Source organism: Neltuma alba, unplaced genomic scaffold (assembly GCF_004799145.2).
Source record: "Neltuma alba isolate B1F8T4 unplaced genomic scaffold, ASM479914v2 tig00013305_pilon, whole genome shotgun sequence".
Lineage (NCBI taxonomy): Eukaryota > Viridiplantae > Streptophyta > Magnoliopsida > Fabales > Fabaceae > Neltuma > Neltuma alba.
Window position 1 is genome coordinate 1 of NW_021637583.1, and position 72,089 is coordinate 72,089.

The 72,089-nt window shown below is 34.0% G+C and overlaps 1 long non-coding RNA gene across 1 annotated transcript; it reads left to right on the forward strand.

Moving 5' to 3' along the window:
* Positions 1-4,099: 4,099 nt before the first annotated feature.
* Positions 4,100-22,368, forward strand: LOC114736090 (uncharacterized). The gene is made up of 3 exons (XR_003739325.1): positions 4,100-4,109; positions 21,610-21,613; positions 22,132-22,368. It is a non-coding gene; the product is annotated as an uncharacterized LOC114736090 (long non-coding RNA).
* The last annotated feature ends 49,721 nt before the right edge of the window (positions 22,369-72,089 follow it).

Sequence of the window (72,089 nt, forward strand, 5' to 3'; positions counted from 1 at the left end):
GTGCTGCGGCCGGCCATGACCCGCTAATGAGGCGGTGGGATCCAAGGCAGACCCCTGAGACTCACGCAACTCGGAATCGACCTGAGTCATCCGTTGCCTACCAAAATTAATATAAAGAAGTTAATTATATATAATGATATCTACACTGTGATATTATATTATTTTAATTTATTACTTACCGCTATCTCCTCAACCTCATCCGACGCCGCCCGTCTCGGGGTCATACACCATCGCCACATCTCGCCATAAGTGGGCGTCGTATCCCCGCTCCTGCTACGTCTTTTCCCCCTGTAAATGAAATCAAAGAAATAATTAGTTACAATTAAATACATATACATATTTAATAAATTTATTTCAAGTACTCACAATCTCGTCATAAGTGATCGCAAAAGCTCCTGGATCCAGCCCTATGACGTATCGTCTGATGCCTGACGCTCCTAGCATTTCTCTTAGAAAGAGCCTGAAGCAAATGTAAAAAATTAAATTAAATGAGTCAAGTCGGATAAAAAATAAAGAAATTATAATTAATACAATATTATCATACCATCTGGTCAGCCGTCATCCTAAAATAGACGTAACTGGACCAGTCTTGGTCCGGGACCCACCAGTACATCTCCAGTATCTCCTGGAGGGCCCGTCCCGTCACCTTTCTTCTCCCTCCACAGGTCGGCCCTCCTGTTCTTCCATGCCATCCCAAGCCTCTTGATCGTGTCAGTCAGCCCTCAACTCCTCCCCCAGAATAATTTTACTCTATAAATTAAAATAATAAATTAACTAAATAACAAATTATAAATAATTAAGCAATTTCAATAATCAAAAACAAATAATTAGTTTTTAACTAATTTAAGAATATATAAATAATAATAAATTAATCAAAAACAATAATAATTAAACAATTAAGTAATTTAAATGAAAAAATATTTTTACTCAACTAAATTTAAATTATTATAAGTATAAATTAATGAAATCAATAACATTATTTTCATTTAACTACTTTTAAATAATTTAAATAAAAATATATATTCATTTAACTACTTTTAAAAATGTTATAAATAACAAACAATTAAATAAATAAAAAATTATAATCAAACAATTAAATTATTTGAAAACAAATATATAATCATTTATTTAAATTAAAAAAAATATAAATAACAATTTTATATTACCTTCATCATTTCCCGCCTTGCTGCTTCTTGTCTGAGGTGATCTTCTTCCAGTCCTGCACATAGATGGGGAACAGCGTCCACTGCTGACCAAGGAGGCGCACGTACTTGTTGTACAACTGGCCACCTTTCTTTGTCGGTTGGCCCAACTCATTGAGCGGCACAACCACTCGTCCGCCCGTCATCATAGACAGCTCTCTGGCTGTCAGCCTCCGATAGGACCTGTTCCCCTCAGTGTCTGCAAAATTTAATTAAGAAATAAATTATATATCAATAAATTAATACAATTTCTATATAAATTAAATACTGATCAAAACTTTAAAAAGTTAAATAAATACTTACCGACAAATTCCACCTCATAACCAGCCTGACGTCTCGGAGCAGGACGCTGCGCAGCCTGGGGATACTCATTCCCCTGATCCTGCTCCTCCTCCTCCTCCTCGTCAGCAGCATCAGCATCAGCATGGGGTTGCTCATCCCCAATAAAATGAGCCTCCTCAGTCCGCTCAACATCATCCTGCTCCATAAAACTGAGGATATCCTCCTTGCTGAGATCGTAGTCATGAATGCTGGGAATGGCTCACCAGCATCATGATGAACCTCACTAGGTCCAGCTCTCTCAGGATCAACTGGGTCTTTCCCGTGTCGACGAGTCATCCTAATAACAACAAATATAATTATTTATAAATGAAATAAAAAGAAAAATTATTTATAAGCGACAACAAATAAAATAAATAAAATAAAACATAAAATAAAAATTATTTATCAATAAATTACTATTTTACCTGAAAATAAGGATCTGCACCTGAATCAGAACTCGAATATGTTTGTGGAGAAAATTCAGCAGAGCTTCGCTTCCAGAACGATTGAAGAAGTGAGAGTGTGGGGGGGTATATATAGACCGAGAATTTCTAGCGGTTAGGCACAAAACCGCTAGAAATTTCTAGCGGTTTTGGGCCGAACCGCTAGAATTCCCAACGGTCACATGTGCCTCGGGAATTGGCTAGCGGTTCGGTCCAAACCGCTAGCAATTTCTAGCGGTTCGGCCCAGAACCGCTAGAAATTCTGGCGGTTCAGTCCAGAACCGCTAGAAATTTCTAGCGGTTCGGTCCACAAACGCTAGAAATTTCTAGCGGTTGTGGACCGAACCGCTAGAAATTTCTAAACTCCTCGGGAATGAAAAATATTTCTAGCGCTTCATGCATCAACCGCTAGAATTTTTCGGTGTCTAGCGGTTTATTAGCCTGAACCGCTAGAAAGTAAACGCTACAAATTTGGCGCCAAGTTCCCGCCAAAGCCCGGGGAATTTTCTAGCTCTAATTTTCTAGCGGTTAGGTGGTAACTGCTAGAAATGTACGGGCAATGGTCAAACCGTCTGTATTTTGCAGCGGTTTTTATAGGAACCGCTAGGAATATTTGGAATTTCTAGCGGTTTTGTTGAACCGCTAGAAATGTTCCGCTGCTACTTCAACATTTTCTTGTAGTGATATCCCATGGATGACATCAACTTGATGAGGGACACTTTGTCAACAATATTGGTACAAAATATTGAAACTTTCAAATTGTTAGGTCATTCCCCAAAAAATTCATTGTTAGATATTTTCTCTTGGTTCCCTCCTATACATGTTCATTATTTCTATTGTACAAACAGAAGTAGTTACTTTTCTTTCAAGATGCTGGTTCTCTTGGTTCCTATACGTGTTCTTTGGTCTCAGGTTCCCCTTAGCTCTCTTGGTTCTCTATTTTTGCTTTGTGTAAAAGAAACTTCAATGCTTGCTGTATATAATTGATTACTTGTTCATATGGTCTTGTTCTGCGTATTCTGCACTGCCTACATTTATTTGGAATTGTAAACTGTAAGGTGGTAAAAAAGAAAATCATGGAGAATTTTTTTAAAAAATTTTTAACTGTGGTTATTAAAATAACCGTCGTTAAAAACATTTTCCACGGTGATTTTTTGGGTAACCGCTGTGGAAAATCTAACTTTTCATGGCGGTTTCTTACGTAACTGTCGTGGAATTTTAACTTCCATAGCATTTTTTACTTAACCATCGTGGAAAATCAATTTTCATTTTCACGGCGGTTCTCAACCGCTGTCTTTTGTTTACCTTTCAACATTGATTGTATCAACTTCACCTTCAAAACCGCCGTAAAAAACCACTATTAACCGCTGTCAAAAGTCTTTTTTTTTTTGCAATGAGAGTTGTATATCTCAGTTATGGTGAATATTGCAAATGCATGTTGTCTATGTACTTATCTCTGCTTTGGCTTCATGCTTCTAAATCAACATAGAGAAAGAATAGGATGGAGCATGGAGTGGGAAAATAATTAAAAAAACATTTTGATGTATTAATTTTTTAATTATTTGAGAAATTCCTTATGTATAATATCAATTGTACCCTTTATAACTCTTAGGATCACTGACTATATATTGAACAGCCATTATCGCCCCTCATGTTTGGTTCTGACTAAGTTTTGCTGTAACGTAACTCTCCTCTTGGCTGGCTAGCCATCCTATTTTTCTAATGTTTTACTGTTGTGTTATCCTAGGCTAATGAAGTTCAACTGTAAATTTTGTTTAGATTAATACTTAAATTATCAAAATTAGCCATACCATTTATATATGAGTGTATAGAAAGCTTTAGGTACGTGTAGTTTACTTTTGGCTTTATGTACCAACTTTTTTTTAATACAAAAATACAAAGGTAGACACTAGTCACCTTAGGAGAGCTTTTATACCATTAGACTATAAAGCAACTTGGGAGGCTATAGTGTGTGACAACTCCACTCATAGAGTCATAAGCCTTCTTCTGAACAATACAAGACCTTATGAGTTGAGGCACATCAAATGGTCGCTCAATGCTTCTTCTTTTCTCCCTTTCCACCACCTTCAAACATTGTATTTGTATAACAATTACTTGTCAAGTCACCCTCTTTCTTTTAACTGTTTTATCAATTCATGCATAGATATACATTATGGTCGCTCATCGATTTGTTCCTTGAAATTAACTAACTGTTATTATTCAAATTCCTAAAGTTTCATAATCATATCCATAGTTAATCCTTGTGGCTTGAAGATATAATCCTGAGCACATGAGTACTTAAATGATATGTTTGAAAATTTAACCGACTTTTAATATTTTTATGATGTGGAACAAGAAGGAAAAGTGAGAAATTGAGAAGAAAAGCTAGACAATTAGGGAAGAATAGGAAGAAAGAGGAGAAAGCTGAGAGAGAATAAGTCTGTAACTTCAATCGTGTAACGCAATCTGCCGTAGAATGAAACTTTAGATCTAATTATACTAAAACAATAATAAAAATGAAAATAATAATAATAACAACTAATCTTAATAATTAAATAATAAAATACTGACAAATCTAAATAAATCCTTAAAAATCTAACTAATCTAAATATCCTAGATAATTCAATTATTCAAATACTAAAATAAAAATTAAAAATAGTATAAGTTCTAAATATTTGCATCAATTCCCCCTAGTTGGAAGAAATCACCACCAGAGAGTTACAAAGCTAGTAGTCATTGAAAAAGGTAGGGTCCATATGACAAAACTTGTCCTCGGTAATCCATGTACTATCTAAGTCAGTACAACCTTTCCAACAATCCAGAAAACGGTGAATGGGACCTGCTGGAGTCAAAAGTGTCTGCTCATCCATCACAATGTCAATGGTTTTAGCAACCGGTAGAACACCTGGCAGTGATGGAGTCAGGGCATGGGGAAGCTAGGTACCTGTAGAGTCATCAGAACACAAATGGGATGCCTCAAGAGTACCTCGATAAGGAACAAGATCCTCAACATTAAAAACTGGACTGATAGATATGTCTGGGGGTAACTCTAACAAATAAGCATTGGCCCCTAACTTCTTTTCAATATGAAATGGGCCAGAGGCACGCGTATGCAACTTCTTATAAGGTCTTTTTGGGAAGTGCACTGGGCATATGCTTGCCATAATATAGTCTCCTACCTCAAACTTCTGGTGATGACGATGAGCATTGGTAGCTAACCTTGTACTTGTTATTACTCAATGTTAGCTTACGCTTGACCTTAACATGAACATCATGAAGGCAATGGGCCAAAGGTCTTAGAGGATTCAGAAGGGCGGATAGATAAGGGAATGGGTACAAGGTCAACAAGCTATTTAGGATTAAATCCTTGAACTATCTAGAAAGGGCTCATGCCAGTGGATTGATTAACCGAGTTATTATAAGCAAACTTTGCAATAGGCAAGATTAAATCCCAGTTACCCGACTTATCGCCAATTAAACTACGGAGCAAGTCACCTAAATTACGGTTGTCACCTCTGTCTGACCATCTGTCTAAGGGTAAAAAGATAATGAAAACTTTAATTGAGTGCTAAGCAGCTTCCAAAGTATCTTCCGAAAGTAGCTGACAAATTTTACATATCTGTTTGAAACAATAGTACTAAGAAGACCATGAGACGCATAATCTCTTTGAAGAACAACTTAGCAAGGTGAGAGGCGTTAGTAGTCCTACTACAAGGTACAAAGTGAGCCATCTCTGAAAACCTGTTGACTACAACCAAGACAGAATTGGGTCTTCATATTTCTTAGGCAACCCTAACACAAAATCTATACTGATGTCTCTTCAAGTGCCTCAAGGATTGGCAGAGGTATATACCACCCAATATTCTTCTTCTTTGGCTTTGCTATATAGCAGGTATGACATTGAGAAAGGATTCAAGCAACATCACGCTTAAGGGAAGGCCAATATAACCTACCTTCCACCAAGACAATAGTCTTCTGGACGCTAAAATGTCCAGCTAAGCCTCTAGCATATAGTTCCCATATGAGGAAATCACGCATTGATGTACGAGGAACACATAACTTAGACCCTCAGAATAAGTAGCCATCATCCACTAATAAATCCACATGATCATGACAATTACCATCCAAAACCTCTCGATAGATGAGTCCAAAATCAAGGCATGCTGCATATTCATGTTTTAACTTTTCAAAACCAACAACGCTAACTGTCATGGTATTAAGAAGGTAGACTCGTCTGCTAAGAGCATTAGCTACCCTATTCTCTACTCTCGGTCGATGCTTAACCACAAAGGTGAATTCTTGAATGAACTCAACCCACTTAGCATGTTTAGCGTTCAAATGTTGTTGGGAATTAAGAAACTTCAGCACCTAGTGATATGAATAAAGGACGAACTATTTGGCTAGGAGGTAATACTTCTAGTGATCTAAACAATGAACTATGGCACAGAACTCCTTGTCATATGTGGAGTACTTTTGCTTACTGTCATTAAGCTTCTCACTGAAAAATGCGACAAGATGGCCATCTTGACTAAGTATACCACCAATTCCCACTCTGTAAGCATCACAAACAACCTTGAAGCATTTACTAAAATCAGGTAACGCAAGATTTGAGGCACATGTTAGCTTATCCGTAATGGCTTGGAAAGCTTTCAAGGCAGTAGGGGTCCAACAAAACTTATCCTTCTTTAAACAGCCAGTGAGTGGTGACATAACAGTACTAAATCTCAAATAAAGCGCCGATAGAAGGATGCTAAGCCATGAAAACTCCACACTGCATGTAGTGATTGAGGTTCAGGCTACTCCTGGATAGCGCGAACCTTTATAGAATCATAGATAGACCATGTTCAGAAACAATAAATTCGAGAGAGATAACTTGATTTTGCAGGAAGGAGCACTTAGGTAGATTAAGGTAAAATTTCTCCTTTTGAAGGGTAAGAAATACCTTTCTAAGGTCGTTCAAATGGTTGTCTATGGACTTGCTGAAAACCAGGATATCATCAAAGTGAACAACTAAGAACTTCCCTAGAAAGGGTTGTAGCATGTGGGTCATCACCCTTATAAAAGTACTAGGGGTGTTCGTTAAGCCTAAAGGCATAACTAACCACTCATATAGCCTATCTTGAGTCTTGAATGTGGTCTTCTACTCATCTCCTAGTCTTATTCAAATCTAATGGTATCCACTGCGAAGGTCAAGTTTAGAGAACCAAGTAGATTCAGATACTAAGTCAAGCATGTTATCGAGCCTTGGAATAGGAAATCATTATTTGATGGTTATTTTGTTAATGGCTCGGCTGTCTACAGCAACCTCCAATAGCCGTCTTTCTTAGGAGTCAGGAGGGTAGGGATGGCACAGGGACTGAGGCTATGCCAGATATAGCCTTTCTCAAGTAGTCCATTGACTTGTCGATTGAGCTCTTCCTTATTTTTTGGGTTCATCCTGTAATGTGGTAGGTTAGGGGGTTGTGATCTAGGGACCAAGTCAATTGCATGCTGAATGTCCCTCATAGGTGGTAGATTAGAAGGTAACTCTTCTAGTGCAATGTCCTTGAACTCATTCAGGAGTTGGATCACTTCGCTAGGTAGATCACTGGCTACTAATGTAGGTAGGGTAGCAACCTTAGAGATGACAACAAGAACAAAGTCAACCTCCTTACTTTCCTGTATGAATTGTCTCTCTTTCAGGAGGTGAAGGCTATGGTACTTAGCAGTCAATCCCTTTATGCTGGCGGGGCCTTTTCCTTAGGCTTAGTTTTAGCAGGATAAAGCAAGATCGTCTTGCCCTCATGCTTAAACACGTGGGTATTTGCCCTACCATGGATGGTGACATCAAGATCATAGAGCCAGGGATGTTCGAAGAGAATGTGAGACACGTTTATGGGGATGACAACGCATAGGACGTCTTCCTTGTACTCACCCAAGTGAAGAGGTACGCGACACTGCTAAGTAATTGGTAGAGAAGTATTGTTAACCCAAGTGACATGGAAAGGTTTGGAAAGAGGCTTTGTCTTCAGTCCAAGCCGAGCAACGCCTCAGCTCGATATGACATTTCTCTCGCTTCCACTATCTATAACCAGCTTACATGACTTATCACTAGATTTCACAAATGTGTGAAAGATGCTATTCCTCTTTCAAGAATCATCTGGTGTTAGGACAGTGAGAAGACAACGCATCACCCTAAGATGCTCTAATGGAATGTTGCTTGCAATGATTTCTTCATCCACATCAGAAGGACTCTCGATCGGGTCAATAACAACATCAGGGGTATTTTCAATGAGTGCTTCATCATTTTGAGATTCTATTATCAGTGTGCATTGTGGGCACTTCGAAGTGATATGGCCTTTTAGCACTCAATGGTCAAGCCGCTGGTACGAGCATTTGATGCTAAAGATACTCTTGGTTTCGAAGCACTCTATCCTAAAAACTAAGAACTAGTTTTCTAGCTCATAGTGTTAGCAAGGAATGTGCGAACTTGCTAGGATTCCATGCTTGAGAAATTTGTACACCGAGTAGATGGGTATCTAGACAATAAGTCTATTTCCCTAGCCTTATGATAGGCTTCTTCTAATGTGTCAGGGCAATTCATTTAAAGTACCCTCTGAATGTGTATTCTAAGACCATTAATAAATTGTTTGATGGTAACCTAATATGGCTCATTCAAATAGTTACGGACCATGAGGTCATCACATAGTTGGCTGCTATGGAATTCCCTTGCTTGAGATTAAGTAATTGGTTGAAGAGTTGGCTTTTGTAAGTCGTGGGTATGTACTTTTCCTTCAGCTTTAACTTCATCTCAGTCCAAGTTGTAATCAGAGGCTGCCCTCAATGCTCAAGGTTTCCTTAGACATTCTACCAATACTTTCTCATATACGTGGTGAGCTTCATTTTTGTAAAACAAACTTACTACAGGTCACTCATATTATACCACTCAAAGTAGTCATCCATTGTCGCTAACCAGTCCAAGAAAGCATTTGAATCTAGCCAGCCCTTAAAATCATAGTACTCCTACCATGGGGCATCTCGATATTTCCTAGGAGGCGATGGGTTACGGTTATATCTACAGTTAGCTAGGTAATCTCTATGAGTATGTGTATCTCTAGGCGAAGACTCTAGAATATCATCCATGAAACGCTCATCCCAAAGGTCCTCTTCTTACTCAACAAGTGGGTAGAGATAATTATTGTTAGGTGGCCTAGGGGGACGGCTATTATGACCCACAGAGTTCTGAGAGTCCTTAAACAGGGATGGTCTAGCCTCATCAGATTTAGTGCTTGATCAGTTTCGCCCAGGGGTCTTCCAAAGTATGCCACCTATAACTTTTCTTGATATTAACCTATTTGTCTCTCTTAAGGATTTCTGAAGCTCTTTTTGAAATTTCCTAAGCTCCGTGTTAGAGTCTCTAAGCTCCTGGTACTTAGCATTAAAGTCTTGCTTAATCTCGGCTATTGATTTCTTTAAGCATTTAATGAGTTCAGAGATTTAGGATTAGAGGGTTAACGTTTGGTAATTTTGGTCCATTTGGGATTCAATGTGATAAAGTCTGGGTCTAAAAGAATTGAGTTCTAATTCAAAGATTGCGTGTCTATCTAGGATTTCACGAATGATCATGCAAAGGATAAGCAATAAAATAACAAGGAGTAATAAACAACTAAACAAGGAAAGCTACCATTGAAAATTGCTTTTTTTTTTTCCTCTTTTTTTTTTTGCTATAAAATAAAAGTGAAAAAGAGGATAAAGCTGAGAGAGAATAAGTCTGTAACTTCAATCATGCAATGCAGTCTGTTGTAGAATGAAACCCTAGATCTAATTATACTAAAACAATAATAAAAATGAAAATAATAATAACAACAACTAATCTTAATAATAAAATACTGATAAATCTAAATAAATCTTTAAAAATCTAACCAATCTAAATATCCGAGATAATTCAAATATTCAAATACTGAAATGAAAATTAAAATAATATAAGTTCTAAATATTTGCATCATTTTGTCCCCTGCATCACTTCACTAATTCTCTCACAGACATCTTTTGCCTACTCATTCACTCCCCCCCCCCCAAAATATGGGTTTTGTTTTTGAAAAAAAAAAATTGTACTATCTTGAACCAATTTAACCCCCTTCATAATCAACATAACTCGATTATTTGTAACACATGGACAGCACTAGAGGGAGTAAAACTGTGTATGAAACTTTAGGATCTTGATTGATAAAAATTAATCTTCATGAACTAAATTGATATAATTGAGACAAACTTGAGTACCAAAAGTTTCCTTATTTGTTTTTAAAATATAACCAAGTAAGATATTTTAGAATGTGAGATATATTTTTTTTCTTCGCCAGCAGAATGTGAGATACTAAATGTTGATCTATGTTTTAGATATTTTTAAAAAAAGTAAATTACTAAACGAGATATTTATTTCTTGGATATATAGAAGGGCCCAAAACTTAATAAACACCACATCAAACATTAATTGTATAAATTATTTTTATAATTCTTTTTACCTCTAATATTCTTTGTAACAACTGATCACATGTTGATTATGGGACAGGACTGTTGGGCAATATCAGGCTGGCGAACTTGGAAGCGTTGAATTTACAAAATAATATGCACACAGAATTCCCACATTTTGGTGCTAAATCTCTATCTTGTATATTCTTTATTTTAAGTGACATACGTAATAATTACTGTTGATCTATTTTTAGAAAAAGATTCCCATGGTTTAGAAAAAAGTGCTAAAAGAAATATACAGGACTTTTTTTTCTCTCTATTGAATATTCCATTTTTCTTGATTTTGTAGGGAAGTTGATATTATATTTACTAAACTTATTCATGTATTTATCTTGTCATATATTATCCCAACTAAAGAATTTATGTGTCTTTATATAGAGAATTGAATGAATTGTCAAACTTGGGAGATAAGATGACGTTTTCTTACTTGGCAGATTCATTATCAATAAATTGTAACAACAGACACACACACACACACACACACACACACACTCTAATTAATTTGAAGGAGCTGTGGCTTAAGGTACACAATTCCATTTGGCATTTGACAGACCTTTCTCATTCGCGTAATCTGGAGGCGCTGTGGCTTGATGATAATTACTTGGAGGGCAGTATTCCAGAATCTATTACGTCTCTTACTTCCCTCACCCAATTGACATTAGGTAATAACAGCCTGACTGAATCATTGCCACAACAAGGTACGGTTCATATTTTATAGCATTAATTAACTGAGTATTCAGCCAATAATGTCAGATTTCTTCAATACTAGCATATTAAATTTAATTTTCAAAACAACTATGATTGTTACAAAAAAAAAATTATCATTTAAGGCTAAGAATTTTATGAATAAAGGGAAAAAACATACTTTTTACAATTAAAAGATCAAATTAAAATATTATATAAAGTCAAAAATAGCAAATTTATATTTTTGTTTTTTTTGGTATACTATTTATTTTTAATACTAATAAGTGATCCAGCATTCAAGTATTTACTGTTAGTTTACTTACATTTTTGGGCTTCATGTTAAGGTTTTTGTCTGGGGCCCAATTTTAATTTAAATACACTTCTTATTTCGTACACAATCACAAATTAATTTAGCCCACGTAAACCCTTCTTGGGAAAATACAGTTTAGTCTCGAAGTCCAAAGCTTTAAGCTATTACTTCTAGTTTTATAGTGTTTTTTATGGACGGATTGATTAAATAATTTTAATAAATAAAAATGGTATATCGCAGGAGGCCTTTGCAATATGAAGAATCTTGCATTATTGGATCTTTCCATGAATGAAATTGAGGGGTAGCTTCTTGCATGCCTTGGCAATTTGACTTCTCACTCTACGCTTCTTCTTAGGAGAAATCATTTTGAAGGAACATTTCCTTCCTCACTCTTTCATTCTTTAAGGTCTCTAACAGCTCTTTTTCTTTCTGATGACAATCTCAACGGCTTATTTTCACTCTCTTCACTTGCCAACAACTCCAACCTCAAAATCTTTTCCATTTCATGCTCTAACGCCAATCTCAAGCTTGAAACAGAGAATCCCCCATTTATCCCTTCCTTCCAGTTGAGGATCAAATTTCACATATTTGTTGTTTTTGGACCTCAGCAACAATAACTATGAAGAAAAGCTTGAAGGTGGAGTTATGAATAGTACTGAGTTAAGAATGTTGGATATAAGTGCCAACCAATTATATGGTGAAATGCCTAGCTGGATCGGAAATTTTCAACATTTGAGCTACCTCATTGTCAAAGAATTATTTAATAGGTCTACTACCAAAAAACTTTTGCAACTTGACGACACTTACATATCTAGACCTTGCTTATAATAAATTCAATGGCTCTCTGCCAAGTAGTTTGAATGTGCCGTTTTTTGAAGTACTTGCATCTGCAGAGCAACTATTTCATGGGACCTCTACCTTCCACTTTAGCTAATTCCCCTTTATTGTTGATTATGGATTTGATGAATAACAATTTTTCTGATTGAATTCCAAGATTGATAGGTTTATTTTTTAGTTTAAGGGTCCTCATGTTAAAAGAAAACAAACTTGAAGGCTCTATTCCAATGAACTTATGTGAGCTCAAGAATATCAATTTGTTATATCTTTCTAAAAATAAGCTTTCTAGAGGCATCCCATATTGCTTGAATAACATCACATTTGGGAAGATAGATTCACCAAGGGAAAATGAAATATGACATTTTACTGTGTCGTCGACTACAAGATTTTCAAATTATCATTTTAACCCCCTGACCGGTGAAGTTTCCATACTAGAAGAAAAAGAAAATGTTACACAGTATAAAGACCAATAAGTAGATTTTACAACAACAAGCAGGTATGAATCTTGCAAAGGAAGCATTTTAAATTTCATGTCTAGGTTGGATCTCTCAAATAATCAATTGGTAGGCGAAATTTGTTACACCGTACTACTAGAACAACTTATAGTTCAATTAGAACCATTTTAGACCATATTGGATGGCCTTGGACTCAAAAATTCCATAAAAACGTTGATTTTTGGATTTTTTACTGTTCATTTGGTATGTTCCAGATTTCTGGCCCAACTTCGGAAAATCATAACTTAATCTAGAAAAATCAAAACGGGGTGGTCCAAAATTCTATGAAAAGCTCTTTGAATTCTCTTTCAAAAAATAACCTTGTGAACCAATTCTATTTGAGAAAGTGTCAGGTTTTTGTGGAAGTCACCATTGTCATTTTGATAAAACTCTTTTTCTAAATTGTGGACCTTAATTTTGAAAAATCATTATTAATTGCACAGTTGTCCAATTTTAATGTGCTACCTATCAAAGTGAAGCTCATGACATGAACTTTAAGTATACCAAATTTCATAAAGAAATTCATTCAGGAACTTAGTCAAATGCTGCTCCAAATTGACGGCTTCCTTAAGGTTACAGCACTAACGATGTATACTTATACATAACCAAATATAATTGTTTTCTCGTGGTTCACCACCACAATTACTCTTGAATTTTCAGCTTTCCTTTGGACAATTCAAGCCCTAAAATGTTAGGTTACATATGAGGAATGAGATTTCAATGAAATTCCAGTAGCAAGATCAATCAACCAAAACATCAATACGCATCAATTACAAGCATTCCAACCTTTTGCTATTAATAGGAAACTACTTTACCTCATACATATAGCATTCTAACATGCAATAGCCAAGGCACTTAAAGCAAGGAGTATAGCTATACAATCATCATCATCATCATCATCATCATCATTTAGCTCAATCACATAATAGCACTTGCAATTGCATAGCAATCAATGCAACAATCAACATTAAAGTTAATTAAATCTTACTACCTTGATCTAAATGCTCTTGATTCTTTGACCTTCTTCGTCTTTTCTACAATTAAAAAATCCTAATATCACAAACCATAAAAGGGCAGCAACATTACTAACCAAAACATGCAAGATTCAAAGGCAAAACACAAGTAACTCCTTAACCCTTTAATCTTGAACTTTGATCTTTGGAGCTTTAATTCTTTAAGCCCTAAAAATTCCCTCTTGGCTCATTCTTACATGATTTTTCATGTAAATTCTAAATATACACTTGGATTTAAGAAAAGAGACTTCCTTCTTGCACAATCAAAATGACCAAACCTATAGGGTTCATTATCCAAAAATTATAACTTTGATTCTAATGCTTCTAACACTTGTCTTTGAGGTTTATCATACACCATTTTCCATTTTAAACACAATGGAAGTATCAAAACATTGAAAAAATCATCCTAGGGTCTAGATTTGAAAGTGTCTGAAAAGTCCCTCTAACAAACCCACCATGAAAAACTTTCAACAACATCTTAAACCACTTGAAAACATCATGATTTAAGGTATTCTAGCAAGATTTGTCAACAAAACTTCCTCCCCTACTCGAACATCATTTCGGCCAGCACAAAAGAAAGGGAAGAACTAGAAATTTTAACCATCTAACTCAAGAGAATCAAGTTAGAAACAACTTAGAACCATCCACTAACTTTGATTCCAAGCTTTCTTGACCAAAGGTAGTGCCTTTCTCCTTGTTCACACTTGAAGATGACTCTTGTTCTCCTCTTCTTCTCCTTGGCCAAAACATAACCAGAAAATGGGGAGGGAAAGACCTCACTAAATGCTCAAAATATCCCAACCACCATCCTTTAATGCTATGCCATGTGTCACTTGCCTATTCTTCCTTATAACTTCTCTCTTAATTAACTTAATTCAAATGAAATTAATTTCCAAAAGTCAAACTCTTCTCCACTGAAGGCTTGACACTTGGAAAGTTTAATTACTATCCATTATGAGCTTGACAAGTGGCAACTTGTGGGCCAAGTAAAGTGCAAGACTCAAATCTTTACTTTATCGATGCACTTTTACTCTGGGTTTAATTTCTTTTCTATAATTACAGTACTCTGACCTCTGTAATTATTTTTTGTCAAATCCATAATTTATTCTTTTTATTTTTCTCTTTCCAAAATACCCTTTTTATCCAAATCTCAAATTTTCATTAATTAAATAAAAAGGAAAACTATTTTCCTTCTTATTAGCGATTTTTCCACTTGTCAAAGGAATTAGGAAAAATCTTAGATATTTGTGGGTCTCCTTTTAATTTCATAATCTCTTATAATTCCTTGGAACATCATAGAAATTTTCTTAGAATTTTATTTACCTTCCAAATATTTATTTGGAATTTTCCAAATAAAAGGCCTCAAATTAGCCTAAATCACTCTTAAATTCCTTTGTAATTTTTTCAAGGGTAATTTGGTTATAAAACCAATTATATATCATCATATAATTCCCAAGGAATATTATCCTTATTTTTTCTTAATTTTCTGAGACTTGAAAATATTTTTTCATAATTATTCTTGACCAATTTTCTTTAATTAGTCAAACTTTTCATAATTGACTTGGAAAATCATAATAATTATTTTCCACCAAAATTCTTCTATTTCTCCTTATCATTTTTGGCCTTTAAATGTTTAGGAATATCCTAATTTTAAATGCTAGATTACTGGATGTGACAAAATTCCTTCACAAATTGGATACTTAGACGCTATCCATGCATTAAATTTGTCAAACAATCGATTGAAAGGGCCTATTCCAAAAAAAATTTTCCAACCTCAAGCAGATAAAAAGCCTTGATCTTTCCCACAACAAATTGAGAAGCCACATTCCTGCACAACTAACTCAGCTATACTCCTTGTCTTCCTTCTCAGTGGCTCAAAATAATCTATCTGGAACAACACCTAACATGAAAAATCAATTTGCAACTTTTGATTCAGCTGGTTATAAAGGGAACCTTTTCCTATGTGGCCCCCTTTTGCTGCAAAATTGCTCAATAACAGGGAGAAATAGGCAACCTCATCATTTGGAAGCAGATGATTTTTGAGATGCTTTTTTATGGAGTTTTGCCGGACACTACAAAAAAACAGCTAATTACTAACAAAATTAGTGATAGAATCATTTCCATCGCTAATTTTTGACGGATTACCCAAGAAAATTCCGTCGCTAAACTTAGCCACGGAATTAGCGATGAAATTTAATCAGTCACTAATTAGCCATAGAATTAGCCACGGAATTTTTTCCGTTAGAAAATTCCATGGCTAATTCCGTGGCTAAAGTTTTATAATTACGATTTGTGACGGAATACTTTTTCGTGGCTAAAATATAATATATAATATAATATAATAATATAATAAATATATAATTAAATTATATATCTTATAAATATTAAATAAAAGAATTAAATTTAAAATATATATTTATGAAAAAATTATTTATTATTTAAAATTCAAAATTAGTGTCATTGGAAATTAATATTATATTTAAAATAATTTTTTTAAAAATAAAGCATTATAAAATAAATAGTAAAACAAATATCTAGAAATTATTTTGTTACAAAAATAGTTATGATTAAACTTATATAGTTTATTTTTAGTTTCTAATAATATATATGTGTATAAATAATTATTTGTGTGAGAGAATATTATATATATTTAATTTTGTATAGTAAGTCAGTAAATTCATTGCAGCTCAACTGGTGAAGTCACGCGCGTGCACAAGCGAGGTCTTTGGTTTGAGCTGTGGAGAAGTCACTTTGAAGAGAAATTATATGGTGGCGACATGTGGCAATACAAGGTGACATGTGAGATAGCAACACGTGGCGGTAGAGGTGAGGTGGTAGGGACACGTGGAGATGAGGTGGCAACGACACGTGATGGAAAAGGTGAGGTGGCACTGACACGTGGTGACATGTGGCAGCCAAGGTGAGTGGCATTTTAATTTTTTTAAAAAAATATATTAGCGACGGAATCGGGAATTCTATCGCTACTTACTGACGGAATCAGAATTCCGTCGGTAATTAGAGACAGAAAAATTCCGTCAATGATTAACGACGGAATTTCAATTCCATCACTAACGGAATTTCAATTCCGTCGGTAATCCAATTAGTGACGAAAAAATTAGTGACAGAACCAATTCCGTTGCTAATTCTGTCGGTAATTTGATTCCGTCACTAATCCGTCGCTAATTCTGTCGCTAAATAAAAATTCCGTCGGTAAATTTCGTTGCTAATCAGATGTTTTTTGGTAGTGGGAGCATTTGGAGTATTTTTTATAGGTGTCATTACAGTTCTTTATTTGAACCCTTACATTTGCAATTACAAACTACTCCTATTAGAGAGAGTTATAACAAGTTATTTGTATGAGTGTTGGCGAAAAAGAAAAAGGTTTTAATTATAGTTCATAAGATTCTGATCATGTAATAGATGGCCTGGTGATCATCTCTAGAATTACAATAACCAAAAGATGGCTGGTTCCATGTCTTCTCATGATCAGAAAGAAAACTAAATTGAAATATTCGAATCATTACTTCTGATGTGTGTGTATAGCTTAGCAATATCCTTCTCAAAATCCTTCATTATCATCTCTATTTCGTCTCTGCCTTTCTGTTCCTATCGTTCATAAGATAATCAACTTCGTCAATATTTTTTAACCATGAATTACCACCATCCACAAGAACCTCCTGCTATGTTTACTGTTATATGTATATCATATATAGTTTGCGATCAAAATACTGTCTTGCCAAATGCAGTTTAGGTGATGATTCCTTCAAGTTTCTTCACAGTTTGCTCCATATCTGAGCATTAACTATAGATGCATGAGATTAACAATACTAATTAGTGATGTTATGTTTACCGATGATTTCATATTCACCTCCAATGGGGTATCCCTCCATTGATGCTTCTTCTATTAGGGACGGTGAGATTGCAAGTCAACATCAAAATCTCTCTGTTTTTAATTTGCTTTTACGAACTCTTATTGGTTTCTTAGTTTCTCTTCAGATCAGTTCCTAATATGTGCATTGTTCTGTCCCCTTTTTAGATTTTCTTAGTTGCAGTTGTGCAGCTCTGTGCTGCTGTTTTTTTTTTTTTTGGATTATTGCTATGTTGAGTCCTACAATAATTTTTATCAACTATGTGTTGCTCTCATATCTTGCTGTTCTTCCCCTTACTTATGTTATTCCCATTTTGGGAGAGAATAAAAAAAATATGAGAGACGCTCTTCAAAAAATACTGTAATTCTTTCACATCTCTAAACAAGTACACGCTTGCATAAAGTGTAATGGCAACTAAAATGTTTAAAGATACCTTACAACAACTTTTGTCGCACGGTCCATGATTAAACTATAAAATCAAGAATAAACAGACTCCAAAACCAATGAACAAGACCAAAAAAATTGAGTGGATATAATTTTTTTATTTGGCTAGCCGTTCCCATGTTCGACCTCACATATCAGTATATTTTCTCGAACTTTTGTTGTTGTATTATTCTTGGTACATAGGAGTCTTTGGCTAATCAAATTCAAAACCGCCAATCCGGTTTAGATTAATCCAATGAGTTATTATCCTAATAATTAACAATAACTGATTAAGACTCAATTTAGTGCTAAACACAGATAAATGTATAGAAAACTTTAAAGTATAGACGTATAGTTTACTTGCTGCACAGCAATCTCAGTCTAGGATAGAGTCTGGCTTTCCAGGTTCCCTTTGATAGATGGGGGCATAGTTTGGTTGATTGTGCAGAAATGTCAAAAGCACATGTACTGAGATATGTGTATGGATACTTAGCCATCCGAGACTTGAGATGCAGGATAGGATGTAGGGTAGATTCACAATTCGTTCAACAAGGAACTACGCTAATTAAATTACTCTCACAACTTGCCTCTTTTTAACTTTATGATAAATATCATTCTTGCTGATAGGTTTGATTAGAAATTAGTGTGAATGTGTACAGGTACTTGGCCGTTTGTGCAGAAGTTAAGGCACATACACTGACTTTTATTAGTCATGATAAGAATACAAAGCTTGTTGTCAGCATCAGAAAACGAGAGCTTATATAAGCCCTATCGTGCATTCTGAGGAGGGAATTTTTACCTCTTTCTAATTCATCAGATTAAACGAATATTGATAGTTTGTGGAACTTCGATTGCGACTTTTGTTTTGGGGGAAGAACTGATCATTAAGTCCTGTACTATATACTGATTTTCGAATAAATCCTTACAATTGAAATTATTGCAAGGCATGCACACACCATATCACTTCATTGATTCTCTCACACATATCTTTGTCCTACTCATTCTCTCTGTCATTCGCTCTTTCTCTCCAAAAATATGGGTTTTATTTTTGAAGAAAAATATATTTGTACACATTTGTTACCTTTAATCAATTTTAACCACCTTTATAATCAGCATAATTCGATTATTTGTACGATATAGACAGCATCAGAGGGAGTAAAATCGTGTATGAAACTTCAGGGTCTTGATTGATAAAAATTAACTTTCATGAACTAAATTGATCTAAATTGACAATGGAGACAAACTTGAGTACCAAAAATTTCCTAGCCTTATTTGTTTTTAAAATACAACCAAGTAAGATATTTTAGGATGTGAGATACTTTTTCTTTTTCCCGCCAGCAGAATGTGAGATGCTAAATATTGATCTATGTTTTAGATATTTTTTTTAAAAAAATCAAATTACTAAACGGCTTATTTATTTCTTGGACATATAGAAGGGCCCAAAGGCAGCCCAAAATAAACTTAACAAACATCACATCAAAAATTAATTGTATAAATTATTTTTATAATTCTTTTTACCTCTAATATTCATTGTAACAATTGATCACATCTTGATTGTAGGACAGGGCTGTTGGGTGATATCAGACTGCCGAACTTGGAAGTGTTGAGTTTACAAAATAATATGCTCACAGAATTCCCACATTTTGGTGCTAAATCTCTATCTTCTATCTTCTTTATTTTAAGTGACATATGTGATAATTACTGTTGATCTATTTTTAGAAAAGATTCCCACGGTTTAAAAAAAATGCTAGAAGAAATATACAGACGACTTTTTTTTCTCTATTGAATATATGAAAGTTTCCATTTTTTTGGATTTTGTTGGGAAGTTGATATTAGATTTACTAAAATTACTCATGTATTTATCTTGTCATATAATCATCCCAACTAAAGAATTTATGTATCTTCATATAGAGAATTGAATGAATTGTCAAACTTGGCAGATTCATGGTCAATAAATTGTAACAACCCACACACACACACACATATATACACACACACACTCAATAATTTGAAGGAGCTGTGGCTTAACGCACACATGTATTTCCATTTGGCATTTGACAGACCTTTCTCATTCACGTAATCTGAAGGAGTTGTCACTTGATGCTAATTACTTGGATGGCAGTATTCCAGAATCTATTACGTCTCTTACTTCCCTCACCCAATTGGGGAACAACCTGACTGGATCATTGCCACAAGAAGGTACGGTTCATATTTTGTAGCATTAAATAACTGAGTTATTCCGTGAATAATGTTAGATTTCTTAAATACTAGCATATTAAATTTAATTTTCAATACAGCCATGATTGTTACAAAAAAAATTATCATTTAAGGTTAAGATTTTTATGATGAAAGGATAAAAATATACTTTTTACAATTAAAAGACCAAATTAAAATATTATATTAAATCAAAAAGAGCAAATGTATATTTTTGTTTTTATTTATTTTTAATACTAATAAGTGATCCTGCATTCAGGTATTTACTGTTAGTTTACTTGCATTCTTGGGCTTCATGTTAAGGCTTTTTCTGGGGCAAAATTTTAATTTAAATACACTTCTTAATTCGTACGTACTAACAAATTAATTTAGCCTACGTAAACCCTTTGTTGGAAAATATAGTTTAATCTCAAAGTCCAAAGCTTTACGCTATTACTTCTAGTTTTATAATGTTTTTTACGGGCGGACTGATTAAATCATTTTAATAAATAAAAATGGTATATCGCAGGAGGCCTTTGCAATATGAAGAATCTTGCATTATTGGATCTTTCCATGAATGAAATTGAGGGGCAGCTTCCTGCATGCCTTGGTAATTTGACTTTTCTATCTACCCTTTATCTTAGGGAAAATCGTTTTGAAAGAATATTTCCTTCCTCACTCTTTCATTCTTTGAGGTCTCTAATAGCTCTTTTTCTTTCCGATGACAATTTCAACGGCTTATTTTCACTCTCTTCGCTTGCCAACAACTCCAACCTCAAAATCTTTTCCATTTCATGCTCTAACGCCAATCTCAAGCTTGAAACTGAGAATCCCCCATTTATCCCTTCCTTCCAGTTGAGGACTTTCAAAATTGACAACTGCACTTTTAATGAGGCTAACAATAACAAAATGCCTACCTTTCTACTTCATCAATATGACTTGCTAGATCTAGAACTTACCAACACGAACGTTTCAGGGGCCTTCCCATCCTGGCTTTTAACAAATAACATAGGCTTAAATATTTTCAGTTTGACTCATAACTTGTTCACTGGTCCCTTTGAACTCAATTCCACCTCCAAATTGCTTCAAATGGAGTCTTTTAATATTTCATCAAACCCCATCAGAGATGAAATCCCTCCTCATATTGGCTTCATTTTTCCCAACTTGATTTCTCTTGACATGTCTTCAACTTCATTGCAAGGTCCCTTTCCAGCTTCAATAGGTGAAATGAGACAATTGAATGATCTTGACTTGTCAAATAATAGTTTATATGGTTATTTGCCCCAAGAATTCAGTCATGGTAACAATGAAGTGAGGTTTTTGAAGTTGTCAAACAACAACCTCAGTGGCCCGTGCTTACCTGTAGGATCAAATTTCACATATTTGTTGTTTTTGGACCTTAGCAACAATAACTACAAAGGAAAGCTTGAAGGTGGAGTTATGAATAGTACTGAGTGAAGAATGTTGGATATAAGCACCAACCAATTATATGGTGAAATGCCTAGCTGGATCGGAAATTTTCAACATTTGAGCTACCTTATATTGTCAAGGAATTATTTAATAGGTCCACTGCCAAAAAGCTTTTGCAGCTTGATGGAACTTACATATGTAGACCTTTCTTACAATAAATTCAATGGCTCTTTGCCAGGTTGTTTGAATATGCCATTTTTGAAGTACTTGCATTTGCAGAGCAACCATTTCATGGGACCTCTACCTTCCACTTTAGCCAATTCCGCTTTATTGTCGATTCTGGATTTGATGAATAACAATTTTTCTGATCAAATTCCAAGATTGATTGGCTCATTTTTGAGTTTAAGGGTCCTCACGTTAAAAGAAAACAAACTTGAAGGCTCTATTCCTACTAGTTTATGTGAGCTCAAGAATATCAGGTTATTAGATCTTTCTCAAAATAAGCTTTCTGGAGGCATCCCATATTGCTTGAATAACATCACATTTGGGAAGACACATGCACTAAGGGAAAACGAAATAGGACATTTTACTGTGTCATGGACTACAAGATTTTCAAATTATGAATTTGACCCTCTAACCGGTGAAGTTTTCATACCAGAAGGAAAACAAAATGTTACATTGTATAAGGACCAAGAAGTAGATTTTACAACAAAAAACAGGTATGAATCTTACAAAGGAAGCATTTTAAATTTCATGTCTGGCTTGGATCTCTCAAATAATCAATTGGTAGGCAAAATTCCTTCACAAATTGGATACTTAGATGCCATCCATGCATTAAATTTGTCAAACAATCGATTGAAAGGGCCTATTCCAAAAACATTTTCCAACCTCAAGCAAATAGAAAGCCTTGATCTTTCCCACAACAAATTGACAGGTCACATTCCTACACAACTAACCCAGCTGTACTCCTTGTCTTCCTTCTCAGTGGCTGAGAATAATCTATCTGGAACGACACCTGACATGAAAAATCAACTTGCAACTTTTGATTCAGCTAGTTATGAAGGGAACCCTTTCCTATGTGGCCCCCCTTTGCTGCAAAATTGCTCAATAACAGGGCGAAAGAGGCAACCTCATCATTTGGAAGCAAATGATTTTCGAGATGCTTTTTTATGGGGTTTCGCCAGAGCATTTGGAGTCTTTTTTATAGGTGTCATTATAGTTCTTTATTTGAACCCTTATATTTGCAATTACAAACTACTTCTATTAGAGAGAGTTATAACAAGTTATTTGTATGAGTGTTGGTGAAAAAGAAAAGGGTTTTAATTATAGTTCATAAGATTCTGATCATGTAACAGATGGCCTAGTGATCATCTCTAGAATTACAATAACGAAAAGACGGCTGGATCCAAGTCTTCTCATGATTAGAAAGAAAACTAAATTGAAATATTCGATTCATTACTTCTGATGTGTGTGTATAGCTTAGCAATCTCTTTCTCAAAATCCTTCATTATTATCTCTATTTGGTCTCTGCCTTTTTTATCCTATCGTTCATAAGATAATCAACTTCATCAATATTTTTTAACCATGAATTACCACCATCCACAAGAACGTCCTCTTATGTTTACTGTTATGTGTATATCATATACGGTTTGTGATCAAAATACTGTCTTGCCAAACGCAGTTTAAGTGATGATTCCTTCAAGCTTCTTCATAGTTTGCCCTGCATCTGACCATTAACTATAGGTGCATGAGATTAATAATACTAATTAGTGATGTTACCGGTGATTTCATATTCACCACCAATGGGGTATCCCTCCAGTGATGCTTCTTCTGGGAGGGACGGTGAGATCACAAGTCATCATCAAAATCTCTCTGTTTTTAATTTGCTTTTATGAACTCTTATTGCTTTCTTAATTTCTCTTCAGATCAGTTCCTAATATGTGCATTGTTTGTCCCTTTTTTTGATTTTCTTAATTGCAGTTGTGCTGTGCAGCTCAGTGCTGCTGTTTTTTTTTTTCCTGGATTATTGCTATGTAGAGTCCCACAATATTTTTTTTTTCAACTCTGTGCTGCTCTCATACCTTGCTGTTCTTCCCCTTATGTTATTCCCATTTTGGGAGAGGATACAAAAAATATGAGACACGACTCTTCAAAAAATACTGTAATTCTTTCATATCCTTAAACATGTACAGGCTCGCATAACAACATGTAATCACAACTAAAATGTTTAAAGATACATTACAACAACTTTTATCACGCTGTCCATGATTAAACTATAAAATCAAGAACAAACAGAGTCCAAAACCAATGAACAAGACCAAAAAAATTGAGTGGATATATTTCTTTTTATTTGGCTAGCCGTTCGCACGTTCGACCTCATATATCATTTATATATTTTCCCAACTTTTGTTTGTTGTATGATTCTTGATGCATAGGAGTCTTTGGCTAACAAAATTCAAAACCGGCAATTCGGTTTAGATTAATCCAATGAGTTATTATCCTACTAATTAGCCATAACTGATTGACTAAGGCTCAATTTTAATGCTAAACACAGATAAACGTATAGAAAACTTTAGAGTTTAGACGTATAATTTACTTGCTGCACAGCAATCTCAGTCTAGGATAGAGTCTGGCTTTCCAAGTTTCCTTTGATGGATGGGGGCATAATTTGTTTGATTGTGCAGAAATGTCAAAAGCACATGCACTGAGATTGTGTACGGATACTTAGCCATCCGAGACTTGAGATGTAGGACAGGAGTTGTAGGGTAGATTCCCGACTCATTCAACAAGGAACTACATTAATTAAATTCCTCTCACAACTTGTCTCTTTTTAACTTTATGATAAATATCATTCTTGCTGATAGGTTCGATTAGAAATTAGTGTGCACGTGTACAAGTACTTAGCCGTTTGTTCAGAAGTTAAGGCACATGCACTAACTTTTATTAGTTGTGATAAGAATAAAAAGCTTGTCGTCAGCATCAAAAAACGAGAGCTTATATAAGCCCCATCGTGCATTCTGGGGAGGGAATTTTTACCTCTTTCTTCATCAGACTAAATGAATATTGATAGTTTGTGGAACTTTGATTGCGATTTTCGTTCTTGGGGCAAGAACTTTGATAACCTCTATTCCATTTCTCCACAAATAAGACCATTTGAGTTTTGGAACATAATGCCCAACTTGAGTCTCTCAGGCAAAGAAAGGGCAAAATAGTCTCCTTACATACTTCCTTTATATCTATATATGAACAGCACGCAGTTGAAGACATGCATTGAGGAAGCATATGGTGAAAAATGGGGCATTTAGTGAGAGAAGAGGTGTGGTCGGTGATGGCCATAATCAAATTCATATTTCTATTTTAATGGAGGCACTTGGGGGTGCTTGAAAGAAGAAAGAGAAGCTCTTCTGAAATTGAAAGAAGCTTTTAATTATCCAAATGGCTTTTATCTTCCTTCTTGGAACAATCAAACCTTCTCTTATAGCTGCAAATGGGAGTCTGTACAGTGTGACAACTCCACTCATGGAGTCATAAGCCTTCTTCTGAACAATACAAGAGCCGAAGAGATGAGACACATCAAATGGTCACTCAATGCTTCTTCTTTTCTCCCTTTCCACCACCTTCAATTATTGGATTTAAACGGGAATTACTTATCAGGTCACCCTCTTTCTTTTAACTATTTTATCATTCATGCAGACACACACAGAGCCAGCATATTACATTGACATGCATTGTTAATTAAGACTGATATTTTTATAAGCCTGTCAAACTGTGATATTTTAATCACAAAAAAATAATCAAAAGATGTAAAAGCACATTAGTTACAATGAAAAATTGGTAAAAAATTATGACCGTATCAATAATTGTCTGATATCTCTTCTTTTTTCTTAGTTTCCTCTTTAAGCCAGCAGATCTGCCAAGGTATAAGACCATATTCTAGTTAAATATAGATAATTTTCTTTTGCCTTTCTCTACCTGGTCGTCTAGTTCAATGATTGGACTTATAATGTAGCGTTGTATAGTAGTTCACTATAAGTTGAAGGGTCAAATAAAATAACTTATTAAATGAAACAGCAAATGTTAACGTGAGAGTACATTTGCTCATACACTTGCAATGACAAATTTTTATTAATATGCTTACTCTTGTTGTGTCCTTTGAGTATATAAACAGAGAGAATGTAGCGTTGTATAGTAGTTCACTATAAGTTGAAGGGTCAAATAAAATAACTTATTAAATGAAACAGCAAATGTTAACGTGAAAGTACATTTGCTTATACACTTGCAATGACAAATTTTTATTAATATGCTTACTCTTGTTGTGTCCTTTGAGTATATAAACAGAGAGAAACAGAACAAGAAGCAGCCTTATATAAAGGCTATTCACATTCATCTTTCTTCACCACGAGTTTTCACAATGTTATTCGAACCTTCCATTAAGCTACCTTGGCCGCCGCCGCCACCAACCTATATATATGTATTTGTAGGCGTATAACTTAGCAATCTCCTTCTCAAAATCCTTCGTTATCATATATCAATTTCGTCTCTGCCTCTTTGTTCCTATCATCAATATTTATTTATGAACATTGCTTTCCGGATTTACTTATAACGCCTAAATCACCTTAGCATGTTGAAGTTGGTTCATACATTTAAGCATGTCTCCACGTACAGTGTAATCAAACCCAATTTTAGCACCTAATATACAACAGACTGTAACTGATAATGTAAATCTTCGAAGATTCAGTAACAATATGGGCTGGTCTTACCCACAAAAATTAACTGATTTTTTTTTTTTGGGGTTTCTCTTCTTTCTTTTTGTTTTTTATTTCTTTATTTTTTTTGTTAAATAATCCCTGCAAAATCACAGCCAAAAATATGGGTTGGTCAATCAAAACTTTATCGCATTCATTTGGTGGACCCCTACGAATAAAGCTCCTCGCCGAATGATTCCTCTCTTGTCCGCATCTTTGGTTCTCATTTCAAATGGTGAAGGCACAGTTGATAATATTGTCCACTTTAAGAGGGAAGCACGGAGCATTAAGCAACCTTAGCATTGGAAAGGTCGATCCCTTCCCCGACTCTGCCTTCTCCCACGCGCTTTGATACTGTTCATAGCAGTCCACCATTCACGCACCTGTACCTACATATATGTATATATATGCATTCCATATAGCATTTCAATCTCATCTCATTTTCGGGTCTACCTGTATCTTCATTTAGTTCATAAAATCATCGTCAACTTCAGTATTATTTAGCAATCATGAATCTCCATTACAATCAGCAAGATCCTCCCGGTAAGTTCTCTCTTTCACAAGAAGCTCCTACTCTAACATATCATTATACTGTGTTTGTAAAGGGTCATAGATTCTAGTCACACCCGGAATAGAGGATTGACAAGTGTTCGATTTCTTCTTCTTTTTTTTAATTGTTTAAAGAGATTCATTTCATACATATTAACTTTATTCTTGGGGTTCACCGGCCCTTGACCATATTGCCTCACTGTTTGGTTGGCTGTGGCTCAGTTTTCAGGTCTTGGTTGGTTTCACTGAGATAATCGTACAGTGTTTATTTTTTACGATGAATATGTCTGAGAAAATAACATCCACACCAACGACATGATCATGATCTCCTATCGAAAATATATATGCAATTGGTGGGAATTGCAATTGTATTATGGAAAATTTGGTAAAAAATCCCTGTTTGAAAAGTTAATTAGGTAAAAAGACTTAAATTTTAGCATGTGCAAACATCATTAGTGAATGCGACATATTTTATGCTATGTGTAAATGACTTCTATATAGATGATTGTTGCACATCATTGATGATATATTGTGTACAGCAGAAGTTATGTTGCATTCACGGATTGTAGTTGCACTTGCTTAAATTTAGGCAGCCAATTAAATTTTTAAACAGGGACTTTTATTAATATTCAACTCAGCATATGTGTGTGTGTGTGTAGACACTACCGTATCCAAATAACAACATTTGGCAGCAAACAAAAAGGGAGGGGATAAACTAGCCACCTCTGTTTCACTCACTTCCGCAATTTGTGGTGGAACCTCGGGAACAAGGACTTGGATCCTCTCAATGGAAGGGGGGGGGGGGGAATTAGTTCTTTAGATTATGGTGAAGGGCGCGTGCATTGTTTTTAATACTTAACAGACATGTCAGTGTATTACGGGCCAAAGGAACCTTTATCGCTTTCTAATGTATCAGGGCACTAGGGAGAATTCTTCAGGTCCTATGGAGGAAAAATGACCAGGTCTACATTTATCTTCTTGAAAAATCAAATATGCACTCCTAACTGTTTTATTAGAAGTAAGAAAAATATTAAATTTTATTAACTCTATAAAAATTTAGAGTTAATACCATATTTCATCCTTAAAATTCGATTTTATTTTAATTTTAGTTCCTAGAAACTTTCACTGTACGCCTTCTCACTGTCAATTTGGCAGTTCATTAAATGAGTAAATACTATAGTACTAAGGGCATTTTAGAACATAACATCAATTTACAACACAATTAAGGAAACATAATGAGAAAAGGGTAAGATATTCAGTGTGAGGATAGGTGCGGTTGGCCCGGTGGTAGTTGTCGCCCTCGTCCTTATAGCTATTTTACCATTCATGCATATAGTATATACTACATTGTTAATTTTTTTAACTAAAAAATATATACATTGTTGATTAAGATTTTTATAAGCGTTAAACTGTGATATTTTAATCACAAAATTAATTATAAGATATAGATTTTGGGCGTGATTTTAGACATAATATATTTTGACATAGAGATTTGAGTATTTTAGTCATTAACATCTTTATTTTTTTTCCCATCTCTTCTATCTAAACAGGATAGGTGATAATATTTTTCCTTCTCTTAATTTTCTCTCGTCCTATTTTTTTTTTTCCTTCCCATCCAAACGAAGCATAAACACTTTCCCTCATTAATTATATCATTGAGTTCATTATCTCTCACACACCTCTTTTTTCTGCTCATTCACCCCATCTCTCCATAAGTATGAATGTTTTTTCAAAATTGAAATAAATTTTTTCACATTTATTATTTTAAACCAATTTTCACTAATTTGTTTACCCCCAGAATTTAGTTATTCGTATCAGAATTTAGAAATTTAATTGATAAAAATTAAACTTTGTCTGCTAAATTGATAACTGAAGGAATGAATGCAGATATTTTTTTTTATTTGAAGTGGTTTTGGAATGCGTCTCTCCCTCTGTTGTTTTTTAACACGTGAAATAAATCTCATTACCCATCGGAAAAAAAAAAATCTCATATATTAAAGACCAGAAGAGTACCATCTTTTTAAGACTCCCCTGTTCGCATGTTCAACCCAATATGCATGTCACCTTTTTTTTTTTTTTTGGGGGAACCCTGTCATTATATAATTCTTGGTACGTACATAGGAGACTTTGGCAAGTTCAAAACCACAAATTCGCGTTTTAGTAGATTAATTCAATTCAATGAATTATTATGCTGATTGATCATAACTGATCGTGAATAAAACTCAATTTTAATGCAAAAACGCACGTAGATGCTGAGCCCCTGTAACCTTATGGTACGAAAGATCTCCGGTAAGTGGAAGGTTGTAAATTTGATTCCACTTGTAATCTCATATTATTGTTGTTCACGCCCTAATATTGTGCGGTGAACACTATTGCCGTTAACTGTCAGGATAATATCACTCTTAAATTGAGAGGTCATGTTAAGCCCAATCGTGTATTTTTGGGGCAACACAACGAATCTTCATCTTTTTCTATTCTTCTGGCTAAACGACTCCAAGTCTGGGTCAATTATGACAACGTTGAAGCTTGCTTATGAAGCAAAATTGTAGTTTTCTTCAATTGAAGAAATGACACTCACATCCTCTGAGCTCATCAGCAACTTCATAACTTGTCTTAATCATGACTGATTCAACACGGAAACTACTTTAAATTCCTCTCACAATTATAACTTTCTGGTAAATGTCATTCTTGTTGATTAGAAATTAGCATGTGAGACCAGGGATCATCAGAAATAGAGAGCCTAAGCCCTATCGTGCATTCTGGGGGAGCATATCTTGATCTCTTCCTAGTTTTTTAGATTAATTAAACTGGTTATTAGTCCACGTCAGATTATTTTGGGATTTAATTTTCTAATTTTACTCATATTTAATATACACACACATAATTTCTAAGAAATAAAATTATATATTCACGTAAAAAATTTAATGATGTTACCTATAAATAAAATAAAATGAAATCTTTTAACTTATAAATAGAACCACATGAGTATGCGTTTCTTAGTTATTTATACCTTATACACAGAATTAAGAAATTTAATTGATAGAAATTAAACTTGATATACTAAATTGATAACTGAAGCAATAAATGCAAATAATTTCTTTTTATTTGAAGTGGTTTCGATGTGCATCTTTCTTTTCTTTCTTTTTTTTTTTATCGTATGTTTGACCACCTCCCCCCCCCAAAAAAAAACACACACACACACACATCATCTTTTTCCCCCCTAACTCTTTGTCATTATATTATTCTTGATACGAATATTGAAGACTCTTGGCAAGTTCAAAACCGCAAATTCAATGAATTATTATCCTAATTAATCATAACTCAGTGACTAAAACTCAACTGTGCTATAATGGTCTCATAATCTAATGGTATGAAAGATTTCCTGTAAACAAAGTCCCACTTATAATCTCAGTTAATTAGTGTCTGCCACTAATTCAAAAGTTCAAAAAAAAAAAAGGAAAAAAAGCACTAAACACATATGAACACAGTTTAATTTGTTGGATTGTGCAGAAATGTCAAAAGCACATGCACTGACTTTTAAATAGCTGTGATATATAATATAAAACTTGTTAGGCGTGGGGAACATAGATAGCAATTGTCAGGATCAATAATAAATTGAGTGGCTATGTTAAGCCCAATCGTGTATTTTGGGGCAATGAAATCTTCATCTTTTTCTAACCTTTCATACCAAACCAGAGGAAGTCTATGTCAAATATTATAACATTGAAGTTCATTTGTGAAACAAAAATGGACTTTTCCTGTCTTTAATATAAAAGTTAATTCACTAATTTAAGTAAATTAAAAAATTTTATTAAATTAGTTATTTGTAATAAATATATGTTGTCTTTCCTAACATACGTTTGCCATACAATTTTATTAGTTACAACTACCATTTGATGAAATCCTTAACATGTGCAACTATTATAAGAGTACAAGGACTACTTCAAAAAAAATAAATAATATGAGAGACAAAGTGGATTAGAGTCTTGTATTTAGAACCGAATTAAAAATCAAACTAGCTCTTATATTAAGAATTAGAGGTAGTGTATGCCATGCATTCACATGATCACATCCTCTCTGCTCATCGACAACCTTATAACTTGTTATAACCATGACTCGTTCAACGCGGGAACTACGCTAAAGTCCTCTCACAATTGTAACTTTGTGATAAATGACATTCTTGTTGACTAGAAATTAGCGTGTGAGATTCATGATGGATACTTGTTGGGATCATCAAAAATAGAGAGCCTAAGCCCTATCATGAATTTTGTAGAAAAAATTGGAACTGAATATCAATTTGGTTCTAGTCGTGCCAACAAAACTGTTCTTAAGAGTTATTCTACCACCGTAAGTAAATGTGGATGTGGCATTCCTTAAGACTAAATGAACCCCTCCTGCAGCAAAATAGGATGACACAATAGCAGAAACAGGAAATATAACCTGGCAATTGAGAGTATGCGGAGAGAAAAGCAAAAGGGAAGATGGAAGCTCAAAAACTCAAAAGCAATGTATCGAACACACTGTCCCGAGCCCCTTTATATAGGCCACAGAGCAACTGAATGTTGGGCACCGCCCCTTTATATAGGCCACAGAGCAACTGAATGTTGGGCACCGCCCCTTTATATAGGCCACAGAGCAACTGAATGTTGGGCACCGCCCCTTTATATAGGCCACAGAGCAACTGAATGTTGGGCACCACCATCTATGATAATAAACACGTTGACACCACAAATTGTATTTACACCTTTGGTTATTTCAACTGCGTTTCCCTCTAGTGGGCTGTTGTCATGCGCACTAGATCCTCCTTCTCCTCAGGCTCATTCACTAGCCCAATAATATATGATAGCATATATACACTTCAGCTTCCTCTCTCTTGAGCAATGTGATACTTCACTTTTGACACACCTACTCATATTCACAACAAATTTTAGGGAAGAAATCTCAACTCGTCCTAGTTTTTCAGATTAATTATATTGTTATTAGTTTATGTCAGGCATGATGTTGATGTGGAGGAGTTTCTTAATTATTCTTTTCAGAGATTTACTTCAGAGATGTGTATTCTATGGACGGCGTTCCATAACAGCTTTTCTGATTATTAATTCAAAAGAAGATAAACATTCAAATGGATGGGAATTATAATAAAAGTATACCAATCCTCCAAAATTAATTTTCATTGTGTTAGTGCTAAAATTAAGTGTCGATCAAAGTTGATTGTGGTTAATTCCTGATCATCCGGCCGTACAAGGACAAACCATTATCTATCTATCTATCTTTCTTCGATCTATCTATCTATCTATCTATCTATCTATCTATCTTCTATTTTACACATAAAATCTCATAATGCCCGACTGAATTGGAAATGGGTTAATACCCGACTGAGTTGGACACGGGTCCGCTTAAATTGCCTCATGTACTGTTACAATTTCTCCCTATTAATTGGCATTTGATGAGCAATAATATGAGCAGATAGACAAGCACGTTACTCTTTCATTGTTAGTCATCAAATCCGTCCGTTCTTTGATAGACAAGCACGTTACTCTTTCATTGTTAGTCATCAAATCCGTCCGTTCTTTATCATAAGCACATTGCACTCTTTAAAATACAGCTCCCAAATTCACCACTTCTCTACAATGAGGATGGGTTATATGATGCTTTAAAAGGCATGCTTCTCCGTTCTCTATTACAACAATGAATTTAATGGCTCTCAACAATCTGGCTGCTCTACTCATTTCTTCTCAGTACTCAACAATCTGGCTGCTCTACTCATTTCTTCTCAATGTAGACATACTTTTGTGGCACTGCATTTCGTGTTTTGACATATCTCCTTATTTACATGGTGTAACATTGTATTTGATTTTCCAATACCAGGCTGGTTTGACAACCTCAGTGAGTTGGTCATTTTCGAATGCTTTTAAAAACAGCTTTTTTCTTTTGTTTCTCCAGTTTGTGCCCACTTAACAAAATCATCTACAAAATATACCTAACCTCTTATTGTGGCTTGTGTGATAAGAAAGTGGATTGGCAAAGATTTCACCATACACTCCTTGCTAGATTGGAATGATTTTGAATGGGAGATGAGTACGTGAGTATGTGGCCAACATTACTTATTTATTTAACGTCTATTCACTAACTGAACTCGTAAACGTTGTGCAGGGTACTTGGATAGAAGGTTAAATTATATTAGGGGGATTGCTAGAGTTCTACAAGAAGGATCCTTAAGATGGGCAAGTGTATCTCACTTTGAAAACTTTGAAGTAGTTGGCAATGAAACCAGAGTTATCACACATTCTTTGAAGGAAAATAAGCCCACAACTGTTAATTGCAGTTTTTCTTTCTTCTTTTCCTTTTTTATTTTCTGCTTATTGAATGGAAATATGGCTTGGTTTCTTTGTTTGTGTGTGGAAGGGGAGTTTAATATGCTTTGCTTTGTCAGGCATGTCAGTGTAGTGTGAAATGATTCTGCAGTTTTTTAAACTCTTTATACATGTTTCCATACAATTTATTATAATTATATCTACTTGCCTAAACAATCTATTAGAATTGTAATTTTAGTCAAATATATCAACCTGTGTGGGGAAGAAATTTCTAGTTGCCCACATGAGATCGTGTACTATGGGTTGGTTAAATATTTTCCACTAACATTGTGCTTTAATTTGTCTCAACGTTGTTTAAATAATTCATCAGATATTTCAGATTTATAATAGCTCAGATTTATTTGTTTAATTATTCCATGACATTCATTTTATAAATGTATATTGATTTTAACCTTTACGAGTCTTGGGGATCACCAACCATTGACTATATTGCCCCCCCCGGGGGCACTACGGTCGTGACTCAGCTTTCAAGTCTTGGTTGTTGGCCATTGACTTATATGCTGTGTTTTTTCACTCACTGCCCAAGTCGATCGTTACGTTTTTCTGAGTCTGAGTCCTTTCTCGCCAAATAAAGACAACTAGTGAGCAACTTGAACATCCTTCTGACCTATATATATAGAGATAGAGAGGACGTAATGGAAGACGTAGGGAAACAAGGAAACATATACTGAAAAATGGGGTATTCTGTGAGAGAAGATGTGTGGTGGGTGATGGCCATAACCATATTCATATTACTACTAGGGTTTCATGCAGAAACTGAGGGATGCTTGAAAGAAGAGAGAGAAGCTCTTCTGAAGTTGAGAGAAAGAAGCGTTCAATCACCCCAGTGGCTCATCTCTTCCTTCTTTGAATAACCGAACCTTCTCTGATTGCTGCACTTGGGAGTTTTACAGTGTGACAGCTCTACTCACAGAGTGATAGTAATTGATTTGAGTTACACAAGAGCTGAAGAGTTGGGACACATCAAATGGTCACTCAATGCTTCTTCTTTTCTCTCCCCTTCACCCAGCTTCAAGTGTTGTATTTGGATGGGAATTACTTGTCAGGTCACCTTCTTTCCTTTAACTATTCTATCATTCATGCATACATACATATATCTACACACACACAGTACATAGATAGACATTGTTAGTTAAGACCGGCATATTTATAAGCATTTTGAACTGTGATTTTTGAACATGTAAAAGCATATTAGTTACAGTAAAAAAATTAGTTACAAATTATTATGATCATATCATTCATTGCCTCTTATCTTGTTCTTTTTCATCGGTTTCCTCTTTTAGCCCACTGATTTGTCGGGGTAAGAGGCCATTTTAGTTCTAGGTATATATTTGTGGATAATTTCTCATTGGAATAATGAAACTCTCCGTCCCTCATATTTGCTTCATTTATTGATTTGGTCCATGAAATTTAACTAATTGTTATAAATCAAGTCCCTAAAGTTTCGTAATCATACAAAATTAGTCATTATGGTTTGAAGATATATAATCCTAAACGCCCATGTGCTATCTCTAACCATTAATTCAAGGATGATAACCCTCACTTTGCTTTGTGTATGAAATTTGAACCAATTTTTTTTATATTTTCTCCCACTAGTTATATGTTATATCACTTCATTTATTCTCTCTCATCTTTTTCTTACTCAATTTCTCTCTCATTCACCATTTTTATTATTTTTGGAAAAAAAATACATTTTTACATATTTATTGTCTTCAAGCAAGTTCAACAAACTACATAAGCTACGTAATTTAATCATTTATATATCTTGTAGATAGCATCAGAGGGAGCAAAATTGCGTATGAAACCTTAAAAACTTGATCGATAAAGATTAAACTTCACAGACCGAATTGATAACGGCGACAAATTAAATTTGAGTACCAAAAGTTTTATTACTCATTTTTAAAAAAATATATTCAATTAAGATATTTAAGAAAATGTTTGAGATACTAAACGTTTTGATTCGTGCTGTAAATATTTTTTGAATAATAAATTACTAAGCAGGATATTTTCTTAGATATATAGTGGAGCCCAAAACAAGCCTAGTAAACACTACATTATCAAACTTTCACTTCATGTTAAATTATGAAGAGGATGATGATATTAATTATATGAATTATTTTTTATAATTCTCTATACCCACTAATATTCATAGTAACTGATCACATGTTGTTTGTGAGACAGAGCTGTTTGGCGATATCAGGCTGGTGAACTTGGAAGTGTTGAGCTTACAAGACAATATGCTCACAGAATTCCCATATTTCGGTACTAAATCTTTGTCTTCTATATCATACTATATTTTGAGTGATATATGTAGTTACTGAGACGTGCATCAAAAGTATATCTATTTTTAGAGAAAAGATTACCAGGCCATGATTTTAAAAAAGTGCTAAAAGAAATATATAGACAAAGTTTTTCCATTAAATATATGAAAGTTTCTTTTTTTTTTTCCATGATTTTGTTGGGAAGTCAAATTATTTAGTTACCCTTGTCATGTAATCATCTCAACTGAAGAACTAATGTGTCTTTATTTAATTGAGAGAATTGAATGAAATGTCAAAAGTAAGAGATAACATGATGTTTTCTTACTTAGCAGATTCATTATCAATAAACTTGAACAACACACACACACACACACACTAATTAATTTGAAGGAGCTGGGGCTTAACGCACACATTTTCATTTGGCATGTGACAGACCTTTCTCATTCACGTAATCTGAAGCGGCTGTGGCTTGGTGATAATCAGTTAGAGGGCAGTATTCCAGAATCTATAACGTCTCTTACTTCCCTCACTGTGTTGACGTTAAACCATAATAACCTGACCGGGTCATTGCCACAACAAGGTACGCATCATATTTTATAGCATCTGTGATGAAAAGAAAATAATCCATTAATTGAGTATTCGCCAATAAACATCAAATTTGCTGATAAAATTTTTTTATTTTAATTAAACAGTCAATTTTTCCTTGTTCTTGCAAAATTGAGTTAACTGTTCAATGAAATCGATTTCCGATCCATCTCCTAACTGGCACGCGGCTGTAGTTTAAAACAATGTAGTCAAAACAAATAACAATCGACAAAATAATAATAATAATAATAAGATGGATCCATATTTGCACACATGGACAGGCTAAAACTAATAAAAGGAAATGGCTTAATCTTTTGTTTTTACTTATATTTGTGGGCTCAATGTTGAGGCTTTTTAATATTAATTTAAATAAATATACTTCTTAATTCGTACATACCCACAATTGACCCGCGTAAATCGTTTTTGAAAAAATATGGTGTAATTTCAAATCTGCTTGAATGAGAAGAAAAATTAAAAGGAGAAAAAAATAAAGAGAGGGGAAAACTAGGAAGAAAATATTATCATTCCTCTTACTTGGATAGATGAGAGAAAAACTAAAATATCCTTATTCAAATATATCATATCTAAAATTAAACCAAATTAAATGTTGCAGTAAGAAAATTATACTAATATTAGCATCATCAAATAATTTAAAATCAAATTATTTGGTTTATATATATTTTCAAGTTATTATATTTTAAAACCAAATTATTTAATAAAAAATATTATTTTAAGATAAAAAATAAAATGTCAATCTTTTTTTAAATATAATAAACGAAAATAAATATAAAAAGGAAGAACTCAAGAAAGAGGAAGGTAGTTACGTAAATCTTATTTTTCTTTCCAAATCTCTCCATATATGGAGAGAAAATTTGGAAAGAAAATAAGGCATAGGGCCTACCTCATTTTCTCTCCTATTTTTTCTTCCTCTCATATTTTCTCTCCTACCAAACTAGACAAAACTCATTTCTCCTCCCATTTTTCTCTCTAGCTTTCTTTTCTTCCTAATTTTCTCTCAATCTAAGTAGGAGGTCAAGCTATTACTTTTAGTTGTATAATTTTCTTTAATTAATGGACTGATTAAATAATTTTAATAAATAAAAATGGTATGTTGCAGGAGGCTTGTGCAATCTGAAGAATCTTTCCTTTTTGAATCTTGCCAAGAATGAATTTGATGGGCAACTTCCTGTTTGCCTTGGCAATTTGATGTCTCTACGTACTCTTTCTTTTGATAGAAATCGTTTTGAAGGGACATTTCCTTCCTCACTCTTTCATGCTTTGAGGTCCTTAAGAGTAATTTTTCTTACTGACGACAATTTCAGTGGTTCATTTTCACTCTCTTCACTTGCCAACCACTCCAACCTTAAAGTCTTTAGCATCTCTTGCTCTAATGCCCATCTAAAGCTTGAAACTGATATCAAATCCCCCATTTATTCCTTCCTTCCAATTGAGGCTTTTTAGCATCCGCAACTGCACTCTAAATGAAGCCAACAGTAAAACAATGCCTACCTTTCTTCTTCATCAATATGAATTACTGGCTCTAGAACTTTGCCACTTGAACATTTCTGGAACCTTCCCGTCATGGCTTTTGACAAACAACACAAGATTAAATTTTTTTCAATTTGACACACAACTTGTTCATTGCTCCCTTTAAACTCAACCCTGCCTCAAAACTACTTCAAATGGAGTCTTTTGATATTTCCTCTAACCCCATTGGAGACGAAATGCCATCTCATATTGGATTCATTTTTCCTAACTTGATTTCTCTTAATATGTCATCAACTTCATTGCGAGGTTATTTTCCAGCTTCAATAGGTGAAATGAGACAATTGAATGATCTTGACATGTCAAATAATAATTTATTTGGCTCTTTGCCCCAAGAATTCGGTCAGGGTAACAATGAATTGAGATTTTTGAAGTTGTCAAACAACAACTTGAGTGGATCGTGTCTTCCCATAGGATCAAATTTCACATATTTGTTGTCTCTTGATCTCAACAACAATAACTTCAGAGGAACATTTCAAGATGGCATCATGAAAAGTACTGGATTAAGAATGTTGGATTTAAGTGCCAATCAACTATTTCATGAAATACCTAGCTGGATTGGAAATTTTCAAGATTTGAATGACCTCATTTTATCAAAGAATTCTTTAACAGGTTCACTTCCAGAAAGCTTTTGCAACTTGACCAAACTTACATATTTAGACCTTTCTCAGAATACATTCAGTGGTTCTTTGCCAAGTTGCCTGAATATGCCATTGTTGCTGTACCTGCATTTGCAAGGCAACCATTTCATGGGATCTCTACCTTCTAGTTTGGCTAATTCCTCCTTATTATTGACTTTGGATTTGATGCATAACAAATTTTCAGGTCAAATTCCAAGATTGATTAGCTCATTCTTGAGTTTAAGGGTTCTCATGTTAAAAGAAAACAAACTCGAAGGCTCTATTCCTACACATTTATGTGAGCTCAAGAATATTAGGCTGTTAAATCTTTCTCAAAATAAGCTTTCTGGAGGCATACCATATTGCTTGAATAACATCGGATTTGGAAACATGGATGCAGCAATTGAAATCGAAATAGGAAGTTTTATTGTGTCCTGGACTACAAGATCATCTACGTACAATTTTGACTTTATTAACGGTGAAGTTTTTGTACGAAAATAAAAACAAAATGTTACCTTGTGTAAAATGCAAGAAGTAGATTTTACAACAAAAAGCAGGTATGAATCTTACAAAGGAAGCATTTTAAATTTCATGTCTGGGTTTGATCTCTCCAGCAATCAATTGAGAGGTAAAATTCCTTCACACATTGGATATTTAAGTACTGTCCATGCATTAAATTTGTCAAACAATCAATTGGAAGGGCATATTCCAGAAACATATTCCAACCTCAAGCAGATAGAAAGTCTTGATCTTTCACACAATAAATTGACAGGCCACATTCTTGCACAGCTAACTCAATTGTACTTCTTGTCTTTCTTCTCAGTTGCTCATAATAATCTATCTAGAATGACACCTGACATGAAAAATCAATTTGCAACTTTTAATTCAGCCAGTTATGAAGGGAACCCTTTTCTATGCGATCCCCCTTTGCCGCAAAATTGCTCAATAGGAGGGAGAAACAGCCAACCTCATCATTTGTATATAGATAATTTTCGAGATGCTTCTTATGGAGTTTTGCCGGAGCATTTTGGGTCTTTTTTATAGGTGTTGTTACAGTTCTTTATTTGAATCCTTACATTTTCAATTACAAACTACTTGTATTAGAGAGAGTTATAACAAGTTATTTGTATGAGTGATGACAAAAAGGAAAAAGGTTTTAATTAGAGTTCATAAGATTTTGATCATGTAATAGATGGCCTGGTGATCTTTTCTAGAATTAAAATAGACAAAAGATTGCTGGTTTCAAGTCTTCTCATGATTAGAAAGGAAACTTAATTGAAATATTCGAATCATTACTTCTCATGTGTGTATAGCTTAGCAATCTCTTTCTCAACATCCTTCACTATCATCTCTGTTTCGTCCCTGCCTCTCTATTCCTATCGTTCATAAGATAATCAATCTAACTTCATCAATATTTTTTAACCATGAATTACTACTATCCACAGGAACCTCCTGCTATGTTTACTATTATACATATATCATATACGATTTGTGGTCAAAATACTGTGTTGCCAAACGCAGTTTAAGTGATGATTCCCTCAAGCTTCTTCACAGTTTGCCCTGTATCTGACCATTAACTGTAATTATTATTATATATGTCTCTGTAGCTGCATGAGATTAACAATACTAATTAGTGATGTTATGCTTACCGGTGGTTTCATATTCACCACCAATGGGGTATCCCTCCAGTGATGCTTCTTCTGGGAGGGACGGTGAGATCACAAGTCATCATCAAAATCTCTCTGTTTTTAATCTGCTTTTAAGAATTCTTATTGCTTTCATAATTTTTTTTCCGATCAGTTCCTAATATGTGCATTGTTCTGTCTCGTTTTTTGCTTTTCTCAATTCAAGTTGTGCAACTCTGTGCTGTTTTTTTTTTTTTGGGATTATTGCTATGTTGAGTCCCACAATACTAATTAGTGATGCAAAAGTAACAAAAAATTCAATGCGAAGTATTATGTTTACTGCCATAGGATACAATTGGTTAGCTGATATTTCAAAATCTAATGTTGGTTCATTCCAACTATACAAACCAATTCCAAGAACTTTTATTGATGAAAAATGGATTATTCCATCGCAATTCCGTGGTTACAAAATGAATTGTAACGAAAGACTTCGATATAAAAGTACCTTCATAAAATTTTCTTCAAAAAGACATGTATTTTGAAACAGAGAGCAGTACTTTGCGTGGGCATTTAGTGAGGACGTGTCAATTTTATCAACTGTGCACAACTTTATTGATGAAAAATGGATTTTGTACGGAACGAACATGACTTAGAATTGGCATAACTGTTTGGCAAACTTAGTTGATTAGATTAATTCCCTGACATTTCCTTGAATGGGCATTCATTTGGATGCCAAAGCACGAGCATTGTTTGACTAGTTATGGCTGTGGCCTGTCAGATCAGAGATATAGACATGTCACCATGTATTATGGGCCATTCCATTATGTCGGGGCATGGGGGAGAATTCTTCAGATCCTATATCCGGAGGAAACGTGACCTGGGCTACATTTATCATCAACCATCAATATATATATATATATATATACTTTTCCGGTTCTTAATATAAGACTTATTTAACTAATTTGATTAGATTAAAAAAGTTAGGTAAATTAGTTAATTATAAGAAATGTGACACGTTTTTCCTAAAAGACCATAATCATCTTTCTTAATACCTCTTCTACTTGATTATGGTTGAGGGAGTATCTATAGGGGTAATTTAGAGAAAACTGATAAATATGAGAAATAGGTCTTATATTTAAGACTCAAATCAACTCAATAATTAGGTCCTATATTAAGGATCAGAGGAGTATATAAATAGAGTAGTTAGCAGCCATTTTGTCAACACGTGTCCAGCCATATTATTTCTCATAAAAGTAGAATATCCAGCAGCTTTTCTTTCGACACGTGTCCAGTTACTCAAGTAACGGTTTCTTCCATTAAAGTATTAAAAATTAGGGAAAAAGACAGAAAAATACACCTTTAACTTCAGAAGCCCAAAAATGTCCGCTGAATTCAAGAAATCCCATTTTGGTACCATGAGACCAAATTGGGATTATTATGTGAAAGGAAAAGACCAAATTGCCTTTTATTTTAAATATTATTTTTAAAATATCACAGCCCCTACTGGCCGGCCGGTCACCGGACCTCCGGCGGCGGCGATCACTAGAGCTCCGGCGACCAGCCGACAATCGGTCATCGGAGCTCCATCGGTCGGAATTTTTTTTTTTGAAAATTTTTACAACTTCAATATAACGGTTAACAACTTTTGTAATGCTATTAACAACTTCAGATAGCAATTAACAACAGCTTTTCTGGGAAATTCAACAAACTCCGGCGACCGGAAACAATTTTTTTGAAAATTTTTACAACTTCAATATAACGGTTAACAACTTTTGTAATGCTATTAACAACTTCAGTATAGCAATTAACAACAGCTTTCTGGGAAATTCAACAAACTCCGGCAACTGAAAACAATTTTTTTAAAAATTTTTACAACTTCAATATAACAATTAACAACTTTTGTAACCCTATTAACAACTTCAGTATATCGGTTAACAACAGGTTTTTGAGTTATATAATTTTTTAAAAAAATCTGTTGTTAACTGATATACAAAAGTTGTTAATAGCATTACAAAAGTTGTTAACCGTTATACTGAAGTTGTTAAAATTTTCAAAAAAAAAAATTATTTCCAATCACCGGAGCTTGTTGAATTTCTCAGAAAATTTGTTGTTAATTGCTATATTGAAGTTGTTAACAGAATTATAAAAGTTGTTAACCATTATACTAAAGTTGTAAAAATTTTCAACTTCAGTATAACGTTAACAATTACGTTTTTTTGAAAATTTTTACAACTCAAATATAACGGTTAACAACTTTGATATAGCAGTTAACAACAAGTTTTTAAATTCAAAAAATGGCATTTTTATAACTTCAGTAATGCCTTTAACAAACTCAAAAACCTGTTGTTAACCGCTATACTGAAGTTGTTAATAAGGTTACAAAAGTTGTTAACCGTTATATTGAAGTTGTAAAAATTTTTTAAAAAATTGTTTCCGGTCGCCGAAGTTTATTGAATTTTCCAGAAAAGTTGTTGTTAATTGCTATACTAAAGTTATTAATTGCAGTACAAAAGTTGTTAACCGTTATATTGAAGTTGTAAAAATTTTCAAAAAAATTGTTTCCGGTCGCTGGAGTTTTTTGAATTTCCCAGAAAACCTGTTGTTAATTGCTATATTGAAGTTGTTAATGGCATTACAAAAGTTGTTAACGGTTATATTGAAGTTGTAAAAATTTTCAAAAAAATTGTTTCCGGTCGCGCGGAGTTTGTTGAATTTCCCAGAAAAGTTGTTGTTAATTGCTATACTGAAGTTGTTAATAGCATTACAAAAGTTGTTAACCGTTATATTGAAGTTGTAAAAATTTTCAAAAAAAAAATTCCGACCGACGGAGCTCCGGTGACCAATTGTCGGCTGGTCGCCGGAGCTTCGGTGACCGCCGCCGCCGGTGGTCCAATGACCGGCCAGCCAGTAGGGGCTGTGATATTTTAAAAATAATATTTAAAATAAAGGGCAATTTGGTCTTTTCCTTTCACATAATAATCCCAATTTGGTCTCATGGTACCAAAATGGGATTTCTTGAATTCAGCGGATGTTTTTGGGTTTCTGAAGTTAAAGGTGCATTTTTCTGTCTTTTTCCCTAAAAATTAAATTAGAAATATTAGATTATATTGTTATTAGGCTATTTATATCATATAATTAAATTTTTCTCCATGAACACCTTCCCAATAGCATCTTCCAAAAATTTTGCAAAAATTTCATTTTGCCAAAATGACATTATTTTCGGAATTATAGAAGTTATATCATTTCATCTTAAATCTAAAATGTAAAATAAATAATAAATATTTTTCTTATAAAGATAATAATGCATTTTTAAATATTAAATCTTCAAATATTTTAGTTATAAGGCTGAAATGTAAAATGATTTCATTAAATAAGAAAAAATGAGTTATTTATTCGAATTTAAACAACTTAAATAAATATATCGAGAAATTTAATGTTATATCTTTTTATTTTATATCCAGCCGCACAACTAACCGTTTCTCTAATTAGAATATTAGATTATGTTGTTATTAGGCTATTTATATCATATAATCAATTTTTTTTTCCACAAACACGATCCCAACAACACCCTTAAAAAATTCCACCAAAAAGAGATTTTTCATTTTCTTGAAAAATCATATAGTCACTCCTAGCTGTTTTATTATAATTAAGAAAAATATGAAATGTCATTAACTCTATTAAAATTTAGAGTTAATATCATCTTTAATTCTTGAAATTCGATTTCATTTTGACTTTAGTTCCTAAAATTTGAAACTAGTAGTTTTAGTTCATAAGATTTGATTTCATTTTGATTTTGATTCCTGAATATTAAAATCAATGGTTTTGGTTCATAAAATTTGATTCTTATTTTAGAGACCTAAATTATTTAGGCTGATCAAAATGAAGTTAAATTTCATGAACTCAAATTATTGGTTTTGAATTTTAAGAGCCAAAAATAAAGTCAAATTTAAAAGATTAAAATTAAAATAGGATCAAATTTTAAAAATTAAAATCTCAGTTTTTAATGACTTTTTAATTTTACTCATGTTTAATATTTGTGGATAACAATTCAAACAAACTTGTAAATTCCAAATACGAGGTGATGCGTAAGAGGAGACAGTAGCATGTGTTGGCTAAAAGCACGTTTATTCATTAAACATGGGACAAATTAAAAAACTTCCACGCTGTCGACTTGGCAATTTCATTAAATGAGTAACTAGTGTAGCATTAAGGGCATTTTATAACATAAAATCAATTTACAACACAATTAAGGATTTTCGACCAATCAGCCTCTGCAACGTGGTGTTTAAGGTAATCATAAAGGTCTTGGCAAACAGATTAAAAGGTATACTGCCAAAGATAGTCAGCCCAAATCAGTGTAGTTTTGTCCAAGGAAGGCACAGTTCAGATAATATTGTAATAGCCCAGAAAGTGGTGCACTCTATGCGAAATATGACGGGGAAGAAAGGGTTTATGGCCATTAAAATTGATCTTGAGAAAGCCTATGATAGAGTTAATTGGCACTTTCTGAGGAATTGCCTCACGGAGATAAATCTGCCTAGCCATCTCATCGAAGTTATTATCAGGTGCATCTCCTCACCTACTATGAAACTTCTTTAGAATGGGGAAGTCGCTGGTTCCTTCACCCCCAACAGAGGTGTGAGACAAGGTGACCCAATCTCACCCTACCTCTTTGTTCTGTGCATGGAAAAACTAGCACACTTAATCTAGGAACGAGTTGAATCCCATACATGGCTGCCTATACGGCTCTGTAAGTTAGGTCCCCCACTCTCACATCTTTTTTTTTTGCTGATGACATCCTATTATTTGTGGAAGCTTCTACCTCCCAAGCAATGCAGATGCGAAGTTGCCTGGATATGTTCTGTCAAAGCTCGGGACTTAAAGTCAATTCGGCAAAAACCCGGGTATTTTTCTCCAAGAACGTCAATCTACAAGAAGAAATGAACTAAGTACCCTTCTTGGGTTTCAGATGGCTGCCGACTTGGGAAAATATCTAAGGGTGCCACTACATCATCAAAGGGTGTCTGCTGCAAGCTTTCACGGGGTGGTAGATAAAATGAAGAAACGTCTAGGGAACTGGAAAATTAACTCACTCTCCCTTGCGGGCCGAGCTACTCTAATTAATTTTGTAACGTCAGCAATGCCAGGATATACCATGCAAACCGCATCACTACCCACATCTACTTGCAATGAGATTGAATAGCTTAATCGAAACTTCCTATGGGGTTCCATGACAGAGAAACGACGAGCACACTTGGTGGCGTGGGAGAACGTCTGCAGGACCAAGGATAATGGAGGGTTGGGCTTCAAAAGAATGAAGGCGCAAAACTTGGCTTATATGGCTAAGCTCGGATGGAACCTCATAAAGAAACCAAATAACCTATGGTTACAGGTGATACGCACCAAATATAAATGTGGAGACGACCTACTTCCAACCATAAATCAAGCTCGACCTGGATCGAATACCTGGTCAGGACTTAAAGCAGCATGGCGTTTCGTTGAAGATAGATGCACTTTGAATCCCTCAATTGGCAGTGTTAGATGGAAGCATGATAAACATGGCACCTTCACCATCCGAAGTGCTTATAGCGTGATCAATAATGAACGAGAAGATAGACAGATAGCTTGGCAACGGGTGTGGAAAATTGACACAATGCAAAGATGTAGATCCTTCCTCTGGCTAGCCTTGCAGAATAAGCTGTTGACCAATGAGGAGCGTACTCACAGGGGAATGACAAATGACACCCTGTACACGTGGTGCAACTGCTTCTCGGAGTCTACTATTCATGTGTTGTGTGATTGCAGAGAGACCAAACAACTGTGGACTACGATAATACCCCCAGCCATACACACGAGCTTCTTCGAGGGAAACTTAACATCTTGGATACAGGAGAACACTCGGAAGAAGTGCCCACATAGAAGCGAGGACTAGAGCAGCTTATTCACGACGATATGCTGGTTAATATGGAAACGACGCAACCTTCGAATCTTTGAACAGAAGCATACAAGCAATGAGGCTTTGATAACCAAGGCCAGGATAATAATACAGAGCATTGCCCGAGCGCGTCAGAAACTTGCAGGCACGAAAATCAATGGGCACCAAGTGAGTGACCGACGAGCAGGATGGTCAGCACCCATTGAGGGTTGGAAGAAACTTAACGTGTATGGAGCGTGGTCGCTGAATACGGGTACTAGCAGCGGTGGCCTGCTACGAGACGAAGCTGGCGTGTTCATATCAGGCTTCATGTTTCATGTCGAAGGAGGTAACAGTATACATGCAGAATTATGGGCCCTACTGCTTGGTCTGAAAATGGCATGGGATAGAGGAGAAAGACGAATCATCGCAGAAACTGATGCATTTGAGGTGGTACAGTTACTTAGCTAGGATGACACTAGCGACCACCCCTATGCCGAACTTCTAACAGAGATCAAAGCTCTCCAGAAGTGGAACTGGGAACTCGAGATAACCCATATCAATAGAAACGCGAACGCCGCTACGGATGTACTCGCAAAGATGGCCCTGACTACTACTTGGGGCTACCACCCAATGGAAACACCCATATTGGAGATTACAAATGTCCTGCATGAAGACATAAGGTGACACCTCGGATCTTAGCTGGAGGGTTTCCCTCTCTACGTGTATCAAAAAAAAAAAAAAGTAAGATATTCAGTGAGAGGATAGGTGTGGTGGGCCCGGTAGGCCCAGTGGCAGTTGTCACCCTCGTCCTTATAACTATTTTATCATTCATGCATATAATGCACACATTGTTAATTTTTTTTAAACTGCAAAAATATATATATTGTTGATTAAGATTTTTAAATCATTAAAACTGTGATATTTTAATCACAAAAGCATTAATTAGAAGATATAGATTTTGGGAGTTCTAAATGTAATGTAATTGTGGTAGCTGTCATATTGATAATACAAAGTTGAAAGGCATCTCGTGAATTGGATATGATGTGGTCACTCTAAATAGACATTGTGGAAGACCTCCTAATATACCACACTACGAGACCGTCCAATAGGATCTTCTCCCTGTGCAACTATTGTTTATGGAGGCTCTTTGTTAAGTATGCATCATTCTGTTTGATTAATTTTAGCATAATACGGGAGGCGAAGAGGGAAGGACTGTTGTGTGAGCTACTTAAATGTTAACAATTCTCATTTTATCAAAATGCTTCACATGATAGTACTATTTAATTTTAACAAAGGAAGCTCTCATACTAATAGTGGGAAGATGGCAGCCGACCATGACAGTGAGAATGAGGTCATTCCAAATGCACATTATGGAAGACTTCCCCATAGACCACATTTTGAGTAATATTTGTGGGTTTGTTATCAGAATCGAGGATCACTATTTTGAGACTATCCTATTCTTGACTCTTGACAATACCATGTACAACTGTCCATGTGTAAACACCGACTTGGGCAGGTATAAACTGATGTTGGTTAATGATTGGCCCTGGCTCTTGTTAATGGTCATTACAAAAGAGATGATGAAAGGGAATTGTCGTCTGGTCATTTTGAATGAGAGGGTGGTCTTTGACAAATTATGTCCATGCAGTGAATGATCACATGGTCACTCTTGCTCGTTTCGTTTAATGCGATCCTGCTAAGCTCATCATTACGGTGGATCCCTGTGATGATGCGGTCATGGTCCTTGCTAATGTATTTGAACAAATACTTAATAGTCCTTGATTGGTTTGTCTTTTCGACATTTAAATGGCCCTGAAAGAGCCGTAATAGTTAAGCATTGTATGACATAACATATATGTTGTTCAAAGGAATTTCTTTCTTCACAGCTGTTCTGCCATTGTTTCTCTTATGGTATGTAGGGTACGCGTCGTTGTCTATTGTTATGTTCACCACATATCTTTTAAGAAAGTACTTTGAGCACTTTTCATATTTCATGTAAAGTGATTTCTAATTGGAGTTGCCACAGGGTCCGTGCAGCATGAAATTGGTGACAAGCTCGAACAGCACCGGGTCTATGTCCTTGTCAGGTGTCTCTGTTGAGATGATTCTCTCGACGTCCTTATGTGTTTTGGGTTTGTCATATGGCTCTATGAACAAAATGATGTTTGCATGCGGTAGCCCTCACTTCTAGAACTCGATGGTATTCATCTCTGGAAATTCAGATATCAACACACAACAGGGGTGTATTTTGAAGTTACAAAAGTAAATGTAATAATGTAACTATAGGTTCTATATTCGTGAGAGGGTGGGGATATTGTGTTGGATGGTTTTTGGAAATGGGATGTTTAAGTCCCACATACTTTGTGGGGAGGTGATTAAAGGGAGGTTGTATTGTTACTTGCTTTGATTGTGCCGAATATTTTTTGCTCCTTAATGCATTTTATCAATGCTGTAATTTTGAGGCTAAATATCCTTATCAAAATATCAGGTCGATCAGATGGGCTGAGTTTGTGTTGTTGACAGAATCTTGTTATCTCAGGCTATACCGGATTGCAAGTAAGGGTAAGAAGATGTCTGGGTATCCTACCCATCTGTATATGGCCATTGCATTCCAGTAGTTGTGGATCATGTACAATATATGTACATGCATATATAGATATGACAAAATCTGAATACTTAACATGGGGGGAAAATATACATTATATTTGGCTTGCCGTAGATTTATTTGAATAATGAATAAGAAATATGCAAATTATATTTTCCATTTAATTCAAAATATATGTGAAATCTTAGTTTCTTTAAAAAAATATGTGTGTGTGTATGTAGAATATGTTAGACCCATTAAATTCATGGAAGCTTCAGTCAGAGAATTAACGTAGTAAATTGCCCATTTTAAAAATCTAAAATTTTAGTGAACACGTTTCCACTTCCAAATTCATTCAAATATCATTCGAATAACAGAATTAATCACCGGATCACTAATAAAACATAAAATTAATGGGCAATAAAATATGAAAATAAATGGAGTATTATCAAGGCAAAAATCAACTGGAAAGCAACTGGGTACCTCAAATCAAAGTATATGTAAAATAAATGAATTATTATACTTTGCTTTCCAGTTGGGTGACATGACCCAACTGGAAAGCAAAGTATATGTAAAACCAACTGCTTGTATGGAAAGCACTGTGTGCCTCAAATCTTTCTGGCAGATTAGGAGTCGCTAGATGTTGTTTTAGATTTTGTTGTCTTTGCTAGACTTATATAATTTAAAACATGTTGCTTATTATTTGCAAAAAGCCAAGAACTATCCATGTAGAATGTGTTTAAAAATCTTACATAATATACTCCCTCTAGTTCAAAATATAAGCTAATTTTTATCCATTTACGTTTATCAATAAATTGGTTAAAATTAGTTTGAAACAATAAATATGTAAGCAATATTTTTTCCCAGATATGCCCTTATTAATGAAAAGAATAAGTAAAAGATGTGATAAATGAATCAAAAAGAAAAGAGAATGTTTGTGGATAAAATTGAAAAAAACTCATTAAATGCTTAAACAAAAGTGAATGTTATATTATAAGAAAAACCAAGCCTTTCTGACAAAATTTAACTTATATTTTGAACCACAGGGAGTTTACATATATATATATATATATAAATATATACACACACATAGAATATCTGAGAATCTTATAAGTCTTACTGATAAATCAGTAAAAATCATTCTTTCCTTGTCTGTTATAACTTATAAGTATAAATTGCATTACGTATTTAGTTGAAATATATGCAGCCTCGGACATATTAAAAATACTGTATAGATATAAATTAAAATATTATAAAATGTATACAAAATATTAAAATCTTACATAAAATATGTAAGAGTATTTTACATATAAATTTTTTCTGGCCAATATTTCACGTGTAATTCAAAGTGTTTATGTATCATGTATGTATTTAATATATGAATATCTTGTATGATATATAAAAATATATGTCGACTATATATTATATATAAATATCTTGTATGTATATATATTATTACATATGAATATCTTGTATAATATCCTAACAATATCAGGGAAAATAATAATTGAGTAAGTAAACTGGATTAAATTGTTGTGAACTTATATTGTATATATGTATTTAAGGAAGGAGTAATTAGCCTCAAGCTAAAAGGGTAACAGCTAAAAGGTTATGAGAGAACTTGAAGTGAGGGGACAACGGACCTAATGTTGAATGAGGCTAAAAAAAAGTACATTGCCAAGTAGAGCACGTGGTATTTAAATGTAAAATTTGATTGATGAAATGAATGTGTTGTAATCGTTAAGTAAATGAAATAAAGTAAGTAAATTGAATTAAATTATTATGAACGTCTATCTTATGCATTTAAAGAGGAAATAATTAGCCACTAGCATTCATCATAATTGTTACAGTAGAGGGCGGCCTAATTTGTAAGCATCAATTAACCGTCAGATAAAATACACAACGGATGGAATTGGAGAGCCGCAGCAATATATTAATTATTGATTAGTAACTGTATAATTTGAAATCTTAATCATAAATGTAGAATCAAAATCAAAATAATCAAAATCCAAGAACAAAATGGCTGACAGAATCCAAAGCAAATAAAAAAATGGAATTCAGAATCCACAAGAGTATACTAATTAAGATGATTGCAGTGCGATGGGGAAATCCAAAAAACAACAAGCTGGCATATTAAACAAACAATCACAAAAACTAATAAATCAAAAAATTGAAAATCGGAATGTTGCAAATCACTCCTCAACCATCACGTGTGGGGCAATCTTCTATCTAGAAATTGTAGCAGGTGATGCAATTCTATTTAAGAAATTGCGAAATATGATTTAGAAACCTTAAAGGAACAACCCAAAAGTATGGTAGAGATTTGGGGATAATAATTTTCATATAAGGATCCCAACTTTAAAGTGGCAAAAATGAGAATATTCATCATATACAATGTGAATTTGAAAATATCAAAATCAGTCAATCAAGGAGCACGCATGAATCTAACCAAATTTGGGGATGGGGTGTAGCTTGAAGGTTCCAGGCATGGTGAAAATAGGAGTCCTATATAAAATCTTTCACAATGCAGGAAAGGCAGATGATGTTAGGCAACAAGACTGGAATGGAGGTGGAAACCCACATGCACGTGAAGAGAAGGGTAGTAACAGAATAATCGCTTGGTGGCGGGAAGGACCAGGGACGATGCCGAAAGATTCATGCATCACGAAGATGGCAGTAGTACCTGTAAGAATCACTTGGTAGGAAGAAGGACCAAAGACGATGCTAGAAGAGTTGCTTTGTAGTGGAAGGAGCAGAGACGACCACTGTGCTTGGAAGGGTTAGAGCCAGAGACATTGGGGAGGACTACAGATTTGCTAGGAGAGTGGGTAGGAGTTGGACAGCCACGGGTATAATAATCCACATAAGCCCATCATAGCGTGAATAATCCCACTGACCCGCCCAACCCGTTTTGCCTTACTCGGGCATCACAAGATTTCATAATAGAAGTAGATCTCATATTATTGCTGTTCACCCCCTAATATTGTGCAGTTAACATTATTGCCGGTAACTTTCAGGGTCACTCTTAAATTGAGAGGTTACGTTAAGCCCAATCGTGTATTTTTGGGCAACGTAACGAATCTTCATCTTTTTCTATTCTTTCTGACTAAACGACTCCAAGTCTGGGTCAATTATGACAAGGTTGAAGCTTGCTTATGAAGCAAAATTGTAGTTTTCTTCAATTGAAGAAATGACATGTATGATATATATTTATATATATATATGCGATTCACATCCTCTTTGCTCATCAGCAACTTTATAACTTGTCTTAATCATGACTGATTCAACACGGAAACTACTTTAAATTCATCTCACAATTATAACTTTCTGGTAAATATCATTCTTGTTGATTAGAAATTAGCATGTGAGGGGTGATAGACGTTGTCTAGATCATCAGAAATAGAGAGCCTAAGCCCTATCGTGCATTTTGGGAGAGCATATCTTGACCTCTTCCTAGTTTTTCAGATTAATTAAACTGGTTAATAGTCCATGTCAGATTATTTTGGGATTTAATTTTCTAATTTTACTTATATTTAATATATATATATATACCCATAATTTCTAAGAAATAAAATTATATATTCGTGTAAAAAATTTAATGATGTTACTTATAAATAAAATAAAATGAAATCTTTCCTTTTTAACTTACAAATAGAACCACGCATGAGTATGCATTTCTTAGTTATTTATATCTTATATACAGAATTAAAAAATTTAATTGATTGAACTTAAACTTCATATACTAAATCGATAACTGAAGCAATAAATGGAAATAATTTCTTTTTATTTGAAGTGGTTTCGATATGCATCTTTCTTTTCTTTCTTTCTTTCTTTCTTTTTTTTATTATCTTACTACGATTCCCCTGTTTGTATGTTCGACCACCTCCCCCCCCCCCCCAAGAAAAAAACACACACACACACATCATCTTTCTTTTCCCCTAACTCTTTGTCATTGTGTTATTCTTGATACGTATATTGGAGACTATGGCAAGTTCAAAACCGCAAATTCAATGAATTGTTATCCTAATTAATCATAACTCAGCGACTAAAACTCAACTGTGCTATAATGGTCTCATAATCTAATGGTATGAAAAATTTCCTGTAAACAAACAAAAAGTCGTGGGATCCCACTTATAATCTCAGTTAATTACTGTCCGCCACTAATTCAAAAGTTTTTAAAAAAAAAAGGGGGGGGGGAAGCGCTACACACATATGAACACAGTTTAATTTATTGGATTGAGCAGAAATGTCAAAAGCAAATGCTCTGACTTTTAAATAGTTGTGATAAATGATATAAAACTTGTTAGGCGTGGGGAACATAGATCGCAATTGTCAGGATCAATCATAAGTTGAGTGGCTACCTTAAGCCCAATCGTATATTTTGGGGCAATGGATCTTCATCTTTTTCTAGCCTTTCACACTAAACCAGAGGAAGTCTGTGTCAGATATGATAACGTTGAAGTTCACTTATGAAACAAAAATGTACTTTCCTTTAATTGAAGAAATGAGCTGGTCTTTAATATAAGAGTTAATCGACTAATTTGAGTAAACTAAAGAAGTTTGTTAAGTTAGTTTTTTATAATAAATACTATTGCCATACAATTTTATTAGTTACAATTACCATTTGATGGAATGCTTAACATAAAGCAGCCTTTTAAAGGCTGTTCACATTCATCTATTTCGTCTCGCCCTCCCTGTTCCAATCATTCAGAAGATAATGAACTTAACTTCATCAATATTTATTAACCATAAATCTCTACCATCAGCAAGAGCCTCCTGCTATGTTTACTGTTATATGTATATCAGATACGGTTTGTGATCAAGCTACAATTAACTACAATAAAATATTTTGCCAAGCATACGTAGTTTAAGTGGTTCCTGCAAGCTATTTCACGGTTTGCCCCTGTATCTGACCATTAACTATAATTATTACTCTTCCTGTTCTTAATATAAGATATATTTAACTAATTTGATTAAATTATGAAAGTTAGGTAAATTAGTTAATTATAAGAAATATATATGATCACCCTTCTCTTTTCTCCTTCTCTCTCAGTCTAGTGCAAAACCTGCGACAGATGCTATGAGTCAACACAACCAAGGTTTTGGCCAAAAAAAAAAAAAAAAACAACCAGTTTGGCAACACCTGGATATTATTGTAGAATTATTCAACTTAATTAATCAGTTTCTTGCTGTATTATTGTTTATTTGATATATGTCAGATTGGATGATATGATTATGCACATGCAGAGGCTTATCCTCCATCAACACCAGTGATGGCTTATCCTTCACCGGGTCAGGCTTATGACCACCACCTGGATATCCCACCACCGTGCAAGCTGTTCAAGATTCATCACAGATCCCAGCTTAGACCAAAAGTAAGGGTGAAGGCTTCTGGAAAGGATGGTGGGTTCCTCTCTCGTCACTTTCTCATCTCACAGCATCTTTTCCCACACAGAACACAATTAACCCAACTTAATTTGTAATTTATTTCATATATTTTTTTTTTCCTTATTGGATTATAGATTATATATATAAAAGGTCAACTAATTTCTTGGTATGTTTTGTTTGATTAAATATTTTTTGCTAAAATTGCGCTGTGTCCCAACGTTGTTTGAACAATCCATCATAGATCAGATTTATTTCTATGTGTCATAGATTCTAATCACACCCAAAATAGTGGACTGATAAGTCTGTGATTTATATTTAACGAAATTCTTTTTATAAAATACGTTTTAAGTTTATTATTTAATAAGTCTGTGGGATCTCTGGCCATTGACTATATTAACACCCCCCAACTGGGGTTTGACTGTGACTTGGTTTTCAAGTCTTGGTGGTTAGCTTTGTTGGTTGTGACTCACTTTTCAAGTCTTGCACGGTTGTTAGCTTTATTGGTTGTTTCCCACTAAGTAAGTGCTGTGTTTTTTCAATTTGCCCAAGTTGTGTTTTTCTCAGTTGAATTTTGCTGTGGATGTTGATTCTTAAGATTTCATTACTGTTATCAGATTATGTGAAACAATGATACTTTTTTCCCTTTCATTTTACTTTTCGTGTACTATTATATGGGAGTTAATTAAGATGTTAAAAGGGAAAAAAAATCTTTTTGATTTCCCCCAAATTATAATCTGACCAATTTTCATTTATAATCTGCTCCTATGAATGTCTACTCTGAGAGAGACAAGCGGAGCAGAGGACTCTTATTATATACGCATCAATAATAAACAAGTATAGTAATAAAAGGTTAGGCTTTAAATTTATTTAGGCAAGCAGAATCTGATTTTAGTTAATTATATAGATAGCATGATGTTACATTTTGGAATTATATAAAATAATCAAGATTAAGATTTACAGCAACTCAGCAATAGTAAATTAAAAGATTTGATTCTTGTTGAAACACACTTACATTGTAATATTGTGGAACGTATGTAATTTTTGCTATAGCCTAATTAAACTTTATATATAAAACACGACAATTAACATAAAAATTCATTAAAATATATAGAAGTGTTTTGTGTGCATAATCATGCCTTTCTCAGACTCTCACTAAGGAATTGTAGGCAGGGGAAAAAGAAAAACAAAAGCAAAAAGAAACCCTACTCTTTGGAAAATACCGTAAATCTTTAAAAACAACGATGCATGATTAAAATGTAAAATCAAGAATAAACAGAGTCTAAAACCAATGAACAAGACCCAAAAACAAGCAAAGATTAGCGGAAATAATTTTTTATTTGGCAAACCAACTCACCTGTTACTACTTTGATTCTAATTATAAGACCTCATTTGTAGACTGCAAATGAAGTTTTTTAATTAGGACTAGAGATAATATATTTTTTCCATCTTTTTCTTGTTTGTATTATTCTTGGTAGATTGGAGTCTTTGGCTAATCAAGTACAAACCGGAAAATTCAGTTTAGATTAGTTCTATAAGTTTCTATCCTAATAATTAGTTCTGACTGAGTGCCTACGAGTCAATTTTAGTGCGAAACACAGATAAACGTCTAGAAATAAACTTCAAAGTTTAGACGTATCGTTCACTTTCTGCACAAAAATCTCCGTCTACCATATACAGTTCGGCTTTCCAAACTCCCTTTGATGGGGCATAGTTTGTTTGATGAGAATACATACATACATACATACATACATACATAAAGCTTGTGAACATTGTTAGCAACTGTCAGGATCAATCATAAGTCGTCGAGAGGTTATGTCAAGCCCAATCGTGTAGCGGGCAAGGAATCTTTCATATTTTTCCAATCTTTTCTGACTAAAAGACTCCAAATTTGTGTCAGTTATGAAGGGAAGCACTTGAGAGAATACTTCTTGGATCGGGTTGATCCATAGAAACTTGAGACAAAGGCCTGCATAAATTAAATCCAAAACAATATTTAACTGCAAATGAAACTGCATATTTAGACTTTGTGTGAAGATATGTCTCAAATTTTATAAAGAGATATCAAAGAATCACGCATGCACGAAACATATAGGTATATATATGTGTGTGTGTTACAACGTTGAAGAAGGTCACTTATGAAACAAAACTGTAGTTTTCTTTAATCGAGGAAATGACACGAGTGAGATTTATATGTCATTCACATCCTCTCTGCTCATCAGCAACTTCATAACTTGTCATAATCATGAGCCGGATTCAACAAGGAAACTATACCTTAAATTCCTCTCAGAACTCGACTCTTTATAACTTTACGATAAATGTCATTCTTGCTGGCAGGTTTGTGATGGGACTCCAAGTCAGCACATTAACGCACTAGAGAAGAAATAGGGAGACTGGAGCACTGGTTGAGTCTGTTTGCATCTTTTTAGGAGAGTTGAATGAGTGTTTTAGGTTTTATTGATTTTATTAATGATTTATTAGTTGAATAATGGGACTCTAGGTTGTTAGAGGTCCACCAACGTCTCTTTCTGTTACTTCCAAGATATTAGGGATATTTACTTAACTTTTATATTTATTCACTTGTAATTTCTGCATTATAAATATGTTAGCCATCCTATAAGCTAACATATGAGAGAAATAAATATTTATTCAGTAATTTGGAGATTCTCCTTCTGGCTAGTAAATTTAGTTAAGTGAGATCCTTGCTTAAGTAAATTTTAGTGGATTTTATCCTGGCTATTAGTGAGTTGAGAGTGAGATTCTTGCCTCAACCCTCAACTAGATTATATTTCAGCTTTTATTTTATTCACTTAATTATCTAGCCATTCGGGTTCTACCTGTTTGATTTGAAATTAGTGTGAATGCGTACAGATACCTAGCCATCCAAGACGTGAGATGCGGGATGGGAGTTGGTAATGACGGCCCAATGTGATGCGCGTTGTAGGGTAGATTTTGCAGAATGTTAAGGCACATGCACTGGCTTGTATTAGTCATGATAAGAATACAAATGAAATTATTGCAAGATGCTCTCTGAAATTTCCAATGTTAAATTACCAAGTTGGTTCTTATTAATCTCTCACCAAATTTTTAAAGAGCACTATCAGTTGATCAACGTAGGAAGATGGGATGAGTTAGATGTTGAAGTGGCTAAAATAAGATGTGATGTGATTTTATCCGGTGTCCTAAGCGGATAAAGTTACATCCTAGGTGGCGTGTCCAAGTTGGCGTCCTACTTGTTGATCAAGCCTTTCATGGCAACATGCATGTGTGATCCAACATTACCTTTAACAAGTCAACCCAAAGCCAAATCATCCAAGGTTAGGAATACCTAAATGAAGAGATTTATCTTCAAGAGGCTACAATATGCATTGAGAGCCCAAATCACCACATATTAAAGGCCTAATACATAAATATACACTTGGAGGAGACAAATTAAGTCATAATCTTCTAAATTTATGCCCAAATGCATATCCTAATTAATGTATCATAGGAATTCATGACTATAAATAGTCGCATGGTGCATAATAAAGCTTTCGACGTATAAATGTATAATTTAGTTCGTGCTTCGTGGCACCGTCAACCTTGTCTACCCAACAATCTGGAGTTTAAGATTCCCTTTAATACGTTGTGCAGAAATGGCCACTCACACTGATTGTGAATTAATAGTGATAATTTTGAATAAATAGTGATAAGAATAGAACAATTTGTGTGATACACATTGTTAGCAATTAATTGTCAAGATCATGAATTGAGAGGTCAAGTCAATATAATCATATCTTTCGGGGAAGGAATGTTAACCCCCGCCCCAATTTTTCAAACTAAATGACTATGTCAAATATGAAGTGGAGCTTTCTATTTTGCCTCTGTCCAATCTGAGTCTTGCAAGCAAAGAAATGGCCTCTATATATAGATGAACAACACGCAAGTTGAAGACATGCATCGAGAAAAATGGGGTATTCAGTGAGAGAAGAGGTGTGGTGGGTGATGGCCATAATCATATTCATATTATTAGGGTTTAATGGAGAAGCTGAGGGGTGCTTGAAAAAAGAGAGAGAAGCTCTTCTGAAATTGAAAGAAGCTTTCAATTTTCCAAATGGCTCTTCTCTTCCTTCTTGGAATAACCAAACCTTCTCTGCAGATTGCTGCACTTGGGAGGCTGTGAAGTGTGACAACTCCACTCATAGAGTCATAAGCCTTTATCTGAACGATACAAGACCTTATGAGTTGAGACACATCAAATGGTCACTCAATGCTTCTTCTTTTCTCCCCTTCATCCAGCTTCAAATGTTGCGTTTGGATGGGAATTACTTGTCAGGTCACCCTCTTTCTTTTAACTATTCTATCATTCGTGCATACATATATATACCAATACACACACAGTACATAGACCTACATTGTTAATTAAGACCGACATTTTTGTAAGCATTTCGAACTGTGATTTTTGAAGATGTAAAAGCACATTATTTACGGTAAAAAAATTAGTTAAAAATGATTATGATCATATCATTCATTGCCTTTTATCTTGTTTTTTTTTTCATCGGTTTCCTCTTTTAGGCCACTGATTTGCTGAGGTAAGACTTAAGAGTCCATTCTAGTTCTAGCTAAATATTTGTGGATAATTTCTGATTGGAATAATGAAACTTTATGTCCCTCAAAATATCTTCACTTATTAATTTGATCGATGAAATTTAATTAATTGTCATAAATCAAGTCCCTAAAGTTTCGTAATCATCCAAAATTAGTCATTATGGTTTGAAGATCTATAATCCTAAACGCACATGTGCTATCTCTAACCATTAATTCAAGGATGATAACCCTCACTTTGCTTTATTTAAGAAATTTGAACCAATTTTTTATATTTTCTCCCAGTAATTATTTGTTATATCACTTCATTTATTCTCTCTCATTCTTATCTTTTTCATACTCGATTTCTCTCTCATTCATCGTTTCTCTCCGTAAATATGGATATTATTTTTGGAAAAAAAAACATTTTTACATATTTATTATCTTTAAGCAATTTTAATTTTTAACAAACTATACAATCTACATAATTTAATTATTTATATCTTATAGATAGCATCAGATGGAAAAAAGTTGTGTATGAAACTTTAGGAACTTGATTGATAAAAATTAAATTTCACAGACCAAAATGATAACGGAGACAAATTAAATTTGAGTACCAAAAGTTCTTTTTACTAATTTTAAAAAAATAAATTCAAGTAAGATATTTTAGAAAATGCTTGAGATACTAAACGTTTTGATTTGTGTTGTAAATATCTTTTAAAAAATAAATTACTAAGCAGGATATTTTCTTGGATATATAGAGGGGCCCAAAACAAGCTTAATAGAAACTACATTATCAAACTCTCACTTCATGTTAAATTATGAAGAGGATGATGATATTAATTTTACGAATCGTTTTTTATAATTCTTTACACCCATTAACATTCATAGTAACTGATCACATGTTGTTTGTGGGACAGAGCTGTTTGGCGATATCAGGCTGGTGAACTTGGAACAGTTGGACTTACAATACAATAGGCTCACAGAATTCCCATATTTCGGTGCTAAATCTTTGTCTTCTATACTATAGTATATTTTGAGTGACATGTGGTTACTGAAATGTGCACCAAAAGTATATCTATTTTTAGAAAAAAAAGATTACCGGGCTATCATTTTAAGAAAAATGCTAAAAGGAATATATGGACAAAGTTTTCTCTATTAAATACAAGAAAGTTTGTTTTTTTTTTCTTGATTTTGTTGTGAAGTCAAATTATTTACCTTTGTCATATAATCATCTCAACCGAACAATTTATCTGCCTTTATTTAATTGAGAGAATTGAATGAAATGTCAGAATTTAAGAGATAAGATGACATTTTCTTAGCAGATTCATTATCAATAAATTTTTTAACAACACATATACTTATCATTTGATTTCCATTTGGCATTTGACAGACCTTTCTCATTCACGTAATCTGGATTGGCTGTTGCTTGATGATCATTTGAATCTATTACGTCTCTTACTTCCCTTACCGTATTGACATTAGATAATAACCGCTTGAATAGATCATTGCCACAACAAGGTACGCACCATATTTTATAGCATCTGCGATGAAAAGAAAATAATCCATTAATTGAGTATTCGCCAATAAACATAAAATTTGCTGATAAAAAAATTCTATTTTAATTAAACAGTCAAATTTTCCTTGTTCATGCAAATTGAGTCGATTGTTCAATGAAACCGATTTCCAATCCATCTCCTAACTGGCATGCGGCAGTAGTTTAAAATAATGCAGTCAAAACAAATAACAGTTTACATAATAATAATAATAATAATAATAATAATAATAATAATAATAATAATAATAATAATAATAATAATAATAATAATAATAAGATGTAGCCGTATTTACACCCATGGACAGGCTAAAACTAATAAAAGGAAATGGGTTAATAACTTATTTTTACTCATATTTTTGGGCTCAATGTTAAGGCTTTTTACCTGGGACCCAACATTAATTTAAATTCATTGTTGTGACGAAATAAATTTAGTGAAGAAAATGGTGTATGTTGCAGGAGGCCTATGCAATTTGAAGAATCTTTCATTATTGGATCTTAGCGTCAATGAATTTGAGGGGCAACTCCCTCCATGCCTTGGCAATTTGACGTCCTTAGATACGCTTTATCTTGATGGAAATAATTTTGAAGGAACCTTTCCTTCCTTACTCTTTCATTCTTTGAGGTCTCTAACAGCTCTTATTCTTTCCGATAACAATTTCAACGGCTTATTTTCACTCTCTTCGCTTGCCAACAATTCCAACCTCAAAGTCTTTTCCATTTCATGCTCTAACACCAATCTAAAGCTTGAAACTGAGAATCCCCCATTTATCCCTTCCTTCCAGTTGAGGATTTTCACAATCAACAACTGTACTCTTAATGAGGCGAACACTAACAAAATGCCTACCTTTCTACTTCATCAATATGACTTGGAAAGTATAGAACTTGCCAATATGAACATTTCAGGGGTCTTCCCATCCTGGCTTTTGACAAATAACACAGGCTTACATGTTGTCAGTTTGACCCATAACTTGTTCACTGGTCCCTTTGAACTCAATTCCACCTTAAAATTACTTCAAATGGAGTCTTTTAATATTTCATCAAACCCCATTAGAGATGAAATCCCTTCTCATGTTGGTTTCATTTTTCCCAACTTGATCTCTCTTGACATGTCTTCAACTTCATTGCGAGGTTGCTTCCCAGCTTCAGTAGGTGAAATGAGACAACTGAATGATCTGGACTTGTCAAATAATAATCTATCTGGTTACTTACCCCAAGAATTCGGTCAAGGTAACAATGAATTAAGGTTTTTGAAGTTGTCAAACAACCGCTTGAGCGGCCCATGTCTTCCCATAGAATCAAATTTCACGTCTTTGTTAGTTTTGGATCTCAACAACAATAACTTCAAAGGAAAGCTTGAAGGTGGGGTCATGAATAGTACTGAATTAAGAATGTTGGATATTAGTGCCAACCAACTATCCAATGAATTACCTACTTGGATCGAAAACCTTCAACATTTGAGTTACCTCATTTTGTCACAAAATTCTTTAACAGGTTCACTACCAGAAAGTTTTTGCAACTTGACGGAACTTACATATCTAGACCTTTCTAAAAATAAATTCAATGGCACTTTGCCAAGGTGTTTGAATATGCCATCTTTGAAGTACTTGCATTTGCAAGACAACCATTTCATGGGACCTCTGCCTTCTACTTTGGCTAATTCCTCCTTCTTGTTGATTTTGAATTTGAAGAATAACAAATTTTCAGGTCAAATTCCAAGGGTGTTTAGCTCATTTTTGAGCTTAAGGATCCTCGTGTTAAAAGAAAACACATTTGAAGGCCCTATTCCTATGCATTTATGTGAGCTCAAGAATATCAACTTATTAGATCTTTCTCAAAATAAGCTTTCTGGAAGCATACCATATTGCTTGAATAACATCACATTCGGAAAGATGGATGCACCAAGGGAAACTAAAATGGGAATTTTTATTGTGTCGGGGACTGTTAGATTGTCACTGGATATTTGGAACCCTTTGACCGGTGAAGTTTCTACAGGAGAAGGAGAAGGAAAAAGAAAACAAAATTTTACAGTGTTTAAAGACCAAGTAGAAGTAGAAGTAGAATTTACAGCAAAAGGGAGGTATGAATCTTACAAAGGAAGCAGTTTAAATTTCATGTCTGGGTTGGATCTCTCAAGCAATCAATTGATAGGTGAAATTCCTTCACAAATTGGATATTTAAGCACTATCCATGCATTAAATTTGTCAAACAATCAATTGAAAGGGCCTATTCCAGAAGCATTTTCTAGCTTGAGGCAGATAGAAAGCCTTGATCTTTCACACAACAACTTGATAGGCCACATTCCTACACAGCTAATTCAGTTGTACTTTTTGTCTACCTTCTCAGTGGCTCATAATAACCTATCTGGAATGACACCTGACATGAAAAATCAATTTGCAACTTTTGATTCACCCAGTTATGAAGGAAATCCTTTCCTGTGTGGTCCGTCTCTACAGCAAAATTGCTCAAAAGCAAAGAGAAACAAGCAACCTCGTCATTTGGAAAGGAATGACTTTCGAGACACCTTCTTGTGGAGTTTTGCTGGAGCATTTGGGGTCTTTTTTATAGGTGTCATTATAGTTCTTTATTTGAACCCTTACATTTGCAATTACAGAGTACTTGTACTAGAGAGAGCTATAACAAGTTATTTGTATGAGTGGTGGCAAAATAGAAAAACGTTTTAATTTTAGTTCGTGAGATTCTGATCATGTAAGAAATGGCCTAGTGATTATCTCTAGAATTACAATAACAAAAATATTGCTAGTTTTAAGTCTTCTCATGATCAGGAAGGAAACTAAACTGAAATATTCGAATCATTACTTTGTCTTTCTCCACGTGGTCGTCTAGTTCAATGATTGGACTTATAACGTTGCGTTGCATAGTAGTTGACTATAAGCTGAATGGTCGAATAAAATAACTTATTAAATGAAACAGCAAATGTTAACCTGAAAGTACATTTGCTCATACATTTGCAATGACAAGTTTTCATTAATATGCTTACTCTTGTTGTGTCCTTTGAATATAAAAACAGAGAGAAACAGATCAAGAAGCAGCCTTATATAAAGGCTATTCACATTCATCTTTCTTCACCACGCGCTTTTACAATGTAATTTGAACGTTCCATTAAGCTACCTTGGCCGCCGTCGCAACCAACCTATATATATATGTGTGTGTGTGTGTGTGTGTGTGTGTGTGTATTTGTGTGCATATAACTTACCAATCTCCTTCTCAAAATCCTTCGTTAACATATATCTATTTCGTCTCTGCCTCTCTGTTCCTATCATCAATATTTGTTTATGAACATTGCTTTCTGGATTTACTTATAACACCTAAATCACCAAAGCGTGTTGAAGTTGATTCATACGTTTAAGCATGTCTCCGCGTACAGTGTAATCAAACCCAACTTTAGCAACTAACATACAACAGACTGTAACTGATAATGCAAATCTTCCAAGATTCAGCAAAAATATGGGTCGGTCTTACCCACAAAAATTAACTGATTTAATTTTTTTGGCTTCTCTTATTTCTTTTTGTTCTTTATTTCTTTATTATTTTTTTAAATAATCCCTACAAAATCACAGCAAAAAATATGGGTCGATCAGTCAAAACATTATCGCTTTTATTTGGCACAGTTGATAGTATTGTCAACTTTGAGAAGGAAGCACAGAGCATTAAGCAACCTTAGCCATGGAAAGGTCGATCCCTTCCCCGAATCTGCCTTCTCCCACGCGCTTTCAGACTGTTCATAGCACCCCATCATTCGTGCACCTATATATATATATATATATATCTGTGTGCGCGCGCGCGCGCATCCTACATAGCATCTCAATCTCATCTCATTTTTGGGTCTACCTGTATCTTCATATAGTTCATATTATCATCATCAACTTCAGTATTATTTGGCAATCGTGAATCATCATTACAACCAGCAAGATCCTCCCGGTAAGTTTTCTCTTTCATAACAAGCTACTACTCTGCTATATCATTATATTGTAAATGCGATTAACAATATTAATTAATGAGATTGAATATGTTATATGATGAATTTGCAGTGTCATATCCTTCACCGGTGATGGCGTATCTGCCGCCGCCGACTGTGAGTGCTCCTCCGCCAATGGGGTATCCTTCCAAGGTTGATGTTTTTTGGGACCCAAAATAGAGTGTTCCGCAGATGACCACGAGGAGGGGTGATGGTTTCTGGGAAGGATGGTGAGTTCGCAAAATATCTCTGTTTTTAAATTTTTTTTTGAATGAATCTTCATTTCTCTTCCAGTGAATCTTCTTTTTTACTCCTCCGAGTAATAATGTAAAGGGAGGTGTTCCTTTGTAATAAGTATTATATTCACATTTGGAACTGAATTCAACTGATGAGATGTGAAATTACTGAACACATTTCTCTGCTTTTTCTGAAGAGTTCAAGAATGAGGAACAAACAATCTCTTTCAGATAAAAAAAAAAAAAGGTGTTAACAATCTAATTATCAAAATATATGATATCAAAATTATCTAAATGGAAAAAAGGGATAAATCTAGAGAGCTCATATCAATGGACACTTTCCATATGTATTCCCTTGAGAAGAATTGAAGTCCAAAACGTACATTAAGGTAGTAGTGATATATGCAGCAAACTAGTATCACAGGCAAAATGTAAATGTAATATTTTTTTTACCAGTAAGGTAAATGTAATTTTAGATTTTAAATATAAGATTATAATCTATTTTGTCTTCCAAATTTATAATGTGTTCCCCAAAATATTCCTATAAATTGTAAGGTATTTTCACTTAAATGTAATTCTAATGTACATGATTAAATATGAATAATTTAATGAAGTCAACACATATTTATTATAAATTACTAACTTAACTAATTTTCTTTCTAATTTAGTTATCGGGCTTCCCTGATCTCTATGTATAAAGCATCTATGTAGCTAAGCTCTCCTAATGAGACGAACTTTGTTGTCTTCGATCTTTTTTTCTTTTTTAAACACAGGGAACAGAGCAGAGCATTAAGTAGCCTTATAAAGGCTATTCACATTCATCTATTTTGTCTCTATCTCTCTGTTCCAATCGTTTGGAAGATAATGAACTTAACTTCATCAATATTTATTAACCATGAATCACTACCATGCACCCACAAGAACCTCCTGCTATGTTTACTGTTATATGTATATGATATACAGTCTGTGATCAAAATACTGCCTTGCCAAACGTACGTAGTTGAAGTGGTTCCTTCAAGCTACTTCACAGTTTTCCCTGTATCCAGCCATTAACTATAATTATTATCATATATGAGATTAACAACACCAATCAGCGATGCAAAAGTAGCAAACAAATTCAATTTATTAACTGATATTTCAAAATCTAATGTTGGTTCATTCCAGTGACAAACTCAATTATTTTTTATATATTTTGATATCTTTTATATGGGTTTTGTCAACTTAATTAGTCCCTTTTGACCTTAATTGATTGATTAGTTGATTTAATGTTTTATTTTGAATTATTATTTTATAGGGGCAAAATTGTCATATTTTGGTTTAATTGTGACTAATTGATTTTTGAGGACAATTAATGCTACCTTATCTTTAAATTTTTGCTTGCAGGTTTTTGAAAGATTTTGAAAATAAAAAAAAGAAAAAAATAAATTAAAAATAATAATAAAATCATAAAAAGGGGGGAGCAAAACGCTGCGTTTTGCTCCACCCCTAATATATATTATTACAATCTTCTTCTTCATGGAGGCGGAGGCACGAACAGGAGGCACGAACAAGGCAGGACGAAAGCGGCGCTGAAAAACAGAGCTGGGCAAAACGAGCTGACGGAGACGCTGAGCGACGGCAGAGGGGGAACCTCCCTTCATCACCATCGTCTTCATCCCTTCTTCTTCTCAGCACGACCATAGAACCAGAGGTGAGCAGGAGTTGGACGGCGTGAGGGACCTGGTAGTAAAACAGAGTAGTAGCAGCGTGAACGAGACCAACGGCAAGGGAGAGTGACAGAACGAAGGACCAGTCTTCACCGTGTGTACTGTTCCGTCGCTGTCTTTGATATCTCCACTGTGTTCTCCATGGCTGGATACGGCAGAAGACTGATTGTGGCATTTTTCATGGCTATGCGTGGCCAGAGCTCTGAAATCCTCTAATTCAACAATAATGGCAGGAGCTTGGATCATCAAAGGGGAGTTCTAGTTATTTTAATTTCTTACTCAATAATTGTTTAACAATTCCTAGGTCTTAAGATAGTTTTTCTGATTGTTGGGATAATTGTATTGCTTAATTTGATTATATTTGGAGATTATTGTGACTGAATTATTGCTTAGCATTTGACATTGGGTTGTTTATAGCTTTGATTTCAATTATAATGTTGTGGTTATGACATTTGTATTGATTTTGGAGTTAATATATTGTGATTTTCTAAGGTGGCTTGGAATCTTGGATCATATTGTCTCTTGCTAGCTTTAAGTCTATTGTTGTGGATTTAAGAATTTAATTAAGTATTGGTTTTTAGTATCCTTAATTTCATTTTACTATTCTGGTTGCAGTTAGTAATTTAAATTTTTGGGAAAATATTTTGAGACAATTCGAGGTGGCTCGGTTGTTGGATCAAAAGCTTAATTATAATTCTTAATTCATTGTTTTTAACTCCCACATCTTTTAGAGTGATGATTGCCTGCGTTGTTGAATTGGAGGATTGATTTTTATCAGTGTTATTGTGTGTCTCATTTTCATTTCTTTAATCTCATTCATTTTAATCATTTTTACATAAAACAAAAAAAAAGTATTTTAATTTCAATTTAATTCATGGTGTTTAATTAGAAATTCTCAAATCAAAAATCCTTTTTATAATTTAGGTTACTTGCATTTATTTACTAGGGTTTAATTTCATTTTCGGCTCCTCAAAGTGAATATGACCCGGATTGTGCACTATATTGCATTAATTCGGTTAATTTTTGGAATAATCCCAAAGCGACAAATTAAGGGAAGCTAAACTTCAAGTGAAAAATGTATTATTCCGTCGATTACTTCTCGTCCAAAGAGGTGGTGAACGTTGATTAAACAAATATAATTAAACACAGGTATCAATTATCTTGAGCAAACGATTCTTAACATCATCAATATTAGAGCTATATTTCTAGCTTTATGATAAAACTGCCTCATTGCTTTACCAAATATACCACCTAAACCTGAGAGTTTTTGGCCAAATATAGATATCCTTTTCTGTTGTTTCTTTCTCGGCTTTCTGCAAATTCTTCGCCCAGGATCCACGTGGGACCCTTTCTTAAAATTATCTACAAAAAAATTACGGGTAATTATAGCCCTTGGTTTATTCTCCTTTTGTTTATTCTTTTCGTCTCCATTGAGATTGAGACCATGTATGCATATATCATTACCCCTCTCTTTTCTCTCTCTTTCTCAGTCTAGTGCGTAACATGCAACAGATACTATGAGTCAACTCAACTAATATAGCCAACCATTACAGGATGGCACATAAATTCTCTGTGCACTCAATGCCTGGAACTGAGCTTATTGAAGCAGATTTTTGAACTATATATCCCTCATGCCTACAATTTGGGAGAATTTACTACGTACCCAACAGAGCTTAGGTTCTGATGATCTGAGGCTACATTTGGTTTTACTCTATACTATGGTTTTGTTAAATGTTTTCTGCTAAAACTGCGCTTTGTCCCAGATTTGTTTGAATAATACATGAGATGTCAGATCTATAATAGATCAGAGTTGTCTCTATGGGTCATAAATTCTAATCACAACCAGAATAGAAGATTGACAAGTGTCTGATTTCTCATTTTTTAATTGTTTAAAGAGATTCATTTCATACATATTAATTTTATTCTTGGGGATCATCGGCCATTGACTATATTGCCCCACTGTTTGTTTGGTTGTGACTTGGTTTTCAGGTCTTGGTTGGCTTTACTGGGAACATCGTGCTGTGTTATTCTTTACGATGAATATTTCTGAAAATAAGATCCACACGAACGTCATAATCATGATCTCCTATCGAAAATATATATGCAATGGATGGGAATAGCAATTGTATTATGGGAAATTTGGTGAATGATCCATGTTTGAGAATTTAATTGGCTAAAATGACTTAAATTTGAATACATACAAGTATGATCCATGAATGTAATATATCTTTTACTGTATGTAAATGATTTTCGTATTGATGATTGTTATACATTATTGATGATATGTTGCACTCACTCAAATTTAAGTTTTTTTAGCTAATTAATTTTTAAACAACTACTTTTAACCAACTTTTTCTTGTATTATTAATATTCAACTCAGCATATACACACACAGTAACTATATAGCATCTGAAGCTGCCATATCCAAATAATAACATTCGACAGCAAACAAAAAGGGAGGGGGCAAACTAACCACCTCTGTTTCACTCACTTCCACGTTTCTCTCACCTCGGAAACAAGGACTTGGATCCCCTCACTGGAAAAAAATTAGTCATTTGGATTATGGTGAAGAAAGCATGATTTTGTATGGAATGAACATGACTTAGAATTGGTATAACTGTTTGGCAAATTTAGTTGATTAGATTAATTCCCTGAGATTTCCTTGAATGGGCATTCATTTGGATGCCAAAGCGCGAGCATTGCTTTGAGTAGTTATGGCTGTCAGACCAGAGATATAGACATGTCACCGTGTATTATGGGCCATTCTATGATATCGGGGCACGGGGGAGAATTCTTCAGATCCTATATATGAAGGAAAAGTGACCTGGGCTACATTTATCATCAATCATCAATCATCAATATATATATATATATATATATATATATATATATATATAAATAGAGTAGTTAGCAGCCATTTTGTCAACACGTGTCCAGGCCATATAACTAACAATGTGTTCCGTTAAAATAATAAATATAGCTTTTCTTTCGACACGTGTCCCTCAACTAACGGTTTCTTCTATTAAAATATTAAAAATTAAATTAGAAATATTAGATTATATTGTTATTAGGCTATTTATATCATATAATTAAATTTTTCTCCATGAACACCTTCCCAATAGCATCTTCCAAAAATTTTGCAAAAATTTCATTTTGCCAAAATGACATGATTTTCAGAATTACAGAAGTTATATCATTTCATTTTAAATCTCAAATGTAAAATAAATAATAAATATTTTTCTTATAAAGATAATAATACATTTTTAAATATGAAATCTTCAAATATTTTAGTTATAAGACTGAAATGTAAAATAATTTCATTAAATAAGAAAAAATGAGTTATTTATTCGAATTTAAACAACTTAAATAAATATATCGAGATATTCAATGTTATATCTTTTTATTTTATATACAGCCGCACAACTAACCGTTTCTCTAATTAGAATATTAGATTATGTTGTTATTAGGCTATTTATACCATATAATTAAATTTTTTCCACAAACATGTTTCCAACAACACCCTTAAAAAATTCCACCAAAAAGAGATTTTTCATTTTCTTGAAAAATCATACAGTCACTCCTAACTGTTTTATTATAATTAAGAAAAATATTAAATGTCATTAACTCTATTAAAATTTAGAGTTAATATCATCTTTAATTCTTGAAATTCGACTTTATTTTGACTTTAGTTCCTAAAATTTGAAACTAGTAGTTTTAGTTCATAAGATTTGATCTCATTTTGATTTTGATTCCTGAATCTTAAAATCAATGGTTTTGGTTCATAAAATTTGATTCTTATTTTAGAGACCTAAATTATTTAGGCTGATTATAATGAAGTTAAATTTCATGAACTAAAATTATTGGTTTTGAATTTTAAGAACCAAAATCAAAATCAAATCAAATTTAAAAGATCAAAATTAAAATAGGATCAAATTTTAAAAATTAAATCTCAGTTTTTAATGACTTTTTAATTTTACTCATGTTTAATATGTGCGGATAACAATTCAAACAAACTTGTAAATTCCAAATACGAGGTGATGCGTAAGAGGAGACAGTAGCATGTGTTGGCTAAAAACATGTTTATTCATTAAACATGGGACAAATTAAAAAGGAAAAATTCTAATTAAATCCATTTGAAATAGTAAAATCCTAATTTAAGCTTATATTTTTAACAAATTTTAATTAGGCCAAGAGGCCTAATTGGAGATTTCTAAATGTTGCTAGAAGACCAAAATGTCCTTCATAATTAAAAAGCCTAATTTTAGTCTTAATTCTTTCAATTGAATTTAACCAACAAGTTTTTTCTATAAATATTATCATATGAAAATTTGGCGAAAAACATTATCATATAAAAAAAAAGGAAAAATCACGATTATGGCCGATAAAAAATAATTGAAAAGCCAAGATAAAAAAAGCATAATTTCTAGATATCCATAGAATTACAAAAATATGGGAACTAATAAAAATTTTACGATTTCAAATGTCAAAGATTAACAGGATCAAAGATTTTTTTTGTGTGAGAAAAAATCAAATAAAAATCTCCAAAATTCTTGAATATCTATCAAAATTAATTTTACTGTCTCATAAATTACATTGAGACTCATCAATTCATCTTCAATTTTCCGGTCTCCAAGATTTATTCAATATCAAAATTTTATTATATAAAAAATAACTAAAAGGCCATAAATTCTAGAGTTGACATAACGTTCACAAGTACGAAACACAACTTTGACATAAAATCTAAGAAAGATCACGTCCTCATCAGTAAATCTACTAGAATAATTAAAACTAAAATTAGGCTTACACCTATATTCAATTTTCCTTTTTGATTACAAAGAGGCATTCTGGTCTTTTAGCAACATTCTGGTCTTTTAGCAACATTTGAAAATTCCTTATTAAGCCTCTTGGCCTAATTAGGAATTTGTTAAAAGTATAAGCCTTAATTGGAATTTCATTATTTCAGATGGATTTAATTGGGATTTTTCCAATTAAAAAACTTCCACCGTAGGCTGTCGACTTGGCAATTTCATTAAATGAGTAAATAATGTAGCACTAAGGGCATTTTAGAACATAAAATCAATTTACAACGCAATTGAGGAAGCATAATGAGAAAAGAGTAAAATATTCAGTGAGAGGTTAGCTGCGGTGGGCCGGTGGCAGTTGTCACCCTCGTCCTTATAACTATTTTATCATTCATGCATATAATGCACACATTGTTAATTTTTTTAAACTACAAAAATATATACATTGTTGATTAAGATTTTTAAATCGTTAAAACTGTGATATTTTAATCACAAAAACATTAATTTGAAGATACAGATTTTGGGAGTGATTTTGAACATAATATATTTTGCCATAGAGATCAGAGTATTTTAGTCATTAATGGGGGTGGAAATAGGCTAGGCTTTAGCTAAATAGACCTGGGCCTGTATCAGAGATCTAAAGCCTGGGCCTGAGCCTGAGCCTGAGCCTGACCCTGCATGTATGTAGGCTTTTTTTTTAAGCTCGAGCCTGAGCTTTCAAGAGGCCTGATAAGGCCTGAGAGCCTTTTTAAAAGCCTACTTAAAATTTAGGTATTTAAATAGGCTTAAAAGCACATGCCTCTAAATTCATGTATAACTCTTCAAACCTATTTTAAAGCCTACATTATGACTTAAAAGCTTAGGATCTATTCTCACATACAATATAAGATAATAAGAGTCTAGTAAGGAAAAAGAATGCTTAGTGACAACAATTGTTCCAGCAAATATGAATAAGAAAAACCAATTATATGTTGACTAAGGAGATATATTTTCTAAAATCAACCAAACCCAACAAGTGGCATGTAATTAAAACTAGATTTTACCTCTTGATTTTCTAGCAGTATTATAATATTTCATTTGGGCATCACTAAAACAAACTTACTACAATTATTATGCTTTAGTGAACAACGTAAGTCAAGAGAGAGGGAGTGAGCTAACGTAGTCATCTTGAGTGATCAGAGAAAAGAAATGAAGAGGTGAAAGATTGATTGATGAAAGGATTACATTTGTGTGTGAATGATGGGATGTGAGACTTAGGATTATGGCTAAGTTAGTAATTTTATAAATAATTTATAAAATTAATCTAGATTATATTATATAATAGTGTAAATTAAAAAAAAAAAAACTAAAT